Below are 60483 nucleotides of genomic sequence, written 5' to 3'. Positions count from 1 at the left end.
GTAATGCTTCCAGATGATACTATATATTATCTTATTTTAAACACTTTATATTTCATTAGATTTTGGTTAAAAACGAGCACCATGTGACCTTATCGACTGGATTTAGCAACTACTAATGCCTTCAGCAACGACAGTACGATTGCCTTTAGCAGCTACTAATGCCTATATCGGGGACACCAACTGCAAAGACGCTCTTCGTCCTGTTGCTCTTTAGACTCCTTCTTATGAGTGAGTTCCGGAAAACCACACACAGAGACAACGTTCGTTTCTTAAGAGAGTCTCTCAACTCTCTCTTTAGGTCTAAAGGGCAACGTTATCAGGAAACCCACCCCGAACCAGATTACGACCGTCACTGAATATAAATTTAACACTCTGTTCACCAGAACACAGACAATTTTAATCAGCTTTTACAGAATCCTTCTGATTGAGACACACATTGAAATTAAAGTTCAAATCATATATCACATAGCACCTGTTTCTAGATGGGAAACTATAATTAAGATGATTTAATTCTGGAAAGATTTCTAGTTCTCACCTGTTTCTCAGCTCTTTCTGCTGCAACTGAAACAGCGTCATGGTCTTTATGTTTCTCCAACATGCACAAAGAGCAAATACATATTTGATCAGTACGACAGTAGATTTTCAGCACTTCATCATGTTCAGAGCAGATCTTCTCTTGGAGTTTTGCTGAGGCTTCAATTAATGTGTGTTTTTTCAAAGCAGGAACTTCAAGATGAGGTTTCAGATGAGTTTCACAATAAGAAGCCAAACAAATCAGACAGGACTTGACGGCTTTGTGTTTTCTCCCGGTGCAGAAATCACACTCCACATCTCCAGGTCCAGCGTAACAGTGAGCAGGAGAAGCAGCTTGGACTTCAGTCTTCTTCAGTTTCTCCACCACTTCATCCAGCATGTTGTTTCTGCGTAGAACAGGCCTTGTCGTGAAAGTGTCTCTGCACTGAGGACAGCTGTAGACGCCCTTCTGATCCTCCTGATCCCAGCAGCCATTAATACACACCTTACAGAAACTGTGACCACAGGAGATAGTCACCGGATCCTTCAGGAGATCCAGACACACTGGACACATGAACTGGTCCACAGAAAGCTGATCTACTGAAATACTGGCCTCGGCCATTTTTCTGAATTCACACCGAAAGAGAGAGAGAGAGAGAGAGAGAGATCAGTTTTGTTTTCTCTGAAATGACGAGTCACTTCGTGGTCCTGTGTGTGAGAGAGAGAGAGCTAGGAAGAGGAGGAGCACAAACACAGAGAGGTCATGAACACTCCTCTATTAACCATTTCATCTCCCTTCAGTGCAGAAATATAACCCATGTAGCCGCACTGATTAGGATTAATTTCATGACATTTTATGAATGTTGATTCAGTGGACTCCACTAAAATGTCCAAAAAAAAAAAAAAACAATGAAAAAAAAAACATCATTCAGAAAAATCTGGAAGTCCAACTCTCTTCATCTTTTTTTGGATTGTGTTTGAACACAAACACAATCCATCTCTTTTGTTTTCTCCATCACAACACACTCTTCTGACCTTCACTAATTCACACATTCCCTCCTCTTTCTTGTCGAATTCAGGAAGAAACTTTCTGTCCAGGAAATGCAGAAGAGAACATCGCGATATTAATGACTCAGCAGCCAGAAAGATAAAGGCTTAGATGATAAAAAGATGATGTTTTATTGATCATTTAAACAAGTTACAGGAAACTTTTCCTTTTTATATGTACAGTATATTTTGTGTATAATTGTGTACAACTGTGTTCAGTACAGTTGGCAGAGACATGTTTATCGCTGTCAGTCATCTGCTTTGGTTCATTATTAGGGTGACCAGACATCCCGGTTTTACCGGGACAGTCCCGATTTGGGGTTGTGTGTCCCGAGTCCCGACAAAAGTCTGTCGGGACACGGCTATGTCCCGGTTTTCGCCACTCACGACGTTTGCGACTGAGCAGCGTGGGAATCATTAGCGGAGAAATGTCTGCATTTACTATTTTGATGAATTGACAGGAATCGCAAACTTTCCTGGTTACTGCCCCCTGGCCCTGTGGCATGGGGGTTTATTTAGCCACATTATTCCAGACAACAGAACATGTTGCCATGCAACAATAAAATAAACATTAACTGGTGCGAATGTTCTTTATGTAGCAGCTAGCAGCAGTAATGCCGCAGCAATTATGCCGAAAAGAAAATGTACCTTTTCCAAAGGTTTACAGGGCACCTACCCCTTCCTCCGAGAGGCGCAGAACAACGCGCACGAAGCCGACTGCACACACTGTAAGTGTTTTGTTCTTATACTGAGTTGGGTAGCCTATGCTGCAAATGCTGTGCGCTCCTGTGGGGGCTTTCCTTGGGCTGTCGCCCCTCTCCTCCTTTATTGCTGTTTTGTTTGAGTGTATATTTACGGAAGCCGCGAGAGGCCCTTCATATAATCTTTTTTTTTTTTATTCACCTTGTTATCCTGAGATAACGACATAATTAATTCAGGATCTCGAGAAAACAATTTTTTTGTTTCTGTTTAACATACCATTCTGACAGTTTGGCCATATTGCTGTGTTGAACAGCTTGTTGCACCTTCCATTAAAGTGTTCACTTTTGTACACATCTTCATTCATTCAGTTGTGGGGAATGGTTAGTAAGGTTGATTCTGACCTAGGCTATGTTGAGGTCACATATCTATAGTGCATACAATTGTAGAGATATAGCCTACATGTGCATATGCATTCTTCTTGGTGTTCTCACAAACAGGTGAAATAAATCAGTGTAAATTTGGCCTATGGACATAGCCTGGCCTATTCTCAGCCATTACAACATCTGTTGTCTGACCATAATTTAACTGATCTGTATACCACTATGCTACTAGATAACAAAATGCCTGTTTGTTTTATTTCATGTGAGATGTTGATAAATGGGCGGCACGGTGGTGTAGTGGTTAGTGCTGTCGCCTCACAGCAAGAAGGTCCTGGGTTCGAGCCCCGGGGCCGGCGAGGGCCTTTCTGTGTGGAGTTTGCATGTTCTCCCTGTGTCCGCGTGAGTTTCCTCCGGGTGCTCCGGTTTCCCCCACAGTCCAAAGACATGCAGGTTAGGTTAACTGGTGACTCTAAATTGACCGTAGGTGTGAATGTGAGTGTGAATGGTTGTCTGTGTCTATGTGTCAGCCCTGTGATGACCTGGCGACTTGTCCAGGGTGTACCCCGCCTTTCGCCCATAGTCAGCTGGGATAGGCTCCAGCTTGCCTGCGACCCTGTAGAACAGGATAAAGCGGATAGAGATAATGAGATGAGATGAGAAGTGGTAAAAGGGTAATGAATGGAATAATAGGTTTTATTTACTGATCTTTTGGCCAGTCCTTGTTCCAATCCTGCCTAGAGGCAGTTACACATACATAACACACATACATAAGGCCAAATATAACATCTTTGTAACATCTCTCCAAGACAAGCATAAGCCTTATCATATACTGTATTTCTGTGTAATTTAGGGGGAGCTAATGTAAAAATCTTCAAAGCAGTTTGATATCAAAGTCCAGTGTGGAGTATTTTGTGGTATTTAGTCCATATAGGGGACCTGGAAGAAATGGAATATAATATTCATACGCTGTTTTTCTTAGCATATAACTGCATGAAAATAAGCATCATCACCTTGCCTTGACGAGCGTCTCTGGAATTAGAATGAGAAGTATCAGTGAATTTATATAGTATGTATATAAGTACATGGAACTTAACATAAATGTTGATTCATTCCAACTTGGATGTATTGCTAGGTATTCATTAAGTGAATAAATATCCATTAATCAAGCAGTTACTGTTTTTGTTCTCCGTCGAAATCCCACAACTCGGATTCGGTCAAAATTAAATGGCAAGCAGATGTAAAATAATCCAGGTAATAATCCAGGTAATCCATTAGTGCTCAGAGAGTCCATTAGTGGACCGACTGACAGGGTTGCCAGATACTGCTGACGTTTTCCAGCCAAAATATGTTCAAAACCAGCCAACATGCACTTAAAACCACCCAAAATGTAAAATGTACTTGATGCCTATCTTAGAAAAAGTAAAAATATGCAGCTAAAGTCCAGTATACTATTTGTAAATCAAACAAATAGCAACATGAGCCCGTCAGTGCTGGAGGTGAAGAATCTGCTGGCTGGTACTCGGCTCCGTGTGGTTCAATCAGATTATAACTCTGCAATCATCTGCTGTGTTCTGAATCCTACATGCACCAGTAGGTGGCGCACACGCATAATATTATGTAGGCTATGTTAGGCTACGATGCATATCTAATGGCCCTTTTCCACTACCCTTTTTCAGCACGCTTCAGCTCACTTCAGCCCAACACAGCTCGCGTTTCGACTACCAAAGAACAGCACGACTTGGCTCGCTTCAGCCCTGCTTAGCCCCTAAAACTCGCACGGTTTTGGAGTGGGGCTGAAGCGAGCCAAAGCGAGCCGAGTGAGGCTGGGGGCGTGAGCAGACACTCCCCTGTGCACTGATTGGTGAGGAGGAGTGTCCTCACATGCCCACACACGCCCCGCGAGCACGCTGGGATGTGTAAACACCGTAAACCCTGAAGAAGAAGAAGAATTACGAATTACGAGAATTTCTGAAGCCTTATGCGCCTCGCCTCATCTATACACTCTTGCCAGTATCTGTTGGCGTTGTCGGTGACAACAAGCCACAGCACCAAGACCAGCAAAACTAACGACTCCATGTCCTCCATGTTTATTGTTTACTATCTGGGTCGTGAGACTACCACTTAAAAGATGACTGATGTCACTGTTTGCGCTGCTTAACGACATCACCTGACGTCCACCCACTTTTGCTAACTCCACCCAATGTGTCCACCCACTTCCAGCCAGCACGGTTCAGCGCGGTTGTAGTCGAAATGCAACTCCAACAGCCCCACTCAGCTCGACTCAGCCCAACTCAGCACGGCACGGCTCAGCCCAACTCAGCCGCGTTTGTAGTGGAAAAGCGGCATAACATCTGCATTGCTGAGGTTATTTATCTCATCTCATCTCATTATCTCTAGCCGCTTTATCCTTCTACAGGGTCGCAGGCAAGCTGGAGCCTATCCCAGCTGACTACGGGCGAAAGGCGGGGTACACCCTGGACAAGTCGCCAGGTCATCACAGGGCTGACACATAGACACAGACAACCATTCACACTCACATTCACACCTACGCTCAATTTAGAGTCACCAGTTAACCTAACCTGCATGTCTTTGGACTGTGGGGGAAACCGGAGCACCCGGAGGAAACCCACGCGGACACGGGGAGAACATGCAAACTCCGCACAGAAAGGCCCTCGCCGGCCACAGGGCTTGAACCCAGGACCTTCTTGCTGTGAGGTGACAGCGCTAACCACTACACCACCATGCCGCCCGAGGTTATTTATTTTTTATTTATTTATCTTTTTATCCTGTATGTTTTATTAATTTTATAGGCCTAGTTATTCTGTTTAATTTATTTTTGTCTACATCCATGTATTTTCTTCATCTGTTATCCTGATTTTTATGGATTTGTTAGATTGTACCTGTTTTATATACTTCAATTAAAAAAAAAGTTAGGCTGCGATGCATGGCTGAATGTAAGATGAGAAGAGAAAATGGAGAATGGATTGCGTCATTCTTATTTATAGTTTATGAGTTCAGTTTCTGCACTACATTACACACATTCATATTAGTCTTACAGTTACATCAACTTTTTTTGTTTAAATAATACTTAATGAGATTAATGTTTATTGTTAATGATTAATTTAGGCCAATGCTCGATTTTGGTTGTTTAAAATACCTAAGGGGTGCTGGGTAAACTAGGTCTCTGACTTGCCTCAGTTGACCAAAGAGAGCTGTTTTTCCTGATTTCCTTCGCATATTCAAGAACATCATTCGGCTTAGGTGTTTACATTCTCTCCCATCTCTGCTTTCTAGTGGGAGTGAAACTATATAAACATCTGATAAAAACCCGCCGAACTAACGTCAAACCCGCCCAATTTTTGTCAACCAGCCCAAGCCATTTTTCACCCGCAAAGTAGAATTCAAAACCGCCCAATCTGGCAACACTGCCGACTGACGCTCGCGCCGTATCCAGAGCCATAGAGATCTACCGATCGCTCTGCCGGATCCAACTGACGGATTTTCAAAAAAGAAGGCGCGCGCGCAGTTGTCATTGGCCAGTTTTCTTGATGAGAGCCACTTCAACCAATCACATTCAAAGCAATGTGGTATCTTTTTCTTTATCCAGAAAAGATGATAAAGAAAATACATTTTTATTTATAGGCTGATCAGTTCCATAAGCATCTCTCTCTCTGTCACACACTATATACTGCATTATGTGTAAAGCACTATATAAACAAAGGTGAGTTGACGTCACTTAATTTAAGCAAAATATCAAACGCATCAATATTTTACTCGCATTCCAGAATCTGGACATCATTTAGGTTTTCATGGCGCTGTCATTTTCACTGTGCTGAACAGCACATAAAGGGCTATTCCAGTTCAATGCAACACAATAGATAGACATTATTTTAATCTACATTGGAATTTATAAATGCTAACCCACTCATAACTTTTTATTTCATCATCTGAATTCAAGCTTTACCCATCCACAAGTTTACCGATTGCACGTGACCGTGCCACTGCCCTGTTTCTGACCGCCCCTTCCCCCGCACGTGACGCGGCCAGACAGCGCCGACAGCCAACCGGAAGACGCGCCAGATGTGGCTCCGCCCTCCAGAGAGAGCCTGACCGACGCTCAGAAGGGAAGAAACAAAGCCAAGTGTATATGACAGCACTGTGTCAACTCGCCGCCGCCGGGAACTTTTCTAACTACTCCGCATATTAGAATATAAATGTTTATTGAAGCTGCTTATAAAGCGAGTTTGCGAGCAATTTAAACAAGCCAGCCATCAGTGCATGCATCATTCTTTGTGATAATTCACATCCATTAGGCATTTCCAGTATTGTTGATGGGTAACATTTGAAAAGATTGAACTCAGTATCGCACCCTATTTTTAGAAGTCCACTAAGGAGCCCAGTCTCAGTCACAGCCATGAGAAATCAAGCCTCACCTACTACTTCAGAGAGTGGCTCCTCACTTTTAGCCAGAGAAGATAGTAGCTGGCATTACAGCTTTGAAATACCCTGGAATAAGATGCCCTCAAATACAAGAAGGGTGTTGGACACTGAGAAGAGACCGACTGCAGCAGAGAGAAGGGAGATTATTAGCATTGTCGCTGCTGAAATACTGACTGTATGCAAGAAACCTGGAAAGAGGCACATCACTGAAATTGCAAGGAAAATGGCAATTCACTCCCCAAAATCCTTCTGAGATGAGATTGAGGGCCAGGTTGTCGGCACTGGGCATGACTTGCTTGTGAAACAGTTCATATCTCAGATTGATAACTATAGACGACTCCAAGCTCCTGCCCAGAAAAGGCTTTCTGAAAGTGACACTCCTGACAATGCAAAAAAAGCATGCAAAGATGCATATGGCTGCATTAATCCTGACCCAGAGCTTCCTGCTGGTGAAACAAAAGAAAAGCAAAAGCAAGAAGAACTAATGAAGATGTTCAAAGACAAAGATGCAAAGAAAATAGAAAGACTGATGGTTGAGACGTTTCCCTCACAGAGGAGAGACATGCTGTCAGGACTGAAGGAGACAGAAGAGATCCTTAAGGAATGGCCTTTCTTCTGCCAGGAAATTGGAATGAGGCTTCATTTCAGAGAACTAACAGGTGTCCAGATTGATGACAGCTTTGAAGAGTCCACAGCCACCAAGTTCAGAAGAATCCTGCGGTATTTTCAGTTTATTCAAACTGAGCCGGCCAGCAGAGCAGGCACTATTCTGAACCAAGCCCTAGCAGGAGGTGATGAAACTTGTGCAGCTGTACTGATGCTTCTTGTCCATTTTAAAGGGCAGGAAGACAAGATGTTAGTAAATGTCAATGACCCCACCATTGCGGCTGATGTGGACACCACCAAGCTACCATGGACACCCTGCGTTGTGGTCTGTGGTATGTGTGCCAAAATAATGTTATGACTTATTTTAATATCTTTGTTTACACATATGGAGGAGTGTACCGTACACTGCAAAACATGTTTAGAGCTGGAGAAATCATTTTACATAACTTAAATTATTATTATTTTTTTACACTTGGCACAGTTTGTTTTGCAGTGTGTGGAACACAGCTCCTGGCTTTCTTAACCATTAGGGATCCATATACATGTAGCAAACTATTTACTGGCTATGGTAATAATACTCTCGCACTGTTTTCAGGTAATAGCCCACTCACTGCCAAGATGTTCATGGTTGCTGTGGACCAGGTCATAGTCAACGAACAGCTTCACCAAAGCATTCCAGATGTTCTGCTCATATTACCTGCACAACATTGACTACCCAGTGGAACTTGCCGCTACTCTGGAGTTCTTGCAGAGGTACACTTTCCGAATGCTTGCACACGCTGCTTTACAGGTAGATAATGTAGAATTTGCCAGTTGCTGTTTATAAACACACAGCATTCAAACCTAGCAACTCCTCCAGCTCATAACTCTGACCTGCGTATCTCAAGGAAATTTAATTGAAGGCAACTGGACTTGGTTATATGTCTTTGAAGATGTTTCACCTCTTCGTCAGTTCATGGTCGTCTGACTAGGCTGGATTAGACTAGGACTAGTCCTAGGTGAAACGTCTTCAAAGACATATAACCAAGTCCAGTTGCATTCAATTAAATTTCCTCGCGATAACTATGACCTGGCTGAATGAGAATATTCACAGGCTCTGAGACATGTGGTACGTATACATACTGCTTAAGTTAGGAGTCTCAGTGCATTTCTACTCCCAACCCCCTCTAATGATTGGAAATTGCATAGTGTAGCTTTGTGAAAACATATTAACTTTGTATCTGAAGATGCTGTTTCACTGGCTTTAATGCCAACATTAGTTTTCTCTGAATGGTTTGTGTTAAATGTTTTTCCAACGGATGCATCTTCAGAATCAACCCAGATCAAGGGACCAAAGTCGAGCGAAAAGCAAAGGGACGTCAGTATGCTGTCAACCCAAGGGTGCTGAGCCTCACTTCCAAAATTGCCAATTTTGAATGGACAGAGTAAAAGGGTGAGATCACTACCTCACCGAACAAACACGTGTCCATGTGAATGCCAGGACCAAAGGTTTCCAAGTAGAACAGTGCATTGAAATAAGTTGAGGAATGTTATTGAAAAGTGTTAATTCATTTGAGACAAACTTTTTTTTGTAAGCACAACCTTTTTCTATATATTGTTTCTTGATTTTATTTTTATTTTATTTTTTTTACTTGCAATGGATTGAAGATTTCTGTTCTCAGTATCTCACTCTGCGGCTGGCATGTTATTGTTGGATATAAGGTGCATCAGACTTGTTCATGTGTTAGGCCTGTTTGGCACACACAAATTGAAGCTTCAATTTGGAGGCCCTTCATTCAAAAGAGCACTCTGGGGGTTCATGATGCCCTTATCATTAAGTGTAAATGCATTGATGAATGTTTGAATAAAACATTCAACAGCAAGAAGCTAATCGTTGTTGCGACTTCCTGCCTGGACTATTGCAATCCTTTTTCCTGACTTTGTCTTTCCTCATTTTATTTTTGTCAGATTCATTGGCATTATATCCAGAATTACAGTTTGAATATTAAAGTATAGAAGTCTACACCAGCACTTTTATACAGTACATACAAGTACTAGTGAACAAGATTGTGAATAAGATTTACCATAATATTACAGAGAAAAACATCAGTATGGACATGCATGTAAACCTTTATATAAAAAGCTACATATTCAATTACAGAGTTTGAATGTAAAAATATAGATATAAAACTAATCTTTACCTTATTACAGAGAAAAACATATTGTTAATATGGACATAAACCGTTATAAAAAGGCACATATTTAATTACGAAGTTTGAATGTAAAAGTACTCATAAATCTAAAACTAATAAGATTTACTTCAAAATTACAGAGAAAAGCGTTAGATTTTTAGTATAGACAAACCTTTTATATAACAAGCTGCATATTTAATTACAGGTTGAATGTATAATTACATGCAAATATAAAAATAAGATTTACCTTAAAATTAGAGAAGTGTTAATATTGTTAGTATGGACAAACTTTAATAGACCAGGCTACATATTTAATTACAAATAATTACTGTCATTTTACATGAATTTGTATGTAATTTAAGAAAACTGAAAAGATCATCTAAAATGAATTGTATTTCTGTAAAAAAATGAGAAATGTAGTTTATTACTGTCATAATACTTAGAATAACAGATGCATTTTTGATTTACAGATAATGTCTAATTTTACAGTTTTGTACACTATTTTTAAAGAACAGGAAAACCACTGTAAAAAATTAGTCATATACTGTAAGGTTTTTTTGCAGTGTTCCTCATATCTGGAAATTTAATGACTGATTACAGAACGGTGAATTTTGTGATCAGGGTGAAGTCTCTTATTTTGGAGGTTGAAGAGTTAGACATGTCTGATAGGAGTAAATGGGAATGGTTTAAGTTTAAGCTCAAACAAATAGCAATTGGCATGGGTAAAAAACTTTCATGTATAAGGAGACAAGAACAAAAGGATCTGATTGATAAAATTAATACATTAGTAAATAACACACAACTATCCTTCGAAAACATTTCAGAATTACAGTCACTGCAGTCTCAACTAGACGAAATGTACACAATAAAGGGAAATGGAGCTTCCACTCGATCAAGAGCTGGATGGATCGAACAGGGTGAAAAAAGTTCATTGTATTTCTTCAGACTTGAAAATCAAAGACAAACTCAGAAAAAAATGAGTAAGCTTATGACCAGTGATAATATAGAAGATCAGAAATGAGTACGGGATGGAATTTGGCTCGTTTATTGTAACTTAAATTTAATAAATCAGAATGTGACGTCTTATTTTATCCCATCAATGATGACATCAAAAAACTGGATGAAGACAAACTTACACTTGAGGAATTAACTATTATTGAAATTGCATTAAAACAAACGAAAAATGGTAAATCACCAGGAATCGATGGCTTAACATCTGAATTTTTAAAATACTTTTGGGTGGATATTAAAAATATATATATATATATATTATATAGAGCATTTTTAGAATGCATTCACAAAGGATGTTTATCCCCGACTATGAAGACAGGCTTAATAACTTTGCTACCAAAACCCAAAAAAGACTTGTTGCTAGACAACTGGAGACCTATAACCTTACTATGCAATGATTATGAATTACTTGCCTTAGTATCTGCTAATCGTCTAAAGCGTGGACTTGTAAAACTTGTAGACGAATATCAATCAGCCTTCATGAAGGGAAGATATATTCAAAACCACGTCCGACTGATTCTGGATATGATTGATTACCAATCAGTTATTCAATTTATGATTTTACGTGGAATCAGACAAGGCTGCCCAATTTCACCAAAATTTATTTAATGTACACAAATGCGAGCGTACTTAACCTTGTGGAAAAATAGAACCATTACTATTAATAGGAAGACTTTATTTCAACAAGAATGGAATGATAAAGTTTTAGATATTACTGATCTAATGGATGAAAATGGACATTTAATGCAATTTAATTCATTTGTAGAAAAGTTTCATTTAAAATGTGTCTATAGAGAATTTAATTAAATTTGTAGAGCTATTCCACCTCCCTTAAGATTCACAATAAAAAATACCCTTGAATATTCAAAGGTGTCGGTCAAACTGCCTGAACTGAAAATCGGTGAAGTGGAAATTGGTGAAATAAAATCTAATAACAAAGGAATTAGAAATGTTTTAAAATGGAAGCTATTTCCTGATTTAAAAAAATAAAAGTAAGAATAACTGACGATGGAGGAACGCTAACAAATACACACTGTAGTTATTTTAGACAGCCAATTTCACCCACAGTGAAAGAAATTCAATTTAAAATACTGAACAATATTTATCCAGCTGCTGAAACTCTCAGGAAAAGGTTGAATTTGCTTCTGTCTGAAAATGAGTTCAGCACAGAAACTCCATCACTGGGGGAAACTTTATTCTCCTGTGCTCTTATCTTTTATTCTGCAAAGCTTTGATTGTAATATTTGAATAAAAATCCCAAACTCACAGATAAACCTGGATTTATAAGGTTCTATCTGCGGGCCAATCATCATCCAGGCTGAATATGGGATGAACACGACATCGGCAGCCTGAACCGATCATGTACTGGATGTTCTAATGGAGTTTAAATATTGTTCAATGTTTTACAATCAAATCTCAGGGTTTAGAAACAACTTCAGATTTGAAAAAGTGAATGTGGATTTTACATCTTAGAACACAAGCAGAAAAATCAAATTCATTCCAAAAGTGATGTTTTATTTTTATATAGTGTGACCTGAACAGGTTTAAAATGTTGTTCTGTTCTGGCTTTATTACTGTTTATTAGTTATTTAATGAGACGCTGCTTAATATGAAACAAACAGAACTTTATAATGCGAAGGTCATGAGATCATTTTCTTTTTAAACTTGACGAGTTTCTTGTCTGACAGTTAATTTTTAACATTTCCTTTTTAATTATTTTAAATATCTTTTTTTCATTTAAATATTAAAATGAGTGTTTTTGTGCAGCTGGATTGTGTTCTAGTGAAACAGACGACTGAGCAACAACGTGGCAACGTGCAGGAATTTTACAGAAAACACTACACACTTTATTCTGGATCACACAATCTCACTGTAGAACCAGAAACCCAGAACCCAAACCCAGCGTATAGAGTCTGAGTGAATGTGGTGTGGACTCTGTGGAGGAGCTTCATCGTGTCAGAGACGCTGTAGAAGGACAGAGTTCCTGCACTGTGATCCACATACACTCCTATTCTGGAGGGTGATGGAACTCTGAGATCAGTCTTAATGCTGTTGTGATAGAAAGAGAGAGAAGAAGAAGAACACCACAGACTCCAGGACTGATTGTTGCGTCCAAACCGACACTCATTACCCCGTCCTTTCCTGCTGATGTCTTTATATGAGACTGATATGAACACAGCAGCAGCACGGCTCCACTCCACCTCCCAGTAACAGCGTCCACACACACTCTCCTTACACAACACCTGCCACCAGAAATCAAATCTGTCTGGATGATCAGAGTAACGCTGCTCTCTCTCACTGACTCTCACCGCTCCGTTCTCAGACAGAATGAGGTCATGATGTACCGTGTTGGGATCCAGAGTCAGATGACAGAAATCTAAAATAAGAGAGAAAAACAAACTGAACAATGTGGACCATGCTGGGGCAGGGGCGTCACTAGACCCAAGACCATACTGGGGCACAAAAGGGGCACAGGAAATGTATGCGAGCGCGCGAAGCGCGCGAGCAAAAAATTTTGCACTATATTTATATTTATATTTTTTATATAATATATATTACATTTTATGTAATATATATTATATTTTATGTAATATATATTTATATATTGATATTTATATTTAGAAACGGCCTGCTTAAAACTAGTCACTAGAGCTGTAAAACTCAAAATGATTACGAGGACACTGAATCCAGGTCAATCATTTAATAATAACAGTATGAATATTTGCAACATTTGTGATAATAGCAATGTAATACTTATACTGTTGGTAATATTGTAAAAGAACATATTAACATACAATACAACACCGCCAAGTTTTTAAACTCAACCAAGAGTACTTAATGGCCAACAGTATTCACACTTGATACCTTTTAAATCACCAAACATATCTTTGTAAGCACACGCATTTTCAGCATTGAACATCTCTAAACACAATCCAAAAGCCTCTAAAAGCACCACTGTGTGTGTGTGTGTGTGTGTGTGTGTGTGTTACAAAAATGACAGTGGAATTACTGTCTACTAACCTGTAAACAGTTGAAAAACACGGAGAGATGGTTTCCCCTGCTCTGAATTTCATTGCATCTGAGGGCTGCTGGAGTCTGCGGTCCCCATAGCAACCAAGATGTTACTCATGTCACGCGCACACTTTTTTCACATTGCTTAGTGTGCGCGAGGCCAGCCAAAACTACCAATGTAAAAGCATTGTAGATGGTCTTCTTCGCGCATCGGTTAGCCTACCCCACGTTATGAATTAATTAAATTGCAGCTATTCCCAAGTTTAAAATTCAGAGCGTTTCGTCACTGGATTTTTTTTACTGGGGCACTACAGATCTATACTGGGGCACGTGCCCCAGTAAAATACCCCTGGCGACGCCGATGCGCTGGGGGCGTGGTCACGAAAACAGCAGTTCGGTTGCAGTGAAAACTTTTCTCTGTAGAACCCTGTCACTCCCCCCTCCCCCCACTCTGGGCTCAAGAACACAGCAAAAGGGCAATAATATAACAACAACCAATCAGAATTCAGATACATTCTGTTGCCAAGTAAAATTGTAACCTGTCCAAGTTCTCGAGCCCTCGTGCCGTTTTACCGTTAGATCAATCACATATCAGCTTAAACTAGCATTCTAAAACTAGTTAAAGATCCCACAGAAGAGAGCGACTCCCCCTGCCAGCCTCATGGAACGCAGTGTTTAAGGCTCCGGATGGGTTTTATTTCCATTTATGAGGGAAAGGAACATACACCCTCCCGACAGTCAGTGCGGTATTCGCTTGGAAAACACATTTGCAAATTGGTAGAATGAGTTCATCATCACATGCAAGATTTGCAGTTAATCAAATGGATTTCATATTATTATTATTATTATTCATGAATTACTACAGTTCTGAACTTCAAATGTTAAAAGTCTGGCCTTTGGAGAGATGATGGAGACTCTTTTGGTGGAACACAACGGAGCAAAATATTGTGACCCTCTAATGTTGACCTGAAGTTGGCACCACTGGGGGTTGGCATTGGGTTTTTGTCCCCACCAATGTTAATACCAAACCTACGCCCTTGCCTACATGTTATCTCGTTCTAATTGTTGTGACTTTTATCCAAATGGCAGCTGGCAATACGTTGTTACTTTGCACTTTTTGTTGATCTGGGTACTAATCTTTGAGAAACTGGATTGGCAGAATGTTGCCTGTGAAGAAAAGAATGTCTTTTTATTTCCCTGTGCCAAGTTAATATTCACTTCAGTGCAATTTTTAAGAGCCATAAATTGTATTTTATTTATTGTTTTTGTTGTGAGTGGTTTTGTTTGATTGTTGTTTTATTTCTTTAGCTTATTTATTCATATTTATTGTTTACGTTCCACTGTTGAATTGAATAAGTTGACTTAATTAAAAAATTTACTGTTCTATGAAAGGGTGTATTTGCATGATCATTATTATTTTACTAGTGGCATAAAATTGTCTTGAAAAGACGTCAACAATAATATCGTTTATCGCAATAATTTCTGAGACAATACATCATCCAACAAAATTTGTTATTGTGACAGGCCTAGAAGTAAGTGTGTGTGTGTGTGTGTGTGTGTGTGTGTGTGTGTGTGTGTGTGTGTGTTAGATGTACATTTCAGAAAGTCTTCTCTGCTCTGTGGTTCTGGTTCTGAAATGATCTGAACTGCTGCAGCTGTGGAGAGAAAAATAGAAACATGAGTTTGTGTAAGAGATGGAAAGAGTTTAAAGTGATCCAGTCAGTTTATTCATTTTAAAGTGCTGAAGACACGTTTTTGACATCTTTGGCGATGTTTTATAACATAAAAAGTAATTCCCGATGATCCATATATTAATTCACGAAGGCGCCTATTTTACAAGTTATGATAAAAAATGCGGCTATTTGGGCAAATTTGACGGGGCTGCAGCACCCAGGAGATGAATGAGGAGGAGGAGCTATATGACGTCAGCGAAAGAACCTTCCTCCTAACTGACCAGTTTGTTGTAGATGCGACAGGTGTTCAGTTTATCATTATTAGTATTTTTATAATACATTTTATATATGGTTATTATGCCTTCGCGTTGTGTTGCCGGCTTTTGCTCCAAAACCCACAAGGATGGGGTAAGTTTATTCAAGTTTCCCAGAGATCCCGAGCTGCATGCGAAGTGGGTGAAGCAAGTCAGGCGCACTCGTGACAAGTGGGAGCCCTCACCAACATCCGTCCTGTGCTCTCAACACTTCGATTTGGATTGTTTTGACACCCATCCCAGCTTAAAAGAATCTCTTGGGTGTTCAGTTCAGCACAAACGTGTGTTACTACCATCAGCACTGCCTACACAGTGTTGCCAGATTGGGAGGTTTCCCGCCAAGTTGGGCTGTTTCAAGTGCATTTTGGTGAGTTTTGAACATATTTTGGGCTGGAAAACATCAGCAGTATCTGTTGCCAGATACCGCTGACGTTTTCCAGCCCAAAATATGTTCAAAACCCACCAAAATGCACTTGAAACCGCCCAACTGGGCGGGAAACCTCCCAATTTGGCAACACTGCCAGTATTCCGGAGAGGGTCTACTAGTAGCTACGCCGGATCCAAAGACAGTCCTCCTGTCAGAACATGTGTTGTGAAACGACATAAGATAAAGGTACGTAGAGCTATAGATTCTACATGATAATCATAAATGTAATCATAAAGTCGGCGTGATATCAATCATGTATTTGCTTGTGAAAGCTTGCGGCTTTCATGTAACTGCCACCTAGCAACGAGAGGCAAAGGGTAAAGAGGGTAGACTATCATAGATTCTATTCGGAAGAGATCAACACAATTCTTGACTCCCAGAAGAGGAAGAGCTAGCACTAGAGAGTTCACCAGCGTTTTCATGCGCCATTTCCATTGAGTAGAACCAGAGTAGAACAGCCAGTGAACCGCAGCAAGTTCTTCTGCTGATGTCACAACATGGCCGCGAGCCACGGACCCAGTTTTCTTGCGCTGTGCAATTAAAAGTTGGATATTCGCGTAACAGCTTTTCATGTAATTATAACAGAAATCGAACATGTTTGCCATGTTGGATAGTTTATTAAAGAAATTGCATAGAGTCATGTTCGTGTCATCAGCACTTTAAATCAGTGTTTTAGTTCAAAGTGTCGGGTGAATAAAGTGTCTGCAGAAAAGAAAGCAGGAGCATCGCTAAGAAATAACACATCACTGTGTTTCTCCAGCAGGAACAGCTCCTCTTACCATGTGGAGGGATTTTGTTGAATTCCTCCTCACAGAATTCCTCGAGTCTCTTTTTCAGATCTGAGAGAGAATTCCTCACTCCATCAAATGAGAGATGTTGATGGACAGTGACGCTGGATGTGTGAAATGATGGTCTGTTCAATGGAAGAGAGCGACGTCCAGAAGCTAAAACCTACAGAAAGCAAATGAAATGTAAAACCCACTTGTGATGTCAGACAGGGGCATTTATTGTTCCCTTAATGAGAGGTGTTTTAGAGAGTGTGTGAGGAACAGCTGGCTCTGTAGATCAGACAGTGAGTGTTACCTGGAGGAAATGGATGTGATCGTGTGTGTGTGAAAGCTGCTCCAGCTCAGTGACTCTCCTCTGAAGATCAGCAATCTCCTGCTCCAGTTGCTCCAGGAGTCGTTCAGCTCGACTCAGTTCAGCCTTCTCCTGATCTCTGATCAGCTCCGTCACCTCCCAGCGCTTTTTCTCCATGGAGCTGATCAGCTCAGTAAAGATCCTCTCACTGTCCTCCACTGCTGTCTGTGCACTGAGCTGTTAGGACACACACACACACACACACACACACACACACACACACACACACACACAAGATTTAAAGCTCATCTATCATTCCCTCTCTTACTGGGACTGTAAATGACTCGTTGTCCATGTTGTGTGTGTTTCTAGGAGCAGCTCTGTCTCTGCTCACTGCTCACCTTTATAGTGTTCACAGCCTGTTTCAGCTCCTGCACCTTCTTCTGCTTCTCCTGGATTCTCTGCTGGGATTTCATCTGCTCCTCCTTTAACTCACTCTGAGGACAAATAAAATACATTCAGCTTTTTATACAGTACGAGCGAACTGGTTCCATATTAATGTCAGTTCAAAGTACATTCATGTTTCACTCTGAAGGCTATGTACTCTGTGTGTGTGTGTGTGTGTGTGTGTGTGTGTGTGTGTGTGTGTGTGTGTGTGCGCGCGTGTGTGTGAGAGAGAGAGAGAGAGAGAGAGAGAAATGTTCACTAACTGATCTGGGCTGGGTTTCCCAAAAGCCTCTTAAGGCCAAGAGAGTTTTAAATGACCTCTTAAGATCCATCATCAAGCTAACGTGGTTTTCCCGAACAACATCGTAGCACAAGTCGTCCTTTAGTTTGCTCGGAATTTACGAGAGACCCGGAGCACTCGTTCAAAACAAAGAGCGACTCGCTTGCTGCCGAATCCACAGAATGCGCATGCGGCTCTGAGGGACTCTCACAGTCAGCGGGGGAAACTGGGGTTGAATCTGCTGGTGGTGTTCAATTAGTTTTCTTCTACATTGCAAGTACATCGAGTTAATTATCAGAGGTGGACAGTAACGAAGTACATTTACTTGAGTTCTGTACTGAAGTACACTTTGAGTATCTGTACTTTACTTGAGTATTTTTTGTGGAAACTTATGACTTTAACTTCACTCCATTTGAAAGACAAATATCGTACTTTTTACTCCACTACATTTCTATCAAGGTCCTCGTTACTCGTTACTATGAAGCAGCTTTGAAAGTGGATGTTTTTTTCTTTTCTTTTCTAAAACGTGATTGGTTTTTCCGCAGGTGACACTGAGACAGTCTATCAGTAATCACTAGGGTCACGTCACGTCCATAGACTGGATAAAATCAAGATCAATGATTTCTCCGCAGCATTATTTAACACGATCAGTTGATGGCAGAATGGAAGGAGGCGGTTCTTCTGGGGAATGCACACACCCACGGTTCTATAGCTAGAACCCATGGTTCAGTTTTCTGAAAGGAATAAAGAGTCGTTTCATTTTAAATGTTTGCTTTGTTTGCCAAAAACAGAGCACATCACAGCCTACAAAAACTAGCCAACCCACCTGCAGAAGCATATTGAGGGATATAAACGTTTTATTCTATGCAGTCTGATTAGTCAAATGACTTTCTGTGGATTTGCCCGCCAAGTTGCCATAGTCTTATCCACGTCTAATGTTTACACATAGTTAGTTAACTTGGACACTGTTAGTTATGTCTAATATGATTGCTTTTAGCAGCTACTAATGCCTATATCGGGGACGCAAACTGCAAAGACGCTCTTCGTCCTGTTGCTCTTTAGACTCCTTCTTATGAGTGAGTTCCGGAAAACCACACACAGAGACAACGTTCGTTCCTTAAGAGAGTCTCTCAACTCTCTCTTTAGGTCTAAAGGGCAACGTTATCAGGAAACCCACCCCGAACCAGATTACGACCATCACTGAAGATAAATTTAACACTCTGTTCACCAGAACACAGACAATTTTAATCAGCTTTTACAGAATCCTTCTGATTGAGACACACATTGAAATTAAAGTTCAAATCATATCACTGACTAAAGCACCTGTTTCTAGATGGGAAACTATAATTAAGATGATTTAATTCTGGAAAGATTTCTAGTTCTCACCTGTTTCTCAGCTCTTTCTGCTGCAACTGAAACAGCGTCATGGTCTTTATGTTTATCCAACATACACAAATAACAGGTGCAGGTTTGATCAGTACGACAGTAGATCTCAATCAGCTTGTTATGTTCAGAGCAGATCTTCTCTTGGAGTTTTGCTGAGGCTTCAATTAATGTGTGTTTTTTCAAAGCAGGAACTTCAAGATGAGGTTTCAGATGAGTTTCACAAAATCAAGCTAAACACATCAGACAGGACTTGACGGCTTTGTGTTTTCTCCCGGTGCAGAAATCACACTCCACATCTTGGGAATTCAGTCTTCTTCAGTTTCTCCACCACTTCAGCCAGCATGTTGTTTCTGTGTAGAACAGGCCTTGTAGTGAAAGTGCCTCTGCATTGAGGACAGCTGTAGACGCCCTTCTGATCCCAGAAGCCATTAATACACACCTTACAGAAACTGTGACCACAGGAGATAGTCACCGGATCCTTCAGGAGATCCAGACACACTGGACACATGAACTGGTCCACAGAAAGCTGATCTACTGAAATACTGGCCTCGGCCATTTTCCTGAACTCACACCGAAAGAGAGATCACTTTTGTTTTCTCTGAAATGACGAGTCACTTCCTGGTCCTGTGTGTGAAAGAGAGAGAGTGATAGGAAGAAGAGGAGCACAAACACAGAGAGGTCATGAACACTCCTCTATTAACCATTTCATCTCCCTTCAGTGCAGAAATATAACCCATGTAGCTGCACTGATTAGGATTAATTTCATGACATTTTATGAACGTTGATTCAGTGGACTCCACTAAAATGTCCAAAAAAAAAAAAAATCATTCAGAAAAATCTGGAAGTCCAACTCTCTTCATCTAAAGAGTTTGAACACAAACACAATCCATCTCTTTTGTTTTCTCTGTCACAACACACTTCTGACCTTCACTAATTCACACATTCCCTCCTCTTTCTTGTCGAATTCAGGAAGAAACTTTCTGTCCAGGAAATGCAGAAGAGAACGTCGCAATATTAATGACTCAGCAGCCAGAAAGATAAAGGTTTAGATGATAAAAAGATGTTTTATTGATCATTTAAACAACTTACAGGAAACTTGTTTTCCTTTTTTATCTGTATATTTTGTGTATAATTGTATACAACTGTGTTCAGTATGGTTGGCAGAGACATGTTTATCGCTGTCAGTCATCTGCTTTGGTTCATTAACCTTCTGAAAAATCCACTTCTGTTGGTTGAATCATTTCTCTGCAGATTTCTGAAAGTTCATGACGCCGTTATTGAACACAAGCTCACCAACAGCGCTGTAGGAGAAACAGCCCCAGCCTCCTCCGTGCTTTATAGTACCTTAGTGCGGTTTGATTGGAATTCTTCTCCTGGCTTTCTACACACTAGAGGTCTGCGCAGGTCGGATTTTTCAGTCCCGCCCGCGCCCGGATTGTGCAGTCCCACTCCCGCCCGCAAAGAATTATGATTTTCAGTCCCACTCCCGCCCGCAAATCCTGCATGATGCAGACGTTCGCGTCGTTTCTCAGGAAAGTTCTTGTCTTGACACAGCGTGATGGTGCCCTGCCCCCTACTTTGAGTGGATTTGAGCATAAATATCTACAGCTCACATTTGTTATTATTTACCTTGTTTCTGAATTCAGCATGTAGTGTCTCTAATAATAATAATAATAATAATAATAATAATAATAATTAGCGCTGTCAAGCGATTAAAATATTTAATAGCGAATCGCACATTTTTGTCACATGAGAAACCACTGTAATTCTCTGATCAGCATAAAAAAGTGAATGGGCTTGCTTTGTACCAAATTTTTTTTTTTTTGCAAAGCAGAGCTAGCAAGAAAACCATGAGTGAACAACTCTAATCAGAGAGACAGGTTACACAGTGACGGTAGGCTTGACTCAATGCTATCCCAGAAATCCTTCCTGTAATATGCAAATTTGGCCGCCTCTGATTGGACAGCCAAATTTGCATATTACAGGAAGGATTTTTGGGATAGCATTGAGTCAAGCCTACCGTCACTGTGTAACCTGTCTCTCTGATTAGAGTTGTAGACTAAGGCCCTGTCCACACAGCAACGGATTCAGGTGACTCCGATACAATTGCTTATCGTTTAAGCCTGGCGTCCACACGGCACCGGCGTTTTGGGTGCCCAAAACGCAATCTTTTTGAGAACGGGTTCCAGAGTGGAAAGATCTGGCAACGTTGCCGTTGTGAAGTCGTCTGGATGAGTAAAACGGATTTGTTTACGATGACGTCACAACCACATGACTGTGAGTGCTTCACGCCGGGTAGAAGTGTAACGAATATCACCAGGAAAAAGCCTTATAGAGCACTAGTGAGAGTGAAACACGAGCTTGGATATTATTATGTTCAGTGTTAGTTCACAGTAGTAATGCAAGAAGCAGAATAGTGACAGTAATAGTGAAGCAAAAACATGCAATTGTACAAACACTGCAGCTCTACAGCAAAATATTCATTTATGAAATGGTCTGATTCTTAACACCAGTAGTGCCAATGATCTCATTGCGATGCGATGCGAGTTGTCAACAAATCCTATAACTTGGTTCATGAAACGCGCTTACAAAATATTTTCACTGTGAATATTTATTGTGTAATGGTGCAAAGTGTGAGAGAGAGAGAGAGAGAGAGAGAGAGAGAGAGAATAGCCCTTATGGCAGAGTCAATCCCACCAGCAAAACTAGGGGGAAAAAAGAGCGATCTCACCTCTTCAGATGATGGTTTAAGTCCTAGAATACATTCCTCAAAAAAGCAAATTAATCCATCAACGTGTATCATTCAATTTATTCCGGACCATTAAAGACGCTGCCTTCCGCGTACGTCATCCTCGCCGCCATATTGGAAAGGTCAAAGCGGAGAATAAAGATTAGCTGCGTTTAACTGTACCAACAGGTTTACCGTCCAAACGAGATCACATGGGATTACCTTTCACAAGTGAGACTGGAAAAATACTTTTCATTGTATTTGGTCATTATAATGTAATTTTCCGAACAGATTTTCCTGACTTTGTGGCTAATATGAAGTCTCGCGCATAATAGTTTATGCGCATGCGTCCTTACTACTTCTATTCCCATACGAAAAAGAACAGTAAAGAACTTATAAGAGTTTACCACTGTCTTAGTAGTAAATCCTTATAAATATAAGGATAAATCCTTATAAGGATTTATAAATAAATATATATGCCATGTATGATTTACTCCTGAAAGTGGCCCATTTTGCATTTTCCTCATACAATTTTTTTATGAAAATCTAGTATGTATGAAGTGAACATTGTGCATGGTTTTTACAGATAATGTGTATGATGAATTACACCGTCTTTGTATGCTTCAGGTAATGTTTGTAGTTTTAAATTATAATTTACAGTTTAAAATGTATATGCCTTTTATATGTATATAAAATATGTATGTCTTTTATATGTATATAAAATATGTATATGTCTTTTATATGTATATAAAAGGCATATACATTTTAAACTGTAAAATATAATTTAAAACTACAAACATTACGTGAAGCATACAAAGACGGTGTAATTCATCATACACATTATCTGTAAAAATCATGCACAATGTTCACTTCATACATACTAGATTTTCATAAAAAATTTGTATGAGGAAAATGCAAAATGGGCCACTGTCAGGAGTAAATCATACATGGCATATATATTTATTTATAAATCCTTATAAGGATTTACTACTAAGACAGTGGTAAACTCTTATAAGTTCTTTACTGTTCTTTTTCGTATGGGTTGTTCTGGTGTCTCCGAAGGGACCGTCTTACAGCGCCCCTAGAGGTGTGGCATGTGTATTGCATCGTTTTCAGCAAGCGTTGCGTTGCCATATGGACCTGATATTTTACTGATTGTTGCCCATTTGGACGCGATATATTTTTAAATAACATCTCGTTGCCGTTGTCGTGTGGATGTAGCCTAACTCAAGCAGTAAATCACTTCACTCATGGTTCTCTTACTAGCTGGGTGTGAACGGCGAGTCATTAGAGTGATCAAAGGATTTCCCGTTAGGGTGATCACTGGCAAATTTAAGATGCCATTCCTCACTCAATCGGGCAATCTGACTCTCTCTGCAAATTTATGGCCCTTTTCCACTACCCTTTTTCAGCTCACTTCAGCCCGACACGGCTCGCGTTTCGACTACCAAAAAACAGCACGACTCAGCTCGTTTCAGCCCTGCTTAGCCCCTAAAACTCGCACCGTTTTGGAGTGGGGCTGAAGCGAGCCAAACCGTGCCGAGTGAGGCTGGGGGTGTGAGCAGACACTCCCCTGTGCACTGATTGGTGAGGAGGAGTGTCCTCACATGCCCACACACGCCCCGCGAGCACGCTGGGATCTGTAAACACCGTAAACCCGGAAGAAGGAGAATTACGAGAATTTCTGAAGCCTTATGCGCCTCGCCTCATCTATACGCTCTTGCCAGCATCTGTTGGCGTTGTCGGTGACAACAAGCCACAGCACCAAGACCAGCAACACTAACGACTCCATGTCCTCCATGTTTATTGTTTACTATTCGGGTTGTGAGACTACCGCTTAAAAGCTCACTGATGTCACTGTTTGCGCCGCTTAACGACGTCACCTGACGTCCACCCACTTTCGCTAACTCCACCCAATGTGTCCACCCACTTCCAGCCAGCACGGTTCAGCGCGGTTGTAGTCGAAATGCAACTTCAGTAGCCCCGCTCAGCTCGACTCAGCCCAACTCAGCACGGCACGGCTCAGCCCGACTCAGCCGCGTTTGTAGTGGAAAAGTGGCATTAGTCATCTTAAAATGTTTTTATTAATGCCAAATAAAATATCCAGCACAAATTATATATGATAGACAAATTAATAATTTATAAATTTTATTTCAAACACGTTTTTAGTTAGCGGGACTGCAGCTTATCACCGCTCCCGCCCGCGCTGCATATGTGCACTCCCGCTCCCGCCCAAATGTGTGCACTTCCAGTCCCGCCCGCGCCCGCAATGAGCTTTCAAAATTTGTCCCACACCGCACTGCTTTGCGGCGGGTCCCGCGAGTGTGCAGGGCTCTACTTCACACAAACACTCGACCACCACATCCATCCAAGTTCAGTTTGGATTCATCTGAAAATAAGATGTTTCTCCAGAAGCTGCTGTGTGTTCTTTTGCAGATGTCACCTTTATTTTCTTCTTCTTGAGGCTGATGAATGGTTTCTGCTGCGTTACTCTTCCTCTGTCCCCATGCTCCATGGTCCTGATTTGAATCGTATCTCATCTAGTTGTATCTGCTAATTCTCATCGAGATCAAGACTTGGTGCTGTTTCTCGGCTGCTTTTCTTGATGTTAATCACAATTTTGCTGCCCAAATCAGCTGGTGGTATTTCTGGGGCTGCCTGTACATTGTCTGTTTTCATTCACAAATCCTTCTTCTTTTATCAAGTTTTGCTGATCAGGTGACTGGAGCGGCTTCTTTCTGCAGCCATGTTATGACTAAAGAGTGGCCTTCTTTATTCATTTAAAGCGGATGTGTATGTAGTCGATTCCCTTCAGGTTCATACAGGTGTCTTGAGCAGAGTACCCACATGGTGGAGCATCACATTAACCATGGAGTCACTAGAACAACCAGAATAAGAGTCCAAATACTTTTAAAAAAGATGTAACCATGACCAGTGTATCCACAACCCCAAATCAGAAACCGTTGGGACAGTAAAGCATTTACCACTTTATAATGTTGCCGTTCGAGGACAGACTGGGCCTTTCCTGGATCCTGATTTTTACCGAATCATAACTACAATCACCTGTTGACATCCCCTGTTTCAAATCACATCATTATTGAATTGTTTTACCTCATTATTAGCCCTAAACTGGCCCTGTCCCAAAGTGAGATTCGAAGGGTTTCAGGTCATTTTTCTTTTCCCATTTTGTTCTTTCTGTCCATGAAGTGTATGCGGTTAAATCACATTTTAAAATCAGAACTCGAGATAGAATTGAAAATTAAACGAGACTTGCCTGTAAGTTGAAGTTCGATGATAATTCTACCAAATCCGCAGTGGTACTGAGGGTTAACATGAGATGCACACGCGTGCCGCCGAGAGTCAGACTTCAAAGGTTGTGGACATAATAGTTAGGAATAAATAGGGTTGGGTGAATTATGGGAGGGCATGTTAACCCTCAGTACCACTGCGGATTTGGTAGAATTATCATCGAACTTCAACTTACAGGCAAGTCTCGTTTAATTTTCAATTCTACCAAATCGCAGTGACGTACTTACGGTTAACATGAGATTTTAAAGCACAATTATGGACACAACCATCCTTGCAAGAAAACAATTTTTTATTCCAGGACCGCATTTTGGAAAGCACCATTCGTTACAACAGGTTTGTCATAGAATTTGCGGAAAGCTGACTCTGCAGACCAGCCTACACGTTTCAAAATAGTATCTACTGGAACCGTTTGACTAGCTTTACTTACGCTAGCGGAACGAGTGCTGTGCGCCTTAAAGTTAGCAGTGTTTATGCCACTTAAGTCAAGAAGTGTTTTAATCCATCGACCTACTGTGCTGGTTCCAACTGGTGAAAAAGGCTTAACATACGAAAGCAACAGTTTTGTGTGTCCAGGCTGACAATGTAACAAAGTTTGCTGAAGATAATGTTCTAGTGTCGTATAAACACACAATTCCTGTTCCTGGTATTTTATTACGTAGAAGGAATCAACCGTATTTCCTGGTCTACTATGCTTCATGTGCTCCGTTAGTTGGAATAAATAATCATTCTGTATTTTCTTCATGCATTCAATATCCAAATGAACTGAAGTTTGACATCTCCGTCCTGAGGTAAGGGCAAGAAGGCCCACTAACTTTAACGCAAGTTCTTTTAATGAAAGCTTGTCCAAAGGGTATAATAACTTCATATAATCTAACACAACATCAACATCCCATGTTTCAGGAGTACCTTGGTAAAGGTTTTCAACAATTGAAAACATCCCTGAAATAACGAACAATAAATGGATGATTGGCCACAGTATAACGAGTTCCAGATAAGGGTGTGCCCATTAAATAATTAGATAAAGCTGAACGCGCTGTGTTCATAGTGGAATAGGCTAAGCCCTTCTTGTACCAATTGTGGAGAAACTCGAGCACATCATTCACAGTGGGCTGCATGGAATCCACTTTCCTTTGTAAACAAAACTGGGTCCATTTGTGCAGGTAGACGTTATATTGCTTCTGTTTTCCGTCTCGCCAGGCACATAGGAGGACCTCGATAATTTCTGAAGGTATGTTGTGCTTAGAGAACTCCTTCCTGATATTCTGCATACCAGAAGATGGAGTTTGGGACTCAGTGGATGGACCTTGCCGTGCAGTGAGTTTGAGAGGATTCCCTTGGTCACTCGGACAACTCGAGGATGATCGATCAACAGCCTTAGTAAATTGGTGAACCATGCTTGTGTATTCCACATTGGGACAACAATAATCAAGGTGGCTTGCTCTAGGGTGACCTTCTGAAGGCACCTGCCAATTAGACAAAACGGGGGAAATGCATAGGCATTAGCAAATTCTCCCCAATTTAACGAGAAAGCATCTATATATGTTGAGTGCAGGTCAGGCTTCCATGACACATAGGACTTAACCTTGTGGTTCAGTCTATTTGCAAACAAGTCAATATCAGGAACACCAAAACAGTGCGTAAGCTTCCTGAATATATTAGGACTCAGTTCCCATTCCACCTCAGGGTTCAACTGGCGTGATAAATGATCTGCAATGGTATTTCGAATTCCAGCTACATGTGCTGCGGACAGCCAGTTCTCATGTTCTACCGCCCATGACCAAATATCTTTGGCAATGGTGTCACAAGCTGGAGCCCTACAACCTCCCATGGCATTAATGTAGATCACTGTGGTGGTATTGTCTGAAGTGATACGGATGTGTTGATTTCGAGTTTGATCAAGAAGAGCTCTTAAGCCCAATTTGACAGCCAATAATTCTAAAACATTGATATGGTAAGAAGCCTCCTCAGGCGACCACAAACCCTGAGTAGAACAACTGCCCAAAGTAGCACCCCATCCCCTTCCAGAAGCATCTGTGTTAAGGACAACCTCCGGCACCCCATGGTCAATGATTCGAGAACTGTGAGGGATGGAGCATATCCACCTGTTCAACTCTATTCGGCTTTCTTTCAATAAGGACATGCAGTCATCAAAACTGCCCAAAGCTCTATGTAGGGCAATGTCTTTATCTCGCTCTAAGGATCTATAATGTAGCGGTCCCAACTCAACGCCAGGGAATGTGGAGACAAGAGTTCCAATAAGCAAAGCTACCTCGCGAATGGTGAAAAGTTTGTCCTGTAGAAAATTCTGGCACAAACTCACAATTTTGGATGCTTTTCTCTCTGGAATAGTGACTCTCATATGGGCAGAATCTAAAACGAATCCCAGAAACTCCAAAGACTGACAGGGATGAAAAACAGACTTGGTGGGATGTACAACAAAACCAAGCTTAGTGAATAACTGGGCCGCATCCAAGGTGGCTTCTTGACATAGAGCAAGTGTATCTGCAGTATAAAAATGAATCATCGATATATCCCAGACACGAGTGTCCAAACTGGGATCGCAAGGTGGCAAATACCGGTTTCAAAATCTTGGTAAATATTCGAGGGCTGCTGGATAAACCCATGGGCAGTGCCGTATATTGGAACGATCTACCCCTCCAGACAAACTTGAGGTACTTCCTAAACTGGGGCTCGATGGGGACTGAATAGTAAGCATCGCGTAAATCTATAGATGACATGTAGCATCCTTGTTTCATTAATTTGATAGCTGATTCAACAGTATCCATTTTAAACTTGTGGTAGGTAACCGCGTCATTCAGAGATTGAAGGTTGAAAATAACCCTGAATGTTCCTGGTTCTTTTTTGGGGGTAACAAAAATGGGTGAAATAACTTCTTCTGGTTCTGGGACTGCAGGCTCAATAATATGCTTGTTCAAAAATGTCTCCATTTCATTGCCAATGGCCTCTTGTTGAGCTGGGGAGAATTTATGCTCATAGTTAGTGACATTTTGGATACAGGAGGGATCATAGTCAAATTCAATGGGACAGTTGCTTACACATTGCAAAATGTAAGGATCCGTAGTGATCTTTCTCCATTCCTTCAAATAACGGCTTATTTGCACAGCTATAAAAGGCTGTCGTGACCTGAGTAGTATATTTATCAAGTTATCATAGCTGACCTGTTATGGAGGAGTTAATTCTGAGTGCTCTTGTTGTAGGATGCGGACTTCGCAGACGTCCTCCTGAAAAAGGCCTGTTGAATCCTCGGCCGCCATAACAACCCCTTGCTGAGCCAAAGCGATCTGAAGACCTTCCCTGGCCATAGGGCTGAAAGCGTGAACCACGACTCTTCCTAGGGGGTATAAGCTTTTTTCCCAACTTGTTTGCTTTGGTCACTGCATCAATTTCTTTCCCCACGTCATTACCAAACAACTCTGTTGTAATAGGAGTTGAGGCATTGCATAAAGCATTGTATTGGGCATTGAGATCTGGCTTTAGCAGCTCTCTTCTCTTCAGATTGATTTCTCTATTGCCAGACAGGATAAGCACCAAAGCATGGACTAGTTTGGTTTTCATTTCTCCGGATGCTGTTTTCGAGGCATCAAGGATAGCATAAGCTGCAATTAAAAACATCCGTTGACATCTCTGCATTCCAGTATCTGCTTTCTTGGTGTTGTCTTTAAGTTGAGTCCACACAGTCCTGTTCGTCTTAGGAGCCAGTAAGAGCTTACAATTTTCCAGTCTGGCATATTTGTCAGTAAGCTCATCGAGTTTTGCTTTGGGTAGTTTGTCATTGATGAGACCATCTATGATCTTCACCAGATTGTCATCGATTGGTGGGCTTGTTTTCTCACTTGTGGCAAACTCCTGGGCGAGGTCCTGGAACTCGCTTGCGGCAGCATTTTTCTCTTTCTGTTGATCTTTATCTTGAGAAAGAAATTTTTCTAAGTCACCAGCAAGATCTGCGTTAGAGATATTCCCGTCAGATTCCTCCTCTTCATCACTCCAGAAATCTTCATTATAAGCGTAGTTTTCGATGGCAGTCGTAACAAACTATTCTACATGTTTCAGATCAGTTTTCATTTCTGAAAACATGGCAGATATAGAAGTTTTCAAATCTTCTGAGGATGTGATTTCAGTTGAGGTTCTTTGGTCATACATATTAATTGCCGCGAACAAGTAATAAATATATGTAGTGTGAATAGGAATTCACAAGTCTTATTCAGATTCAGAATCTGAACAAGTAATATGTAGTGTGAATAAGAATTCACAAGTCTTATTCAGATTCTGAATATTTATTGTCATTGTCTCAAAAAAGAACAACGAAATTCCGTTTGGAGCATCCATACAGCAGAGTTGTACGCCACTCATTGATTATTCTTCGAAGCAATGCTAGATCGAAGATTATGAACGTAGTGTTTCCCAAAATTCATACGACTGTGGATCATTTGTAGGAAAACTATCACTTACTTCCCCCCCCCCCTTTTTTTTTTTTTTTGCTAGGGAACTAACACTTACTTCCCTTTTTTATTCCCAATTTTAATGACATTGTCGACTTTTAAGTAGAATAACAGTATTACGAATTTAGACTGAAGGGAAACTATCACTTACTTTCCCTTCTTAGTGAATCTTTTAAGGGAACTATCACTTACTTCCCTAAAGTTCCTCGTTCGGCTTTACACCAACTGAGGAATGAAAGCTCTCGTGAAGTTATACGAGTCCATGTGACTAACATTAATAAAACAACTCCCAAAACATAAAGAAGTCGGAAATTTCTAACAGAAAAAAATCATAGAAACTATAAGAAAAGGAATATAATATATCCATAAATATCAATTACCTGTATAAAACCGAATTTAATCCCAAAAAAAAAAGCCCAGCTCTGGAAGGAAGACCACAAGGCAGCTCTGAACTCCACGGCGTCCAACGTTGTACTGACTCACGGTGGCGCGCGTGTGCGTCTCATATTAACCGGAAGTACGTCACTGCGATTTGGTAGAATGTAAAATGGACTTGATGCCTATATTGTAAAGTAAAAATATGCAGCTAAAGTCCAGTATACTATTTGTAAATCGAACAAATAGCAACATGAGCCCGTCAGTGCTGGAGGTGAAGAATCTGCTGTCTGGTACTCGGCTCCGTGTGGTTCAATCAGATTATAACTCTGCAATCATCTGCTGTGTTCTGAATCCTACATGCACCAGTAGGTGGCGCACACGCATGTGTGCTATGTTATGTCGGCTATGTTAGGCTACGATGCATATCTAACATCTGCATTGCTGAGGTTATTTATTTTTTATTTATTTATCTTTTTATTTATCCTGTTTGTTTTATTAATTTTATAGGCCTAGTTATTCTGCTTAATTTATTTTTGTCTACATCCATGTATGCAGGCCCGCCGACAGGGGGGGACAAACGGGTATGTTGTCCCGGGCCCAGGAATGGGGGGGCCCAGAACTGGGCTCTCATGAAGTTGCGATTATTTTATTTCATTTCAAAATGTGTTGATTTGGGGGAGAAATGTGCTATATTTGCATTCAATAAATTATTTCTAGATCTTTTGCCTTTATTGCAGGGGTCGGCAATTAAGTTTGGACCCGGGCCAAATTTTTCTGACAATGGCATTGCGGTCCATGGCCATTCTTTTCTAATGGGGGAAAAAAGTTGTTATATATTTTTTTCTATTATATTAAAAATAAACGTTATTTAACTTTTTAAATGCATTTAATTTCATTTCATTTAAAACATTAATTTGCTTCTATGCGCTGTTATTATGCCGACTGCTGCATCTCCTGGCGTCTCTCATGAAACAGGCGACCTGCCGAGCAACCTGCCGTAACTAATATATACAATTGCCGGTTGTTTATTCTTTTGGATGACGTGTAAATGATTAGCTGAAGATTGCTAGCTATCGATGCAAAATGTCGTTGTCAAAAGCTACGGACCAACTTTCAGTCACGGTTCGTCCCAAGGGAAATCGTTGGTTTTGTCCGCGACCCATTCTCCATCCGAAGCGAGGAATTCTCCTCACTGGCGAAAAAAAACATCAGCTCGTTAGACGAGGCAACATTTCAGTTGGAGCTCATTGATTTCCAGACAAGCTCCCTCGTCCGTGATGCGTTTAGTGAGCATTCCGTGGAGGATCTCTGGATCGGATGCTCGGAGGAGTACACGGGGATTAAGAAACTTGCCCTTTATGTGCTGACGATGTTTCCATCTACCTACACGTGTGAGTCAAGCTTTTCTTCAATGAACGCAATCAAAACACACGAGAGGAACCGTCTGACCAATGCAAACCTGAGAACTGCTTGAGGATAAAAGTGACATCCCTGTCGTCCGACATCCACAAAATTGTGACCGAAGGGAAGTGTCACTTTTCCCATTAAGTGAGTACTGGCCTTGTTAATAGTCTTTTTAAATAGTCATATTGTTTGATCTTATTTAAATCGTAATTTCCTCTTTTTCTTTCTTTATTCAGGAGCAGCGCAGATCCTTCTCCCACGCCGCTGATGTGCATTCGCTTTTTTCTTTTTTTTAAATTAGGCTATTTGATATTTGAGCCGACCTTGTTATGTTTTTTTTTTTAATGTAGCCTAATGAAACATATAGGCTATTTTTTCACCTTGTCCGTTGCGAGAGGGAGACAGGACACTTTTGTTTTCCATAAGATTACGCGCACACGCGTGCCAATTACCGTTCCGACCTGTGCGTCAAGTAAGGCTAAACAGGCTGCAAGGATGTTCTACCTGTTGCTTTTATCACGTTACTTATCAGCTACACTTCAATAAATGTTACGAAATCGGTGGAATTGTTGTATTTTTTTTTTAAATAAAACTTGAGGTTTAAAAAATATTAAAAATCATATCGCGTGAGTAGAGACTGGGATAAGAGAGGTGGGTGTGTGTGTGTGGGTTGGCCCGGGGGGATTGTTAGGGGGGCCCATTCAGAGCATTTTGTCCCGGGCCCAGCCAAAGCTGTCAGCGGCCCTGCTTCCGATAGGCCCACTACAGCTTTCCCCCTCTGTGTCGCAGGGTTCTTTTTTTTTTAACTCCTGCTGCTTACGTCTTACGTCTCTGAGCGTCGTCACCATGGTGATAGCCTCGCAAGACACTTCAGGGTTCTCCACGAGGGGTTTTAGAGGTGCGGGCCGCCCCCCTTTCTGTGATTCCCGCCCCCGTTTGATTTCTGCCGCCCCTTTACAAAAGGAAGCATGATATTGCCTATAAAACCGTGAGAATATAACCTGGCTGTCAGTGTTACTGTAGCTCTTGAAGTGTTTCCGCGGAGTGGTGGATCGGACTCGAGCCTCGCATGAACCGCTCCGACGCGCTATAATGACACCAATCTATCACCAGCCAATCAGGAGACTTAATCAAACGCATCCCCCGCCCACCAATCTATCACCAGCCAATCAGGAGACTTAATCAAACGCATCCCCCGCCCACTCGTGTCCGCGTCTGAGACGTTGAATTTTCACAGAAGGAGGGAAGAAGTTGACTGAGGTAAGACTGTGTGATAAATTAACGAACGAATAAGAGAGGAGTTTCAAGGGCTTAAGTTTAAGAAATTTCCTCTCCTCAGTGCATGTGCACTAAAAGTGAATGCCTATTTTGGATCCACTTACCTGTGTGAAATGGCATTTTCACAAATGAACATCATCAAATCAAAGTACAGGAGTCGACTTACAGACAGACACCTCACAGACTGCCTGAGACTGGCTGTCTGTGCCTATGAACCTAACTATAAGGCACTCACTGACCGTGTTCAGTCACAGCCATCACATTGACTTGAGTTGCGTGATGAACTGTAGCATGACAGCAGTCATTGGTAGTAGCATCACTGCAAGTTCATATTTGTCTTTATTGTGTATGTATGGTTAAAGAAAATCAGTTCATGTTGAATTGAAATTGTCATTTTGTCACTTAAGTTACAATTTGTGATATATCATCACTGTTGTGTTGTAATTTCAGTTGGCAATTTCCATTTTATGTTGCTGTGAAATTAATTAATTTAGTGTTACAATACAAACAAGACAGTGCAACTGACGTTAACAGTTCAGCTTTCTCATTACAATATTATTAGTTGATATTAATAACAATCTGAGTCATTGGTGGTTCATTCATTCTGCTCACTACAGATATAGGCCTATATATTTTTTGTGTATAGTTAATTTCCATTGCATGTTGTACTGAAATTAAGTCATTTCGTCAGCTCTCACAAGAAATTAAAAAGTTTGACCAGGATCTTAAATCTTACTCAGTTAAAATCAGGCTAAATAAAAAGCCTCAACTTGAAACAGTCTAGTCTGGATTTCTTTTTCTGTCAATGCTTCAAGGGGTAGATCTTGCTTGCCATCTAGGCAGAGGTTAGGGATCTCAGGCATAAAAAGGTTGGTGACCACTGTCTTAGAGCAATCGCCCGTGGGCAGTGTTGCCAGATTGGGCTGTTTTAAGTACATTTTGAACATATTTTGGGGTGGAAACCGTCAGCAGTATCTGGCAACACTGCCCGTGGGGCGAACCACTGTTGAGCGCTTATTGTTTCATGATTAACAACCACCACCACACCCCGCTTTTTTTGACAAATCGCACCCTGACTACATGCTTTGCTGTACAATTAAATTAGGCTAAGACATTATAATGCTGACTCATTTTCAGAATAGTGGAAGTCATCATTTTTCTCCCCCCGTTTCTGCGCCCCTGGATGGACGCAGCGCCCTTAGCATTTGCCTATATTGCCTATGCCACGGGCCGGCTCTGCGTTTTTCCCTCGGAAGGCTTACCGTCTTTTCTTTTTCATCCGTCATGGTTGCTTTGAACGTCGGTCCGGTTTTTTGTTCCGATTCCACTTGCGACAGTCACGTTGCAGCCACGTCCACTTGTCAATCACCAGCCACGAGTGTAGCACGTGATCGTGCTGGTTCAGAAGTCCCTCGGTAAATCCCTCGATGAATCTTCTTTCCAGTTTCAGCGAACCTCTCCAGCGTTTTGTAATCCGATGTCAAGCGAGTTTTTTCTTACTATTGTAGAGGCTCGTTCGTAGTGAGACCTTGAGAAAAGTGCTATAGCTTACGCTGACAAAGTCTAGAGTCGGTGAGTCAGAGAGTCAGGTAAGAAAAACTGTTCGCTTCCACGGCTTCTCGAGATCTCCCCTGAGAAGCGTGAGACCGTTCTTATATAGCTGAATGAATTCTAATTCTAATTCTTGAGAAGCGTGAGACAGTTCTAATCCTTGTTCTAATTCTTCACATATGAATTCTTAAGAAGCATGAGACAGTTCTAATTCTTAACATATGAATTCTGATTCTAATTCTAATTCTTTTAACCTTGCCACATATTATTCATCATCTTAATCATGAAATAAACTACTTATATGAAATTACACACTCAAATGAAATTATATATAGGGGAAACCGGGTATGGTTGTAACACGGGGGGAGTTGTAACGCCACTAATTCCACCAATCAGGGATAAGATACAAGTCATGTGGCAATTAGAATCTCTTCATAGTTCCTTTTCGACCACGCATGGACATTTGGAAATCGTTGGCGCAAGTTCTCACGGAGAGAAGTGAAAAAAACAAAGTCTGAGGTAAGAAAGTAACTTTTTTTTATATTATTTTTTTTCCTAGTGCTTTACACATTGTAGGTAACGTTGTATGAGTTATATCAGGTCAAACTACAGTCTCTAAGGTAAAGAATGGTGTACTTATCCCCTGCTAATGTCAAAGCACCATGCTAATACAGCTAGCTAAGCAATGGATGACAGTGGTGGGATAGGTTGTAACAAGTTTTTTGAAAGTGTTACAACCATCCCCTTACATACAAAAAATATTTTTTTGTGATTTTGATAATTCTGCAGAATGCCTAGAACATGGGTGAGGAAAACAACTCGTGGAGTGGATGCTAAACTACTAAAAAGAGCAGCAGAAGAGATTAGGAAAGGTACATCTGTAAGGGCAGTGGCAAGAAACCATGGCATCTGCCATGTTACCCTTAACAGATATTGGCAGAAGTATAAACTGTTGAAAGACCAGGGATCTCAGGATTTTCAATATGGAGAGTGGATTGTATGTCATACAACATAGTTGGTGAATCTATTTTCCATGTTCATGCAATAAATCGGCATATGAAATGGACTTCTGTTGTTTTTTTTCTGTGTTTTAACTACCTGTTACAACCTACCCCAATACGTGTTGCAACCTACCCCAGTAGTGGGGTAGGTTGTAACAAAGGTACACTCTGTATTTGACATAATCAGACAAATTTTGTGATGTAGTTGAGGAGATTTAAATGGTTGCAAACTGCAGTAGACAAATGTGTGTACTTTGCCTAAAAGTTCTACAACTGTAGTTTAAAAAGAAATGAGAGTTTTATGCGCTGAAGAAAAATGTGTTACAACCATACCCGGTCTCCCCTACCTTTTAACATAAATTGTAATTCACATCCAGGGGCGCCGCTGGGGGGGGGGGAGGGGGGGAGTTAGGACGATTCTAAGGGCCTGGCACTGACAGGGGGGCCTGTGAGGGATATTAATATTATTTTAATAGTATTGCCTTGTGTAAGTTTTTGAAATAAAATATTTCATTTCATCTGTTAAAATGTGCAAATTATACATGATTATGATTTGCTATAACATTTTTCTTGAATTATTTATGATATTGTCATTTCACCCCTCCACCCTTTTTACTAATGGTACAGTGTGATTCTGGGCGCGGGACAGTGAAATGTGTAGCTCCGTGTGTGCACAGCGCCGCTATTAGCGCAGCTTAGATCAGCTGTCAGTTTCTCTCTGCGCGCAACAGAGGTGAACATTCTAGAAGTTGCTAAGCAGGAGCAGGTGTGATGAATTATGAAGTCCGGATATCACACTGTGTGTGAAAAAAAAAATCACCTTTTTTCATAGGTATCTTTATTGTATAATTAACTGTAAACCCTGATAAGTTGAGTTTACTCAAACAGTGTTTGGAAACTGGTTGCCTTGAAATTTATAGTACATTAAACTTCAGATGTCTTGTAAATGTAAATTGCTTTACCATGCAGCATGAACTAACCATTTTAAGTTTTTTGTACTTAAAAGCCTGATAAGTTGTATTTACTCAAACAGTGTTGGGAAACTGGTTGCCTTGAAATTTATAGTACATTAAACTGAAATATGTTTATTTGATTGAACTTAATATTTAAACTTTCCTAGAATTCATCTTTAGTGATTATACTTTACATTTTAACTTAACAAGAATTCGATTTACCTGTTAAAGCAATAAAACAAATGACAGTGTATAAAGTTTTTCCATTGCATTTGTATTTTATTAACAAGAAGTGCACAATAAACATTGAAACATGAAACATGTTTTTTCTTTAACCAGATATGTGCTAACATTAATACGTAGCCCCTTAACATTCCCCGTACTGCCAGCGGGACGCTGTATACTTACATTATCCGAAAAGTTTTCAAAAAAAAAAGTGTCTCATTCCAAATCCAGAGAGCTCTCCACAGTGACAAAAGCAACTTAGCCAACAGATGAAAATGACGTGAAATTGGTAAAATACCACCTGTAACTATCAAACTGTAAAACACGCGATTTCCACTGCTCTTAAAGTTAAAACAAACATTCCCACCGACAGTCAGGATCCAAAATACTAAGTTCAGAGAACAAACGTTGGCTGAAGCTCACTCTGAATTTTACCAAACCTCACGTAACTGCTGCTGATCTGTGAAAGTTAAAATGGCGGCTTCACAACTCTGCGCAGATTAAAAAAGAGGTGCGGTCATGACTAAAACTTAGAATTTTAAGGCCATTCAACTTAAACTTATTAACACTTTTGACTATGTGTACAAATTAGTAGAATATACTTAATATTTTTTAGTAATGCAATCAAACTTAAATTTTTACGTACATTGTAATTAAAACATTTAATTAAATACAAAGTCCGGGCTTAGATGTTTTGCCATTGTTCATGTGTGGATTTATTGATACTGTTGCTAGGTATTTAACTTGAATATTTGAACATTTGCTGTGTTTTCTAATAAATGTGTGATGCCTAAAAGAAACCAAAAACACTTAGTGGATTTCTTGCAGTGCACTCTGTAATTGTATCAAAAAACTAGTGTAGTTACTCATCAAGGCATACGTTTGATCACATACAATAAGTCAATAAATGGAGGAAACAAAGGAATACATTTTGTAATCCTGATTATTGATGATGTTTGCTGGAGGGCTCTGGAGTCTCCATAATGTGCATACAGAATGTTATAAATCCATACTGATACAGTGATGCATGCAATTTCTCTCAACACAAACATTTGGATTGAATGAACTCCATAGGCTACTGAGTGGCCTAATAATAGTTGCTCATAAAAGAAAAAATATATATATATATATCTTCAATATATATCATGGAATGTTCATTTTAAGGCAACAGTCTATTCAGTCTAATTCTGACAGTTCTGCATTTAAAATGTTCATATACCAAATAATTGTATCACCTAAACTTGCTAGGTAGCTGATCACACGCGTAGTAAAGTTAAAGTGCCAGCCAAAAACAGACTTCAAATTCAGTTGCTTGAGCTTGAAAATTTTACCGGGGGGGGGGGGGGGGCCCTAAATTGTAATCTTTCATAGGGCCCAAGATTTCTAGTGGCGCCCCTGTTCACATCTAAATGAATTCTACTTTGGCCGCTATACACAGACAGTGAGTGTTACCTGGAGGAAATGGATGTGATCGTGTGTGTGTGAAAGCTGCTCCAGCTCAGTGACTCTCCTCTGAAGATCAGCAATCTCCTGCTCCAGTTGCTCCAGGAGTCGTTCAGCTCGACTCAGTTCAGCCTTCTCCTGATCTCTGATCAGCTCCGTCACCTCCCAGCGCTTTTTCTCCATGGAGCTGATCAGCTCAGTAAAGATCCTCTCACTGTCCTCCACTGCTGTCTGTGCACTGAGCTGTTAGGACACACACACACACACACACACACACACACACACACACACACACACACACACACACAAGATGTAAAGCTCATCTATCATTCCCTCTCTTACTGGGACTGTAAATGACTCGTTGTCCATGTTGTGTGTGTTTCTAGGAGCAGCTCTGTCTCTGCTCACTGCTCACCTTTATAGTGTTCACAGCCTGTTTCAGCTCCTGCACCTTCTTCTGCTTCTCCTGGATTCTCTGCTGGGATTTCATCTGCTCCTCCTTTAACTCACTCTGAGGACAAATAAAATACATTCAGCTTTTTATACAGTACGAGCGAACTGGTTCCATATTAATGTCAGTTCAAAGTACATTCATGTTTCACTCTGAAGGTTATGTACTCTGTGTGTGTGTGTGTGTGTGTGTGTGTGAGAGAGAGAGTGAGTGAGAGAGAGAAATGTTCACTAACTGATCTGGGCTGGGTTTCCCGAAAGCCTCTTAAGGCCAAGAGAGTTTTAAATGACCGCTTAAGATCCATCATCAAGCTAACGTGGTTTTCCCGAACAACATCGTAGCACAAGTCGTCCTTTAGTTTGCTCGGAATTTACGAGAGACCCGGAGCACTCGTTCAAAACAAAGAGCGACTCGCTCGCTGCCGAATCCACAGAATGCGCATGCGGCTCTGAGGGACTCTCACAGTCAGCGGGGGAAACTGGGGTTGAATCTGCTGGTGGTGTTCAATTAGTTTTCTTCTACATTGCAAGTACATCGAGTTAATTATCAGAGGTGGACAGTAACGAAGTACATTTACTTGAGTTCTGTACTGAAGTACACTTTTCGAGTATCTGTACTTCTCTCTCATTCTCTCATTATCTCTAGCCGCTTTATCCTTCTACAGGGTCGCAGGCAAGCCTATCCCAGCTGACTACGGGCGAAAGGCGGGGTACACCCTGGACAAGTCGCCAGGTCATCACAGGGCTGACACATAGACACAGACAACCATTCACACTCACATTCACACCTACGGTCAATTTAGAGTCACCAGTTAACCTAACCTGCATGTCTTTGGACTGTGGGGGAAACCGGAGCACCCGGAGGAAACCCACGCGGACACGGGGAGAACATGCAAACTCCACACAGAAAGGCCCTCGCCGGCCCCGGGGCTCGAACCCAGGACCTTCTTGCTGTGAGGCGACAGCGCTAACCACTACACCACCGTGCCGCCCGTATCTGTACTTTACTTGAGTATTTTTTGTGGAAACTTATGACTTTAACTTCACTACATTTGAAAGACAAATATCGTACTTTTTACTCCACTACATTTCTATCAAGGTCCTCGTTACTCGTTACTATGAAGCAGCTTTGAAAGTGGATGTTTTTTCTTTTCTTTTCTAAAACGTGATTGGTTTTTCCGCAGGTGACACTGAGACAGTCTATCAGTAATCACCAGAGGTGGGACAAAGTCACTAATGTGCAAGTCACAAGTAAGTCTCAAGTCCTACCACTCAAGTCCGAGTCAAGTCACAAGTCAAGGCACTTTTGACCAAGTCAAGTCCAAGTCCAAGTCCTACCCAAGCCAAGTCGAGTCCAAGTCCAAGTCTCATTTTTTTCCAAGTCCCTAACAAGTCACCATTTATTCTACAGGCAATCAACACATTTTTGATCACAAATGTATTACCTCTCCACACTGCAGTGTATGTCCTCCTTTTCCAGTCACCTTGGATAAAAATGTCTGCTAAATGTAATGTAATGATTCATAGAGTCAGCATAAGTAACTACAGTACACCCATTCTTTTCCATTTTAAAATGTTTTAGAGCTTGCCCCAAGACAATCAAAGAATCTCAGAGGAGACAATGATTAGTTAGTTAACGTTAGTAAAGCATCCTAAATTTTCAGTGAGTTTAGTTTGAGTGAGTCAGTGTACATCTGAGGCTAAGGGTGTGAGAATGAGTGAAAATATGACCATTTCCTTAAATTTTTTATTGGAAAATTAGTGAGAAATTAAAACAAAATTCTAAACAAAACTAGTACTGGTACTGTGTAACAAAAATCATTTTCTTTTCATTTCATTCATGTCATTTTTCACATAAAAATGCTTTTCATGTGCATTTTAAGACATGAAACTCAAAGTCCAAGCTAACAGATGATCTGTGTACTTTTAGAATCAAAGAATGGTTTTCCTTCTGAAGTTAGGCACTGTCCCAACATACAACATGACATGCCTTTAACACAATACAACGTGACTTGAGTACGTTTGTGTGTGTGAGAGAGACCAACTAACTGACAAAAAATTCCGGAAATATCTGTTCTCCACTACTGAGAGAGGGATGTTGCATCCAATGACCAAATCTGTTAGTATTGAATTTGTGATGGCTTTTTGTTGTGGGTGGGTAGCATTGTACTGTCTGTCTTTTGCAGTAAGGAATCCAGAAATGGACGGCTGCTCTGTCTCACTTGGGTTGATCTTGTTCTTCAGATATTCTGCAAATCTAAACAAGAAAAAAAAATGTAAAATTAGTAGGCCTACTTGTTTTCTGTTTTTAATCATGTAGACATTAACATGTTTTTATCATTTTCAATATCAAAGTCTGAGTTCATTTAATCTGAACATATTTGTTTATACACAGTATAATGTTTAATACAAGCCAGCCAGGATGTTCCCTTAAGCAGTTTAGCTAGACCACAATGCATTCACTAAACACTCGCTAAAATACCGGTAGCCTCAGTAAACACAGAACGTTGTGACGATGTAGCCAGAATCAGAGTCCTCTAGGGCTCTGGCCAGAATGTGAGAATGAAGCCCTGGCAACATTCTAGAGAGCCGTATAATAAAGTAGAATAAACAGTTGTTGTGAATTTCAGAATGTTCAGCGGAATCCTCCAGATCCAAGTTGCGTGCTTTTGGCGAATTTGGTTTCTCGCCAGAGACTAATAAATGCACTGGTAAAGCCACGCTATGTAGAGGCATTGTGTGCCCTGTCGTTTGGGTAAGACTGTGGGATAATGCTTCGCGTCAGAGTAGGCTACACTCCAATCTGTCGGGATGTACTGCGCTATAAAACGTCAGCTGAGCTTAGGGCTGTGCCGATAGACGATGCCATCGTCCATCGACGATGGTGGTCATCCATTACGATGGAGAGCCACCATCGTGATACCACGCCCCCTCCTGTCATAAACATGCATATACGGTATCATCTGGGCCTATTTAACCTAAAAAGTTAGTTTTTTGTTAGTTTAGTTAGTTAGTTTTGTTTAATATATAAATATATTATATAACATATATATAAATACATAATTATATAAATCATTATAAAGTAATATCCTATTACCGCTTGTTCACGTAGGCTATGGTGCAGCGACGTGCTAGTGAACATAACGTGGTTACACAAATACAGTATGCTACTAATAATAAATTTCGACTTCATTTTTTAGCCTACTATACTTTTAATGTAAAATTTGTCATGTTGTTCAAACAAATAGCCACTATTAACGACTTCAGTCGGGAAATATTGAACCTTATCAAACGGCAGTGAAGCGCAGACTTCGGCAGAAGTCAAATAACTTTAATCTGGTAAATAGGCCTACTTTCAGACACAAAATGGTCCACTCTAAGCCATAATGTCAAACCAAATGGAAGAATGAAGGTGATTCTGATAAATGTAAAGACAGTAAAAAAAAACAATATTAAATCATGATTTTAAAAGCTGGTGCAATAATTCAAACACTAATAAATTGGAAAAATTAGCGCGTTCATGTGCGCACTAAAGGCCGAAACGCATCTTCAATTGATATGGTGTAAATAAACAATGAGTAATAGCTTAAGTGTAGTTTCTTCTCATAATTTGAATACTAGTCTTTCATTGTTAGAGCTGATTAATATCTTAGCGTGATCAGTGAGTGCTCGGGGAGGTTCGTTTCCACCTGCGCTTTGCGCAGCTCATTTCTCCGAAGCCAGCTGTGCGCAAACGCAGTGTTGACTGCTCGGCAAACTCCAAACGCTCGGTCTGTACTGGCCCTCTGTTGCGCAAGCGAGTTGGTTATGGCCAGGTTCAAATTGTGCCCAAAACAACTTAACCACGGCCATTTCAATTGCCTGATGGCTGTGACAATATTCGCCCCGTTGTTATGCAGGCGATCTTTTTCTCCTCTATTTTCCATTCGGCAAGTGTCTCGCGCAATGCGTCTTCTAAATTGTCCGCTGAATGTGTCTCTGGCATGAAACTCGTCTGCAGGCATTTGGACTCCACATAATGTACGGTAGCTGACATATAGGGCATCATGTTGCAGCTGGACCACATATCCGTTGTCAAGGCCAAATATTCCACATCACCTAGCGCTTTTTTTCCTTTACGTGCCAAAGCCTCGGATGAGTATCTAATACTTTTAATAATAATAATAATAATAATAATAATATATTTAATAACGTGGTATTAAAATCCCCCCCCCCCCCCGATATCATCGTCCATCACGATGTTTGCACTGTAAACATCGTCGATGCCAATTAAGGGGACATCGCACAGCCCTAGCTGAGCTTACATTTTACATAGCCCAAATGGCCCATTATTCACATTGCCTACATGACACCAGAGAGAGGAAGAGAATAGAATTGAATGTCTCTGACACGTAATCCCAGCACTAATAACACACATCGCACAGCGTCCATGACTTGGTGCAGTACGTAGCAAACAGTTAAACGCCTGGTTTAACTTGCATTGCTAGTCATCTCGTCTCGGTGGTTTAAATGCCTTTCATGACAAGCACTGACTTTCTCATTGCAAAGAGCGAACTTCTGTTTTACATACTTAGTTTGCAGCCTGGGTAACTGCTTATTTGATTCACGTTTTATCCTTTGCTGTCCGGTTCTTATCATAAGTCTGTGTCGTTCTGACCAGAGCCTTTATAACAATCTTGTAAACGTTCTCTGCTCTGACCAAATCACCACCTTCTGGCTATGCCTTCCCAATGGGTGTTAACTGGTAGCCTAGCCCACATAATCTAACACTAGACTGAACACAAAAGCAATCCAATAAAAAAAATCTACTTCACTATTTTGCATTCAGCAAAGCAAAACAAATCCTTGACAGCGTTAATATATTAACACATTCCACTTCTAGCCTGTACAGATTCTTGCTAGCTGTAGCCTAGCTTTGTTACTTACTTGTCCTTATGCAGCCTCAGGTGACGAGCGAAGTTTGATGTGGTTGACTGGCTGTCCGAAATTGTGGCTCCACATGTTCTGCACGTAGCAATGTGTTTGCCATCTGTATTGGAGTATTCTTTAAATCCAAAGGAAATTACGCGGGGAATCATGTTTTTATCCGTCCGTTCATCATTCAGCGTCCTCATTGCCCATCACCGTTTGGTTTTTCATTTGAACCAGTTGAAGTGCTTGAGTGACACCTAGTGCTAGTGGATTGAGCTGCCGTAGCCTAGGACAAGGAGCTACACCGCATTCAAATAATAACGAGTGTACTTGGATTCAAAATCGAGGGGGGGAAAAAAAGAATATTTATACCTGATACGCCAAGTCATTGCAAGCTAAAACTGTCAAGTCCAAGTCAAGTCTCGAGTCAACAGCATGCAAGTCCGAGTCGAGTTGCAAGTCATTCCTCATCTAGGGATTTCAAGTCTCAAGTCATCAAAATGGTGACTCGAGTCTGACTCGAGTCCAAGTCACATGACTCGAGTCCACATGTCTGGTAATCACTAGGGTCACGTCACGTCCATAGACTGGATAAAATCAAGATCAATGATTTCTCTGCAGCATTATTTAACACGATCAGTTGATGGCAGAATGGAAGGAGGCGGTTCTTCTGGGGAATGCACACACCCACGGTTATATAGCTAGAACCCATGATTCAGTTTTCTGAAAGGAATAAAGAATTGTTTTATTTTAAATGTTTGCTTTGTTTGCCTAAAACAGAGCACATCACAGCCTACAAAAACTCACCATCCCACCTGCGGAAGCATATTGAGGGATATAAACATTTTATTCCAAGAGAAAGCTTGCAGTGAAGTTGTCTGTGCTTTAGAGCTCGCGATAACGTTGCAATCGCTACACAGTCTGATTAGTCACATGACTTTCTATGGATTTGCCAAGTTGCCATCGCCTTGTCCACGTCTAATGTTTACACATACAAAGCCTCCCTCAAAGCAGCTCTGTGATATCGCATGGGCTCAACAGTCTTTATTTTGCTCTCCCACCGCGTGTCTGCCCACATCTTCAAGGTGATTGTGACATGTTTTTTCAGTTCTGCCCACCTTTGAGTTGAGCCTGAGAACAGAGTATACAGCTTCTGCAGGACACCGAAGTAGCTCATGGCATCAGTAGAGCCCTTCGCAGCATCGCACAACACCAAATTCAATGTGTGTGCCCCACATGGCACAAAAAGAGCCCTGGGGTTCTTCTCTAGGAGCCTGGCTTGTACTCCCTTTGATTTGCCCCTCATGTTGGTCCCATTGTCATATGACTGTCCTCTGCAATCTTGAAAAGGTATGCCCAGTTCTTCGAGTCTGTTGAGGACCATTGATGCCAAATGCTGCCTTGTGGACTCCTCTGCCTCCAAAAATCCAAGAAAGTGCTCCATAATCTGTGGTGTGCCCATCAGTGAGACCACCCTAATCACCACCGATAACTGTTCGATGTGGCTGATTTCTGGTGTGCAGTCCAAAATGATGGAGAAAAATTTGGCTTTTCTGATGACTGCCACGATGGCAGACATGATGTTGTCACTTAGCAAACCAATAATCTCGTTCTGGACATGGCTTCCTAGGTAGCTGTTGTGGCTTGCTCCTCTCTCAATGCGGTTCAGGTGGTCTTTCATTATAGGGTCAAACTTTGCCATAAGTTCAACCTCTTTAAGAAAGTTGCCATTTGAGGGAGTATGCAGTGTTTCCGTGTGCCCCCTCAGAGCAAGATTTCGAACAGCCAATGACTGCACAATAGCAATCAGACGGGTAAGGACTGCTCTCCATCTTGCCCTTTCTGCATCCAAAAGTGCCATTTCCTGTTTGTCAACGGTTTCCCCCTTCCTTAACCTCACTGCTAGTTCCTTCCATGCCATCATGCAGTTGAGGTGTTCGGAGCTGTTCTCGTGTGAAGTATGTGCTGGCATGCTTCCAATCGGACATGCCGACAATTGTTAATTGAATGCTCCTCTTTGAGAACAGTGTGCAGCAAAAACAAAACAGGCTATTGTTTCCCATGGAATAAATGAGCCAACTTCTTGTCATCTTTTCACCACTAACTAATGTTTTTGAAAAATAATGGTGGTGGCAACTTCTCCCATCACTCTCATTCCTGCGGAAGATAAAGGCAGGTGGCAACTTATTAGGTCCTCGGCGAACAAGTTCAGTGCGCATGCTGTCAGTCAGAGGTGAGGGCCATGAAGCAGGGTCTGTTGACAGAGGCTCATCCTCAGCAGTGGGGCTGGATGGGGGCTCAGCAGCATGGTAGGGTGACATGGGCTCTTCCTCAGCAGTGGGGCTGGGTGGTTGTTTAGCTCCAGCCATTTCTAACAAACATAAGATAGTGATACATTATTAAAAGTACATAATAACAGTGTAAGTAACACATACACCTCAGAAATCATATATTACATTACACTTAAGAAATAAATACATCATAAATAATAATAATAATAATCTCATCTCATTATCTGTAGCCGCTTTATCCTGTTCTACAGGGTCGCAGGCAAGCTGGAGCCTATCCCAGCTGACTACAGGCGAAAGGCGGGGTACACCCTGGACAAGTCGCCAGGGGCCTCATGTACAAAGACCTGCGTGGATTTCCCACTAAATATGTGCGTACGTCAAAATCGGGAAATTTGCGTACGACCAAAAAAATCCGGATGTATCAATCAGTGCGTACGAAGGTTTCCACGCACTCTCCTGTTGTACATCTCAATCAACGTGGAATTCGGCGCACATGCACGAGCCCCGTTCCCCGCCCCGTCTCCTCCCTCAATTATTCCACACTGAATATGTTAATTAGTATAAATAGACCTGCAGTAAGGCCCGCGTTAGGTAAAAGACATGGCAACTTTTCCTAACGCGTTAATGTTAATTAAATGTTAGAAATCTCGCGTTAATCAAATTAACATTTAACATTTATTATTAACATTTAACATTAACATTTATTCGCGTTAATCCCTGCCTTTAGCACAGTGTAATAGAATTCACATACATCACTTAATTGTTCTGTCACCTCCAATTAAAGTGATGTTCAAAGTGTATGCTATGAGACATGCAACGGTCACTGATTGTATGCCACTGAATGTGAATGTAGCCTATACCAAGATAACGGTATGATTCGCATCGTCCGCAGTGCCTGCGCCACAATGAGTGTCTATTTGAGTTACATGGGTTTTGAAAACAAAAAAACACCTTTAGTGCTCTAATGTGTACATTTTTTCGGGGACACCCTGTATTTGAGGAAATGTCTTCCTCTCTTAGTAGGCCCAATATTCCTAGCCACATGTAACCAGAAATAAAACATGTGCACATATTTTCCACAATAGGATTTTAATGACAAATGTATTCTAGCAGGGTGCCAGGGAACAACAGGAGGCCCCCAGTCCATCCCACCCGAGCAGGAAGAGGACCCCCAGCCGAGCAGATCCAGCGTAACTGTCACCTGCCCCCCTTCTCCACCGCCTGCCCCCCTTCTCCACCGCCTGCCCCTGTCGCCGGGTCCACAGGCCAGGTGCTGACACGCGCGGGCCTTGAGTCGCAGGGGGAAATTTTAAAGGGGATAGAGGCGATTAATGACAACCTTGAGGGAATCCGCGAGGAATTGAAGGAACTGAATAACACATTAAAAGAATATCTTAAAAAATGAATGGTGTCCCGTCTGCCCTTACCTTTTCACATTGTGGCTATTAAGCGCTGCCGGGTTTGTATGCCATGTCGCTGTGGCACCTCGTTGTGAGGCCCAGGGTCTGGGTCCTCCGGCAGGTCTCGCTCCATTATTGGCACGCCGTGCCGCTGTGCCACATTGTGTAACACGCCACACACCGCGGTTGTGTCTGATTTGTACGCACTTGGAAATCGTTTCATATATTGATCTTGGTAATTATGTGATAAGGCTACCCCACGCAACATCAACTAATAATATTTCAGTCTGACACCTCGTGGCAAATGCGCGAGGAAGATCTATTAAGCTAGCTGCAATGCATGGTCCTGCATGTGCATTCTTAAATTTAATTAATTAACCAATAGTCAATGGGAATAATATCGAAATGATATTGCTGGGGTTTCTCATTTCCCATAATTACAATATGGAAGGGATGGTTGATGGATCTGTTGGCATTTACCCAACAGTCTCGCATTATGTGTCTCGACAATGTCGTATGACTGACATACATTTCAATTCACGCATCCTGATGTTCTGATGCATTTTTGGATGCCTCTTATCGCCATGTCATGACTCTTGACTGAGTAGGCCTAAATGTAGTTGCGTTGCTCTGCCTCTAAATGTCGCCAAGTACCAAAATGCACCAGAAATGTGCGTACGCCAGCCATGAGGTTTGCGTAGAGTACCGCACTTTTCCACGCCAAGCCAATCTTTGTACATACGAATGTTTGCGCAGAAAGTGACGTACGTAGCTTTTTTGTGCGTACGCAAGCTTTGTACATGAGGCCCCAGGTCATAGTCAACAAACAACTTCACCAAAGCATTCCAGATGTTCTGCTCATATTACCTGCACAACATTGACTACCCAGTGGAACTTGCTGCTACTCTGGAGTTCTTGCAGAGGTACACTTTCAGAATGCATGCACACACTGCTTTACAGGTAGATAATGTAGAATATGCCAGTTGCTGTTTGTAAAATCACAGCATTCAAACCTGGCAACTCCTCCCCAGCTCATAACTCTGACCTGCGTCTCTCAAGGAAATTTAATTGAACGCAACTGGACTTGGTTATATGTCTTTGAAGACGTTTCACCTCTTCGTCAGTTCATGCTCGTCTGACTAGGCTGGACTAGACTAGGACTAGTCTGAGGTGAAACGTCTTCAAAGACATAACCAAGTCCAGTTGCGTTCAATTAAATTTCCTCGTGATAACTATGACCTGGCTGAATGAGAATATTCACAGGCTCTGAGACATGTGGTACGTATACATGCTGCTCAAGTTAGGAGTCTGAGTGCATTTCTACTCTCAACCCCCTCTAATGATTGGAAATTGCATAGTGTAGCTTTGTGAAAACGTATTAACTTTGTATCTAAAGATGCTGCTTCACTGGCTTTAATGCCAACATTAGTTTTCTCTAAATGATTTGTGTTAAATGTTTTTCCAACAGATGCATCTTCAGAATCAACCCAGATCAAGGGACCAAAGTCGAGCGAAAAGCAAAGGGACGTCAGTATGCTGTCAACCCAAGGGTGCTGAGCCTCACTTCCAAAATTGCCAATTTTGAATGGACAGAGTAAAAGGGTGAGATCACTACCTCACTGAACAAACACGTGTCCATGTGAATGCCAGGACCAAAGGTTTCCAAGTAGAACAGTGCACTGAAATAAGTTGATGAATGTTATTGAAGTTTTAATTCATTTGAGACAAACTTTTTGTAAGCACAGCCTTTTTCTATTTTTTTTTTTACACTTGCAGTAGATTGAAGATTTCTGTTCTCAGTGTCTCACTCTGCGGCTGGCATGTTATTGTTGGATATAAGGTGCATCAGACTTGTTCATGTGTTAGGCCTGTTTGGCACACACAAATTGAAGCTTCAATTTGGAGGCCCTTCATTCAAAAGAGCACTCTGGGGGTTCATGATGCCCTTATCATTAAGTGTAAATGCATTGATGAATGTTTGAATAAAACATTCAACAGCAAGAAGCTAATCGTTGTTGCTACTTCCTGCCTGGACTATTGCAATCCTTTTTCCTGACTTTGCCTTTACTCATTTTATTTTTGTCATTCATTGGCATTATATCCAGAATTAGTTTGAATATATAAGTCTACACCAGCACTTTTATACATACCATACAAGTACTAGTGAACAAGATTGTGAATAAGATTTACCTTAACATTACACAGAAAAACATCAGTATCGACATGCATGTAAGCCTTTCTATAATCTCATCTCATCTCATTATCTCTAGCCGCTTTATCCTTCTACAGGGTCGCAGGCAAGCTGGAGCCTATCCCAGCTGACTATGGGCGAAAGGCGGGGTACACCCTGGACAAGTCGCCAGGTCATCACAGGGCTGACACATAGACACAGACAACCATTCACACTCACATTCACACCTACGGTCAATTTAGAGTAACCAGTTAACCTAACCTGCATGTCTTTGGACTGTGGGGGAAACCGGAGCACCCGGAGGAAACCCACGCGGACACGGGGAGAACATGCAAACTCCACACAGAAAGGCCCTCGCCGGCCCCGGGGCTCGAACCCAGGACCTTCTTGCTGTGAGGTGACAGCGCTAACCACTACACCACCGTGCCGCCCGCCTTTCTATAATGAGCTACATATTTAGAGTTTGAATGTGAAAATATACGGATATAAAACTAACCTTTACCTTATAATTACAGAGAAAAACGTTAGGTTGTTGGTATGGACAAACCTTTTATATAAAAAGCCACATATTTAATTACAGGTTGAATGTATAATTACATGCAAATATAAAAAGATTTACCTTAAAATTACAGAGAAGTGTTTATATTGTTAGTATGGACAAACTTTAATATACCAGGCTACATATTTAATTACAGATAATTACTGTCATTTTACATGAATTTGTATGTAATTTAAGAAAACTGAAGATCATGTAAAATTAATACATTAGTAAATAACACACAACTATGCTTAGAAAACATTTCAGAATTACAGTCACTGCAGTCTCAACTAGATGAATATCAATCAGCCTTCATGAAGGGAAGATGTATTCAAAACCATGTCTGGCTGATTCTGGATATGATTGATTACCAATCAATTATTCAATCAGTCTCGTTTTATTTCTCGACTTTTTCAAAGCATTCGACACGGTGGAGTACGATTTTATGTTCATAAAACTCAATCTTGGATTTGGAAAAGGGTTCTGCAAGGTTATTAAAATATTTCACAATGATATTTAGTTATATCTCCCTTAACCCTGGAATGACACCAAAATTTAAGATGTTACGTGGAATCAGACAAGGCTGCCCAATTTCACCAAAATTATTTTATGTCCACAAATGCGAGCGTACTTAACCTTGTGGAATAATAGAACCATTACTATTAATAGGAAGACTTTTTTTCAACAAGAATGGAATGATAAAGTTTTAGATGTTACTGGTCTAATGGATGAAAATGGACATTTAATGCAATTTAATTCATTTGTAAAAAAGTTTCATTTAAAATGTGTCGATAGAGAATTTAATTAAATTTGTAGAGCTATTCCACCTCCCTTAAGGTTCACGATAAAAAATACCCTTGAATATTCAAAGGTGTCGGTCAAACTGCCTGAATTGAAAATCGGTGAAGTGGAAATTGGTGAAAGAAAATCTAATAGCAAGGGAATTAGAAGTGTTTTAAAATGGAAGCTATTCCCTGAGTTAAAAAAAAAAAATTAACAAAAGTAAGAATAACTGACGATGAAGGAACGCTAACAAATACACACTGTAGTTATCTTAGACGGCCAATTTCACCCACAGTGAAAGAAATTCAGTTTAAAATACTGAAAAATATCTATCCAGCTGCTGAAACTCTCAGGAAAAGGTTGAATTTGCTTCTGTCTGAAAATGAGTTCAGCACAGAAACTCCATCACTGGGGGAAACTTTATTCTCCTGTGCTCTTATCTTTTATTCTGCAAAGCTTTGATTGTAATATTTGAATAAAAATCCCAAACTCACAGATAAACCTGGATTTATAAGGTTCTATCTGCGGGCCAATCATCATCCAGGCTGAATATGGGATGAACACGACATCGGCAGCCTGAACCGATCATGTACTGGATGTTCTAATGGAGTTTAAATATTGTTCAATGTTTTACAATCAAATCTCAGGGTTTAGAAACAACTTCAGATTTGAAAAAGTGAATGTGGATTTTACATCTTAGAACACAAGCAGAAAAATCAAATTCATTCCAAAAGTGATGTTTTATTTTTATATAGTGTGACCTGAACAGGTTTAAAATGTTGTTCTGTTCTGGCTTTATTACTGTTTATTAGTTATTTAATGAGACGCTGCTTAATATGAAACAAACACAACTTTATAATGCGAAGGTCATGAGATCATTTTCTTTTTAAATTTGACGAGTTTCTTGACTGACAGTTAATTTTTAACATTTCCTTTTTAATTATTTTAAATTATTCATCTGTTTTAATTTAAATATTAAAATGAGTGTTTTTGTGCAGCTGGATTGTGTTCTAGTGAAACAGACGACTGAGCAACAACGTGGCAACGTGCAGGAATTTTACAGAAAACACTACACACTTTTATTCTGGATCACACAATCTCGCTGTAGAACCAGAAAACAAGAAACAGAACCCAAACCCAGCGTATAGAGTCTGAGTGAATGTGGTGTGGACTCTGTGGAGGAGCTTCATCGTGTCAGAGACGCTATAGAAGGACAGAGTTCCTGCACTGTGATCCACATACACTCCTATTCTGGAGGCTGATGGAACTCTGAGATCAGTCTCAATGCTGTTGTGCCAGAAAGAGAGAGAAGAAGAAGAACACCACAGACTCCAGGACTGATTGTTGAATCCAAACCCACACTCATTAGCCTCTCCTTTCCTGCTGATGTCTTTATATGAGACTGATATGTACACACCAGCAGCACGGCTCCGCTCCACCTCCCAGTAACAGCGTCCACACACACTCTCCTTACACAACACCTGACACCAGGAATCAAATCTCTCTGGATGATCAGAGTAACGCTGCTCTCTCACACTCCATCTCACCGCTCTGTTCTTCTCAGACAGAATGAGGATACGATGTGCCGTGTTGGGATCCAGAGTCAGATAACAGAAATCTAAAATGAAAGAGAAAAACAAACTGAACAATGTGAACATGAATATCCGCGCTGGGGGCGTGGTCACGAAAACAGCAGTTCGGTTGCAGTGAAAACTTTTCTCTGTAGAATCCTGTCACTCCCCCCTCCCCCCACTCTGGGCTCAAGAACACAACAAAAGGGCAATAATATAACAACCACCAATCAGAATCCAGATACAACAACCAATCAGAATTCAGATACATTCTGTTGCCAAGTAAAATTGTAACCTGTCAAAGTTTTCGAGCCCTCGTGCTGTTTTACCGTTAGATCAATCACATATCAGCTTAAACTAGCATTCTAAAACTAGTTAAAGATCCCACAGAAGAGAGCGACTCCCCCTGCCAGCCTCATGGAACGCAGTGTTTAAGGCTCCGGATGGGTTTTATTTCCATTTATGAGGGAAAGGAACATACACCCTCCTGACAGTCAGTGCGGGATTCGCTTGGAAAACACATTTGCAAATTGGTAGAATGAGTTCATCATCACATGCAAGATTTGCAGTTAATCAAATGGATTTCATATTATTATTATTATTATTATTATTAATGAATTACTACAGTTCTGAACTTCAAATGTTAAAAGTCTGGCCTTTGGAGAGATGATGGAGACTCTTTTGGTGGAACACAACGGAGCAAAATATTGTGACCCTCTAATGTTGACCTGAAGTTGGCACCACTGGGGGTTGGCATTGGGTTTTTGTCCCCACCAATGTTAATACCAAACCTACGCCCTTGCCTACATGTTATCTCGTTCTAATTGTTGTGACTTTTATCCAAATGACAGCTGGCAATACGTTGTTACTTTGCACTTTTTGTTGATCTGGGTACTAATCTTTGAGAAACTGGATTGGCAGAATGTTGCCTGTGAAGAAAAGAATGTCTTTTTATTACCCTGTGCCAAGTTAATATTCACTTCAGTGCAATTTTTAAGAGCCATAAATTGTATTTTATTTATCGTTTTTGTTGTGAGTGGTTTTGTCTGATTGTTGTTTTATTTCTTTAGCTTATTAATTTATTTATTTATTTTTTACATTCCACTGTTGAATTGAATAAGTTGACTTAATTCAAAAGTTTACTGTTCTATGAAAGGGTGTATTTGCATGATCATTATTATTTTACTAGTGGCATAAAATTGTCTTGAAAAGACATCAACAATAATATCGTTTCTCACAATTTCTTAGACAATATATCGTCCAACAAAATTTGTCATCGTGACAGGCCTAGAAGTGTGTGTGTGTGTGTGTGTGTTAGATGTACATTTCAGAAAGTCTTCTCTGCTCTGTGGTTCTGGTTCTGAAATGATCTGAACTGCTGCAGCTGTGGAGAGAAAAATAGAAACATGAGTTTGTGTAAAAGATGGAAAGAGTTTAAAGTGATCCAGTCAGTTTATTCATTTTAAATCAGTGTTTTAGTTCAAAGTGTCGGGTGAATAAAGTGTCTGCAGAAAAGAAAGCAGGAGCATCGCTAAGAAATAACACATCACTGTGTTTCTCCAGCAGGAACAGCTCCTCTTACCATGTGGAGGGATTTTGTTGAATTCCTCCTCACAGAATTCCTCGAGTCTCTTTTTCAGATCTGAGAGAGAATTCCTCACTCCATCAAATGAGAGATGTTGATGGACAGTGACGCTGGATGCGTGAAAGTCTGGTCTGTCCATTTCAGGAGAGCAACGTCCAGAAGCTAAAACCTACAGAAAGCAAATGAAATGTAAAACCCACTTGTGATGTCAGACAGGGACATTTATTGTTCCCTTAATGAGAGGTGTTTTAGAGAGTGTGTGAGGAACAGCTGGCTCTGTAGATCAGACAGTGAGTGTTACCTGGAGGAAATGGATGTGATCGTGTGTGTGTGAAAGCTGCTCCAGCTCAGTGACTCTCCTCTGAAGATCAGCAATCTCCTGCTCCAGTTGCTCCAGGAGTCGTTCAGCTCGACTCAGTTCAGCCTTCTCCTGATCTCTGATCAGCTCCGTCACCTCCCAGCGCTTTTTCTCCATGGAGCTGATCAGCTCAGTAAAGATCCTCTCACTGTCCTCCACTGCTGTCTGTGCACTGAGCTGTTAGGACACACACACACACACAAGATTTAAAGCTCATCTATCATTCCCTCTCTTACTGGGACTGTAAATGACTCGTTGTCCATGTTGTGTGTGTTTCTAGGAGCAGCTCTGTCTCTGCTCACTGCTCACCTTTATAGTGTTCACAGCCTGTTTCAGCTCCTGCACCTTCTTCTGCTTCTCCTGGATTCTCTGCTGGGATTTCATCTGCTCCTCCTTTAACTCACTCTGAGGACAAATAAAATACATTCAGCTTTTTATTAGGGATGTCCCGATCAGGTTTTTTTGCCCTCCGATCCGATACCGATCATTTGATTTTGAGTATCTGCCGATACCGAGTCCCGATCCGATACTTCTTATAATCCATAAAAAATAATACAGACGAGGAAAGAAACGGATCCAGGATGTTCCTCATTTTTTTTATTTAACACCTTATTTTAACATCCAACAACTCCGTTAGCAAACAGAGCACTTACGTGAGGTAGTTTGAACAATAAATAACATAAATTAAAAACATAACCTTAAAATACCTGGCAGGAATGTAAACAAATTAAAAAAAAACTGCCACAGTGCCAGTAATTTGCTTTTAAGAACGCATCTCACAGTGGTATACAGTAATTTCAATTAAGGAAATGAACGTTTTTCTTGATGAAAACAAGCATTTCTACCCTTTCAGGTTTGAGCCTGTTTTTGTCATCCAACACGTTTGCAACAGCACTAAAAACTCGCTGTATTGTGTCGGGTGTTTGTTTTTCAGGTGCCGTATCAGGTTTGTTGTATTAAATGCGGCCCTTTCCTGTCCACCCCTTGAAATTCCAGCTTTACATATTTCACAGTTTGCTATGGCAATGTTGTCATCAACTTTGAAATACTGCCACACCACAGACATGCTTTGCTTTCCGCTTCGAACTGCTTCCGTGTTCAACTTTGCCGGCAACGGGCAGCCAATAACCAATAGCGTCTCTGCTACAAAGTGATGTCATGCCGCACGCGTTTTTGTTGCTGTGTTGAGACAAGACGTCTGGTCTCACTCTGTGCCAACGCATAGCTATTGATGTGTTAAAAAAGAGAATATATTATATAGATATATATCCGATCCCTGATCGGGAGGTAATGCCCGATTCCGATCGAGTCTGAAACCACGTGATCGGGCCCGATTTCCGATCACGTGATCGGATCGGGACATCCCTACTTTTTATACAGTACGAGCGAACTGGTTCCATATTAATGTCAGTTCAAAGTACATTCATGTTTCGCTCTGAAGGTTATGTACTCTGTGTGTGTGTGTGTGTGTGTGTGTGTGTGTGTGTGTGTGTGTGTGTGTGTGTGAGAGAGTGAGAGAGAGAGAGAAATGTTCACTAACTGATCTGGGCTGGGTTTCCCGAAAGCCTCTTAAGGCCAAGAGAGTTTTAAATGACCTCTTAAGATCCATCATCAAGCTAACGTGGTTTTCCCGAACAACATCGTAGCACAAGTCGTCCTTTAGTTTGCTCGGAATTTACGAGAGACCCGGAGCACTCGTTCAAAACAAAGAGCGACTCGCTCGCTGCCGAATCCACAGAATGCGCATGCGGCTCTGAGGGACTCTCACAGTCAGCGGGGGAAACTGGGGTTGAATCTGCTGCTGGTGTTCAATTAGTTTTCTTCTACATTGCAAATACATCGAGTTAATTATCAGAGGTGGACAGTAACGAAGTACATTTACTTGAGTTCTGTACTGAAGTACACTTTTTGAGTATCTGTACTTTACTTGAGTGTTATTTTTTTTTAAACTTATGACTTTTCACAGGCAGCACGGTGGTGTAGTGGTTAGCGCTGTCGCCTCACAGCAAGAAGGTTCTGGGTTTGAACCCAGTGGCCTGCGAGGGCCTTTCTGTGTGGAGTTTGCATGTTCTCCCCGTGTCTGCGTGGGTTTCCTCCAGGTGCTCCGGTTTCCCCCACAGTCCAAAGACATGCAGTTACGCTGATGTGGGGTGGCCTTGGGCTGAGGTACCCGGGTGCTGTGTGGCTGCCCACTGCTCTGGGTGTGTGCGCGCATGTGTTTACTGCTTCAGATGGGTTAGGATGCAGAGGATGAATTTCACTGTGCTTGAAGTGTGCATGTGACAAATAAAGCTTTCTTTCTTTCTTTCTTTTAACTTCACTACATTTGAAAGACAAAATATCGTACTTTTTACTCCACTACATTTCTATCAAGGTCCTCGTTACTCGTTACTATGAAGCAGCTTTGAAAGTGGATGTTTTTTTCTTTTCTTTTCTAAAATGTGATTGGTTTTTCTGCAGGTGACACTGAGACAGTCTATCAGTAATCACTAGGGTCACGTCACGTCCATAGACTGGATAAAATCAAGATCAATGATTTCTCCGCAGCATTATTTAACACGATCAGTTGATGGCAGAATGGAAAGAGGCGGTTCTTCTGGGTAATGCACACACCCACGGTTCTATAGCTAGAACCCATGGTTCAGTTTTCTGAAAGGAATAAAGAGTCGTTTCATTTTAAATGTTTGCTTTTTTTGCCTAAAACGGAGCACAGCACAGCTTACAAAACCTCGCCATCCAACCTGCGGAAGCATATTGAGGGATATAAACGTTTTATTCCAAGAGAAAGCTTGCAGTGAAGTTGTCTGTGCTTTAGAGCTCGCGATAACGTTGCAATAGCTACACAGTCTGATTAGTCAAATGGCTTTCTATGGATTTGCCAAGTTGCCATCGCCTTGTCCACGTCTAATGTTTACACATAGCTAGTTAACTTGGACACTGTTAGTTAGCATGTAAAAATGGAGTTACACTAACATGAATAACGTTCACTTTTCTGAAGTCCTTTCAGAAATGTTTTATCATAATCTTGCCAATTAAACAAAAAAGTAGAAATCTTTCTTTTCTCGTAATATTAGCTGCCCAATATGATTTTGAGTTTGAAAAGAGTTTGCTAGCATGTCAGGTGGAGCTTCACTGACATGATTCCACAGGCAGATTCATATGTGCATGAATACATACACTTAACAAACTGCTGGAATTTTTTGTTTTGATGTCAGATGATGGTCTTGCACATTTTTTGTTGTTGTCTTGCTTAAAGCAGAGTTGCTGTTGGGCCGTTATTAAGCTCGAGGTGCGGATCTGGGTTTTAATCAGGTTGGATTGTCCTTTTTATTTTCTGAGCAAGCTGCATTTACAGCTGTTCCACTGTCTTCCTGATTAACACACACATACATGTGTGCACACACTGCCAGAGCCGGGTCAGAACACTACCATGCTGCTTTGTGGTGGTGGGGAGGAGGGTTACAATAAAAAAATGAAAATGACAATGGGTCTTTTTCAGTTCAGTTGTGTTTCATTGTGTAACATTCTACCAGGCGTTTATTCTACAGGTTCTACAAGTTAGTCAGTAAATCCAGTCAGGTGTTTCAGAGGCATTAGGTTTTGTAAGCGTTGTGGCTATAATACAACAATGCATTGACAGAAAATGTACTTTTAATACTTAAGGATTTTTAAAAGCAAGTACTGCAGTACTTTAACTGAAGTAAAAATTTGACTGTCCAACTTTCACTTGTATCGGAGTAACATTTGCCCAGTGGGATCTGTACTTTGACTTAAGTAATGAAGTTGGGTTCTTTGTCCAGCTCTGTTAATTATTAAATAAATATACACAAAACACGATGAATATATTTCAGTATGTTATGGAATTACGTATGGATATCAGAATGCCACATTTATATCACTATATTTTAATGAAATTTAGCTCAGTTAGGCGAGTGATTAACTAATTTAGTGTTATAAATGAAACATTTCTGCACCTCTAATGGTGTGTGTGTGAAAGAGAGAGAGGTTTTGATGTGTGTGTAGTGTGTACCTCATCTCATCTCATTATCTCTAGCCGCTTTATCCTGTTCTACAGGGTCGCAGGCAAGCTGGAGCCTATCCCAGCTGACTACGGGCGAAAGGCGGGGTACACCCTGGACAAGTCGCCAGGTCATCACAGGGCTGACACATAGACACAGACAACCATTCACACTCACATTCACACCTACGGTCAATTTAGAGTCACCAGTTAACCTAACCTGCATGTCTTTGGACTGTGGGGGAAACCGGAGCACCCGGAGGAAACCCACATGGACACAGGGAGAACATGCAAACTCCGCACAGAAAGGCCCTTGCCGGCCACGGGGCTCGATCCCGGACCTTCTTGCTGTGAGGCGACAGCGCTAACCACTACACCACCGTGCCGCCTAGTGTGTACCTAAGAAGGTTTAATTGACCTCCTTCTATGTAAGGTTGACTATATGTTTTAAACCTCCTTCGGTACACACTACACACAGATCAAAATATCTCTCTCTCTCTCTCTCTGTGGACTTATAAGGGAGAACATGGCCCACTATGCACTGTGGAGAACAGCTGAAATAATCCTGACTGCATGATCGGGGGGTAACAGTGAAATGAGCGAGCACGGGGAACACATTTACCTCAATATTTAGCTTATTATTTGATCCTTCTTTCATGTGAACATTTGTTCATTTCATTAAAAACACGCTTGGAAGAAAAAAAATTGCCAAAAACATAAAATAGTTTCATAAATTAATTAACACATTATATATGTAATGCTTCCAGATGATACTATATATTATCTTATTTTAAACACTTTATATTTCATTAGATTTTGGTTAAAAACGAGCACCATGTGACCTTATCGACTGGATTTAGCAACTACTAATGCTTTCAGCAACGACAGTATGATTGCCTTTAGCAGCTACTAATGCCTATATCGGGGACGCCAGCTGCAAAGACGCTCTTTGTCCTGTTGCTCTTTAGACTCCTTCTTACGAGTGAGTTCCGGAAAACCACACACAGACACAACGTTCATTCCTTAAGAGAGTCTCTCAACTCTCTCTTTAGGTCTAAAGGGCAACGTTATCAGGAAACCCACCCCGAACCAGATTACAACCATCACTGAAGATAAATTTAACACTCTGTTCACCAGAACACAGACAATTTTAATCAGCTTTTACAGAATCCTTCTGATTGAGACACACATTGAAATTAAAGTTCAAATCATATCACTGACTAAAGCACCTGTTTCTAGATGGGAAACTATAATTAAGATGATTTAATTCTGGAAAGATTTATAGTTCTCACCTGTTTCTCAGCTCTTTCTGCTGCAACTGAAACAGCGTCATGGTCTTTATGTTTCTCCAACATGCACAAAGAGCAAATACATATTTGATCAGTACGACAGTAGATTCTCAGCACTTCATCATGTTCAGAGCAGATCTTCTCTTGGAGTTTTGCTGAGGCTTCAATTAATGTGTGTTTTTTCCATGAAGAAACTTCATAGTGAGGTTTCAGATGAATTTCACAATAAGAAGTCAAACACGTCAGACAGGACCTGACGGCTTTGTGTTTTCTCCCGGTGCAGAAATCACACTCCACATCTCCAGGTCCAGCGTAACAGTGAGCAGGAGAAGCAGCTTGGACTTCAGTCTTCTTCAGTTTCTCCACCACTTCATCCAGCATGTTGTTTCTGCGTAGAACAGGCCTTGTCGTGAAAGTGTCTCTGCACTGAGGACAGCTGTAGACGCCCTTCTGATCCTCCTGATCCCAGCAGCCATTAATACACACCTTACAGAAACTGTGACCACAGGGGATAGTCACCGGATCCTTCAGGACATCCAGACACACTGGACACATGAACTGGTCCACAGAAAGCTGATCTACTGAAATACTGGCCTCAGCCATTTTCCTGAAATCACACCGAGAGAGAGATCAGTTTGTTTTCTCTGAAATGAGGAGTTACTTCCTCATTCTGTGTGTGTAAGACAGAGGAGGAGCACAAACACAGAGAGATCATGAACACTCCTCTATTAACCATTAAATCTCCCTTCAGTGCAGAAATATAACCCATGTCGCTGCACTGATTAGGATTAATTTCATGAAACACTCACAGAATGGATCTTAATTTTCTGGACTTTTCCACCTACTGACACCTCAAGCACAACTTGTTGATAAATTACA

General features: G+C 41.0%; 2 protein-coding genes across 2 annotated transcripts in view; both read right to left on the bottom strand.

Annotated features, from left to right (window-relative positions):
- Nucleotides 1-1174, bottom strand: part of LOC132879405 (E3 ubiquitin/ISG15 ligase TRIM25-like) — a 61020-nt gene extending 59846 nt beyond the window's left edge. Inside the window, exon 1 of the mRNA XM_060913725.1 lies at nt 536-1174. Coding sequence (XP_060769708.1) covers nt 536-1135 — 600 coding nt within the window. The 5' untranslated portion in view covers nt 1136-1174. The remainder of the gene's footprint in view (nt 1-535) is intronic.
- Nucleotides 1175-25077: 23903 nt separating this feature from the next.
- Nucleotides 25078-60278, bottom strand: LOC132878352 (E3 ubiquitin/ISG15 ligase TRIM25-like). Its single transcript, XM_060913660.1, has 2 exons — nt 59608-60278; nt 25078-25095 (listed from the first exon to the last, which is right to left on the bottom strand). The coding sequence occupies exons 1-2, from the start codon at nt 60205-60207 to the stop codon at nt 25093-25095; spliced, it is 603 nt and encodes a 200-aa protein (XP_060769643.1). The 5' UTR covers nt 60208-60278; the 3' UTR covers nt 25078-25092.
- Nucleotides 60279-60483: the final 205 nt, after the last annotated feature.

The sequence above is a fragment of the Neoarius graeffei genome, chromosome 2, assembly GCF_027579695.1.
Source record: "Neoarius graeffei isolate fNeoGra1 chromosome 2, fNeoGra1.pri, whole genome shotgun sequence".
NCBI classification, from domain to species: Eukaryota; Metazoa; Chordata; class Actinopteri; order Siluriformes; family Ariidae; genus Neoarius; species Neoarius graeffei.
Note: the sequence above shows the minus strand (reverse complement) of the source record. Positions and strands in the feature narration are given on the sequence as shown.

Excerpts from the sequence above, each read along its gene's own strand:
- LOC132878352 (XM_060913660.1), bottom strand. The coding sequence starts at position 60,207 with ATGGCTGAGGCCAGTATTTCAGTAGATCAGCTTTCTGTGGACCAGTTC.